Source organism: Bos grunniens, chromosome 23, assembly GCF_055505025.1.
Source record: "Bos grunniens cultivar Pamir isolate PY7600 chromosome 23, Bosgru_T2T1.0, whole genome shotgun sequence".
NCBI lineage: Eukaryota > Metazoa > Chordata > Mammalia > Artiodactyla > Bovidae > Bos > Bos grunniens.
The window spans coordinates 28,498,967-28,568,343 of record NC_141187.1 but is presented as its reverse complement, the minus strand read 5'-3'; the positions used below and the strand labels follow the sequence as shown (position 1 = coordinate 28,568,343).

At 45.7% G+C, this 69,377-nt stretch overlaps 3 protein-coding genes and 1 pseudogene across 15 annotated transcripts in view; all 4 read left to right on the top strand.

Moving 5' to 3' along the window:
- Nucleotides 1-3,201, top strand: part of LOC147347019 (butyrophilin-like protein 1) — a 13,360-nt gene extending 10,159 nt beyond the window's left edge. For both annotated transcript variants that reach the window (XM_086369160.1, XM_086369159.1), the window contains exons 9-10: nt 1-18; nt 427-3,201. The exon at nt 1-18 is cut by the window's left edge and continues 9 nt beyond it. In XM_086369160.1, the coding sequence (XP_086225286.1) occupies nt 1-18; nt 427-1,073 (665 nt within the window). In that variant the 3' untranslated portion in view covers nt 1,074-3,201. The remainder of the gene's footprint in view (nt 19-426) is intronic.
- Nucleotides 3,202-22,623: 19,422 nt separating this feature from the next.
- Nucleotides 22,624-34,045, top strand: LOC147347018 (butyrophilin-like protein 1). 2 transcript variants are annotated; one of them, XM_086369162.1, is made up of 10 exons: nt 22,624-22,762; nt 24,197-24,291; nt 26,596-26,943; nt 28,306-28,587; nt 28,704-28,904; nt 29,175-29,195; nt 29,328-29,354; nt 30,388-30,414; nt 32,651-32,677; nt 33,088-34,045. In XM_086369162.1, the coding sequence occupies exons 2-10, from the start codon at nt 24,207-24,209 to the stop codon at nt 33,732-33,734; spliced, it is 1,665 nt and encodes a 554-aa protein (XP_086225288.1). In that variant the 5' UTR covers nt 22,624-22,762; nt 24,197-24,206; the 3' UTR covers nt 33,735-34,045. The 2 variants fall into 2 exon arrangements, with proteins under 2 accessions (XP_086225288.1, XP_086225289.1); XM_086369163.1 differs by lacking the exons at nt 32,651-32,677; nt 33,088-34,045 and having other exon boundaries at nt 30,058-30,414.
- On the top strand, nt 22,682-62,632 carry LOC147347017 (butyrophilin-like protein 1). Of its 10 annotated transcripts, none has more exons than XM_086369156.1 (10): nt 22,682-22,762; nt 48,879-48,973; nt 51,229-51,576; nt 55,252-55,533; nt 55,650-55,850; nt 56,123-56,143; nt 56,238-56,264; nt 57,326-57,352; nt 60,722-60,748; nt 61,157-62,632. In XM_086369156.1, the coding sequence occupies exons 2-10, from the start codon at nt 48,889-48,891 to the stop codon at nt 61,825-61,827; spliced, it is 1,689 nt and encodes a 562-aa protein (XP_086225282.1). In that variant the 5' UTR covers nt 22,682-22,762; nt 48,879-48,888; the 3' UTR covers nt 61,828-62,632. The 10 variants fall into 10 exon arrangements, 8 of the variants coding, with proteins under 8 accessions (XP_086225282.1, XP_086225279.1, XP_086225276.1 ...); XR_015152064.1 differs by lacking the exon at nt 22,682-22,762 and adding an exon at nt 46,276-47,126 and having other exon boundaries at nt 55,667-55,850; XM_086369153.1 differs by lacking the exon at nt 22,682-22,762 and adding an exon at nt 46,276-47,126 and having other exon boundaries at nt 55,252-55,445; nt 55,667-55,850.
- Nucleotides 62,633-62,868: 236 nt separating this feature from the next.
- LOC147347016 (pleckstrin homology domain-containing family A member 1-like) lies at nt 62,869-65,107 on the top strand (annotated as a pseudogene). The gene is made up of 2 exons (XR_015152066.1): nt 62,869-63,234; nt 63,398-65,107. The product of XR_015152066.1 is annotated as a pleckstrin homology domain-containing family A member 1-like (transcript).
- The last annotated feature ends 4,270 nt before the right edge of the window (nt 65,108-69,377 follow it).

The window sequence follows — 69,377 nt, the reverse complement described above, 5'->3', positions numbered from 1 at the left end:
AGGAGGAGTTCCAGGAATGTGAGTGACTTTGTGTTTTTTCTGGATTTTCCTACTGCTGTCCCCATGGCCTCTCCTTCAGTTCTCAGTGGTGATATAGATGCTGGCACCATCAATAGCGTGGGGTGGGATGTGGTGGTGACAGTCACACACAGGTGGGGCTGATGACTTTGGCTGATATTGAATGCTAAATAGACATCCTTCAGCCCTTGAAGAGCAGGCTGGTCCTCAAGGGCTCTGTGACGTATCTCACCCTGAAATCAGTCTTGTGGGTCCATTTCCTGCTTGAAGACCCATCGACTTGAATCACAAGTTCCTATTGTCAGGGTGCTTAGCCTTCCTCCCATGGAGCTGGGATTCCGGGTTGAGGGGTGGTTGTGTGTTCTTGGGGAGGGGAGGAACTTGAACGATAGACAACTTTCTCTGCAGGGCCTGTCACTCTGGATCCAGGATCTGCCCATTCAGACCTTGTCGTCTCTCATGAAAAGACAAGTGTGACCTTGAAGGCCTCCTGTGTGAACACTGCAGATACATGCAGTGTACTGGGCTTTGAGGGCATCACCTCAGGGCGCTGTTACTGGGAGGTGGAGATCAGGGATGGAGACCAAAGCGGGTGGGCCCTGGGGGTCTGTGGGGAAGGTGTAAACAGGAAAGGTTGGTACACAGAGTCCCCAGATAAGGGGTTCTGGGCTGTGGGGAGATTTGAAAGAGCATATTGTGCCTGTACTGTACCTCAGACTCTGCTATCCCTCATGCAGGCTCCCCACCCCATGCTTAGGGTAGGGGTGTTCCTGGACCACCAGGAAGGGGATGTCTCCTTCTACAACATGACTGATGGCTCCCACATTTTCTCCTTCCCTCAGGCTTCCTTCTCTGGGACTCTCTTTCCATACTTCATGATTAGGTATGGAGACGTGTCCATGACCATCTGCTCCAAGGTGGGAGGGTCTGAGGGGCTCCCTGTTGCCCTTAGCAATCCTTCTCTGGAGGAGCCTGTGAGCCTCCCAGGGGTGGGGTTCAACTCAGGCTCTGGTGCTGATGGTCTCCCCGGGGCCGAGTCTCCATTGCTCCCCTGAAAGCCAGAGCCTGTGTCCCCTTAGGACCTGTCACTGTCCTGGACCCTCGCTGTGGCTCTTCCCCTTGCGACAGAGGCCTCTGAGGTGCAGCCTGGATGGCTGGGGGGTCTCGTCCCCCTGCTCTGGAGACAGACTCCTGGGCCTGTGGTTATAACAAATGTCAGTTCATGCCATGGACTCAGGTTTGGGAAGCTAGACGTGGACTGTTTCTGAATTAGTTTTGATTAGGCTGTAGTTTGCCATGGGAAGTCAATTTTCTGGTGGTAATAAATTTTTTTTAATGCTTTTTAGAAGAAAAGTATTTTTATTTATTTATTTGGCTGCACCAGGTCTTGGTTGTGGCATGTGACCTCTTAGTTGCGGCATGTAGGATCTAGTCCCTGACCAAGGATGGAACCCAGACCCCTTGCATGGGGAACACAGAGTCTTAGCTACTGGACCACCAGGGAAGTCCCTTTTATGGTGTTTATACACCATTTGGTTATTAAACGGCACAAGAACTGAATCACTCTGCAGAATAAAAGGGGGTTATTTTATTGAATCAGTGCAGAGGAACCCAGAACCAAAGATGGGTCTCCAGTTGTATTTATGAGGATCCAGAGTCTGACCAGAAGCATTGGCTATCCAGAATCTTGCAGGGAAATGGATGGCTGATGAATTTTAGAGGAGTTAGCATTCTACTTTATATACTTCCTATTCTGGAGTGGATGAAACTCACCTATTTTTATCAACCTCAGTAGATTTCTGTGAAAGAAGGAGAAGGATCTGGGTTTTGCTGTAGTGTCTACATCAGGAGGAAAGAAAAGAACTGCTACCAGGATTAAGGTGTGAGTGAAGATAAGAGTTTTCAGAGGTAGGTGCATTGCAGAGAGCTCTGACCGTGAGCTCGATTCTAGTAATCAGTGTATTGCCTCTTAGTACCTCCAAGTCCTATGGTAAAGAGCAGAAAAGGAAGCAGGACTCTGAGGGACCCAGACCTTTGGAGATTTGCTCAAACTCCTTAAATTTCACAGGTGCTTGGGGAGTAAGCCCGAGGGCTGTGGTTCTGCTTCACTGAAGATGTAGAATGGCTGCTGTAGGTCCTAGTTGGATAGGCACTACGCAATTTCTGATTGTTTGTGTGTGTTTGTGTGTGTGTGCACAAACTACTTTATTCAACTCATTTAAAGGGGAAACAGTAGCTGTTACAACCTGTTCACAGAAGAATTCAAAGTACTACATATTGATAGATTAAAGCATGCTTAAATTTATTTACAAATAGATGCAAAACTGGTCAATATTTAAGAAGGTGTAACTGGACTCCATTGAATGCAATTTGGAATTCTATGGAATTGTTCTGATAGTTTCTAAAATGCTTATTTTTAAAGAAGCCATCTTTTATTACGCACTCCTCTATCATTCTTGAAATCTTTTCCTTGTATTGCAAAAAATATGTAATTATTTAAAATCTGGAAACTATTCTTTAAAATATTATTAAAAAAATCCTATAATTAGACAAATGTAAGGTGTCATGTTGGAGTAGGAAATTGCAACCCACTCCAGTATTCTTGCCTGGGAAATCCCTTGGTCAGAGAAGCCTGGAGGGCTACAGTCCACAGGGTCTCAGAGATCAGACACGACTGAGTGGCTGAGGACAGCACAGCACGGTGTAGGACATGAACCACTTTCCCCCCCAACTCAGCATATTTATTTTTCACTGCCTTTTCTGGTGAGACAATAATTAAGCTATCCTTCAAAATGCTCTTTGAACCAGCTTTATAATTGTAGCAGTTCTGTAACGGATTAATTTTCTGAATAAATTCTTTGACTTCTCTACTTGTCTGAGAGGCATGTATATGACTTTATGAAAATTATGTATTTTTATAATTTAAAAATTAATGAACAATTTTATGTTAAATATAAGCACAACCCTTTTAATACAGATAATCTTAAGGCTAAGTACATTGCAAAAATCCAATGTTAGTGAATAAAAATAGGAAACTGAAATAACAGGTATAATATACCTAAATATTCTTCCCCCACAGATTGGAAGAGAAGCCTGAAAAGACACACAGACTTTTCTAGATGCCCCAGAGAAGGCTGGGGTTTGGATCTTTATTCTAAGTTGAAAGCTTCTTGTATTCATGGATCCCTTTCTCATTATTTATTTACTGGTGGTGCTGGGACTTCCTTTTTGTGTGAGGGCTTTCTCTAGTTGCAACAAGTAGGGGCTACTCTTTAGTTGCGGTACCCGGGCTTCTCACTGTGGTGGCTTCTCTTATTGTGCAGCACGGCCTCTGGGGCGCACGGGCTTTAGAAGGGGCAGCATGTGGTCTCAGTAGTTGCGGCTCCCGGGCTCTAGAGCGCAGGCTCAGTAGTTGTAGAGCACGGGCTTAGTTGCTCTGGGGCATGTGGGATCTTCCTGGATCAGGGATCAAAGCCGTGTCGCCTTTGTCAATTCAGTTCAGTTCAGTCACTCAGTCGTGTCTGACTCTTTGCGACCTCATGGACTGCAACATGCCAGGCTTTCCTGTCCATCACCAACTCCCAGAGTTTACTCAAACTCATGTCCATTGAGTTGGTGATGCCAGCTCATCCTCTGTCGTCCCCTTCTCCTCCCACCTTCAGTCTTTCCCAGCATCAGGGTCTTTTCCAATGAGTCAGTTCTTCGCATCAAGTGGCCAAAGTATTGGAGTTTCAGCTTTAGCTTCAGTCCTTCCAATGAATATTCAGGACTGATTTCCTTAGGATGGACTGGTTGGATCTCCTTTCACCTTTGTAGCCTTGGTAGGAAGGTGGATTCTTTACCACTGAACCACCAGGGAAGCCCTTGATTCTTTTCAAGTGCTGAGGTGATTTTTAAAGTTTAAAGATGTGTTTTTTGGTTTATCATACATCTGTGTATAATAGTATATGTTTTACTGTACATTTTACATGTTTATGTTTACCTTATGCACAAGTATGGGGCAGTACTTTATGAGCAACGTAACCAACTTTCAAGGGTTATTTTTTCCATATACAAGACTTGCCTGCCCAAGAATCAACTTTCTTGTGTAAGATGGGACTCCACTCCCTTGACATTTCCATGGAGAAACAGATTTATTTTTCTGGTTTATCTTCCCTGAACTCTATTTCTGCTTCACTGCTACATATCCAGTTGAAACTCAGGCTCTCTCTCCAGTCTCAATGGAGTATCTTCACTGTTTGGCTCCATAGAATCCTGTTCCTTACCTTTGACACAGTTATACCAATTTGCAGTCGGTCCTGAAAATTTTGAGTGATGTTCATTTCCAGAATGTAAGTTTCATGGAGGAGGGCAGGTTCTCCCAAAGACTGGGGATTCTCTGATGTCACGTTGTTGTTCAGTCATCCAGTTGTGTCCGACTCTTTGCGATCCCATGGACGGCAGCACGCCAGGCCTTCCTGTCCCTCACCAGCTCCTGAAGTTTGCTCAAGTTCATGTCCATTGCATCGGTGATGCCATCTAGCCTTCTCATCCTCTGACACCCTCTTCTCCTTCTGACCTCAATCTTTCCTAGCATCAGGAACTTTCCCAATGAGTCCGCTGTATACATCAGATAACCAAAATACTGGAGCTTTGGCTTCAGCATTAGTCCTTCCAGTGAGTATTCAGGGTTGATTTCCCTTAAGATTGAGTGGTTTGATCTCCTCGCTGTCCAAAGGACTCTCAGGAGTCTTCTCCAGCAGCACAGTTTGAAGGCATCAGTTCTTTGGCACTCTGTCTTCTTTATGGTCCAGCTCTCATAGTCGTATGTGACCACTGAGAAGACCATAGCCTTGACTATATGGACCTTTGCCGGCAGAGTAATATCTCTGGTTTTCAACACACCGTCTAGGTTTGTCATTGCTTTCCTGCTGAGAAGCAATCGTCTTCCAGTTTCATGGCTGCAGTCACCATTCGCAATGATTTTAGAGCCCAAGAAGAGGAAATGTATCACTACTTCCACCTTATCTTCTTCTGTTTGCCATGAAGTAATGGGACCAGATCTTAGTTTTTAAAAATACTGTTTAAAGCTAGCTCTTTCACTCTCCTCCTTCTGCTGTCATACAGAGGCTCAAAATAAATGTTTATTAAATGAATATATTTGTCATACAAAGACAAACATCATATGGCATTGCTTATATATGGAATGTGAAAAAATGGTAGAAATGAACTGATTTACAAAGGAGAAATACAGTGACAGACGTAGAAAACAAACTTATGATTACCTGTGGAGAAAGTGATGGGGGAGGGATAAATTGGGAAACTGAGATTGACGTATGTACACACACTTATGTATAAAATAGATAACTAATAAGGACCTACTGTGTAGCATAGAGAAGTCTACTCAGTATTCTGTAATGACCTATATGTGAAAAAAATCTAACAAAGAGAGGATATATGTATATGTATAAACAGGTACTCTAGCCACTATGGAGAACAGTGTGGAGATTCCTGAAAAAACTGGAAATAGAACTGCCTTATGATCCAGCAATCCCACTGCTGGGCATATACACTGAGGAAACCAGAAGGGAAAGAGACACGTGTACTCCAATGTTCATCGCAGCACTGTTTATAATAGCCAGGACATGGAAGCAACCTAGATGTCCATCAGCAGATGAATGGGTAAGAAAGCAGTGGTACATATACACAATGGAGTATTACTCAGCCGTTAAAAAGAATACATTTGAATCAGTTCTAATGAGGTGGATGAAACTGGAGCCTATTATACAGAGTGAAGTAAGCCAGAAAGAAAAACAGCAATACAGTATACTAATGCATATATATGGAATTTAGAAAGATGGTAACAATAACCCTGTATATGAGACACCAAAAGAGACACTAATGTATAGAACAGTCTTTTGGACTCGTGGGAGAGGGAGAGGGTGGGATGATTTGGGAGAATGGCATTGAAACATGTATAATATCATATATGAAACGAGTCACCAGTCCAGGTTCGATGCACGATACTGGATGCTTGGGGCTGGTGCAATGGGATGACTCAGAGGGATGGTACCCAGAGGGAGGGAGGAGGGAGGAGGGCTCAGGATGGAGAACACGTGTATACCTGTGGTGGATTCATTTTGATATATGGCAAAACCAATACAATATTGTAAAGTTAAAAAAAAAAATAGGTACTCTTTGTTGCACTGTGGAAACTAATGCAACATTGTAAATCAACCTTACTCCAATAAAAATTAAAACATGAATTATTAAAAAAATTTAAAAAGTGTTGAAACAATGAACAAACAGAACAAATGCAATGTTCTCAAATTGTAGTAAAATGACAAGTGAATATAACTAACCCCATAAAAATCAAGGCAACAAAGATTTGAGCTAAAATACTGAACTCTAAAAAATAAAGAATTTGTTTGTATATTGAATGTATATGTTTTCTTTTTTGTATTGATGCTGAGTTCAGGTTAAATCTGTGGCCCATTTCTAAGAAGTGTAATTATAATATACTCTCACAGGACTTTATCTTACATTTCCATCCTTGTTTTTTTTAATCGACTCCTTCTACTTATTTGAGTTTGTATCATTGTTCTGAAATCATTTGTATGAATTGCTCTAAATCTTTACTTAGAATAAGGCAGTTTATAAATAAATACATAACAACTACACTTGAGTGAAATATTTAACTGAGTCATTGGACTTCCCTGATCACTACTGCCTCCGTGTCACTTTCTCCTTTTTGGCTCCTGCAATGCAAGCCCTTCCACTCATCTGTCCCAGCGTCTCTTCTTGGCCCTGGAGGGTCTCTTTGCACCAGCGTTAACACCGTTCCAGTTTCCCAGGATTCTCTCCTCATCTCCCTCTTGATGCTCTATCTGGGAGGTCCTGTTCACACCCTTGAAGTTGGCCCTCCCTCACCTGCTCACGACTTCCTCATCTGCATCTCCTGCTCAGTCCCTTTCTTGAGCCACAGAACTGCATTTTCCTCTACCTTCTACCATGTGACTCAAGAGATGGTTTTTGTTTTTTATTAAGAGGAGAGGATAAGCTAAGCCATTTAATTAGTAAACATTTCCAAATTTTATGTAGATTTGAGAATCACCTCTTTGTATAACAATGCAATTCAATGCAAAGTTGTTGAAAATGTCACAGATTCCTCTCATTTTTGTTTGCAGAAGGTTGTTTTCCTCTCTGAATTCTCTTGATGAATGTGCCCCAGATAGGAATCTGAGACTCTTCCTCATGCTTCCTCTTAATTATCACTTTGAGTGTCATCTCTGTCATCTCTCTCTTTCCAAATGTCACATACCTCCTCCCCAGAAGTTTCTGTTTTTGTTTTAGTTGAGAGGCAGAAAGAAGGAGACACAGGGGAGCAAAAGATAATACACAAATGGAATAAAGGCCACTGATGTCCAGTGTGCAGTGTGATGAATTTTTTCGTATGCACATAGCTGAGTAACCACGCCCAGATCATATCGGATAGCTCCCTGGTGTCCCTCTCTAAGTGTCCCCTCAAGCTTCCAGGACCTCCTCCTCTGACTTCTGCCAGCACAGACGCATTTTGCCTGTGCTTTAACTTCATATATGAGGAATCCTGTAGCCTGCAGTCTTTTGTGTGTGGTTTCCTGTGTCCACGTCCATTTTTCTAACATTCCTTGTCTGCCTCTCCCTCCCTTCGTGTCCTCCTGCGGGGAAGCCGTGTTTTCAGTCCACAGCGCTGGCCACAAGGGGGCAGCAGAACCCGGTGGAACCTGGGCTGATCCAGCAGGGCAGCCCTTCTCTTGGCCCCCAGGTTTCTCCTTATCCCCGTAGCACCTCGTTTCTGGGCTGCCTCTCAAGCGGCTGCTGCAGGTTGATCCTGCTGTCTCCCTCTTTGATACCTGGTGCTTTAGAGAGGATTTCTGGAGTGGAAGATTGGAGCTTGGTCTCCAGTTCTGGAGCATGCACTCCTTTTAGTAATGTATTTTCAACAAGCAGCTATCAAGTGTGTGGAAATGTTGTACAGATTCTAAAAACAAACACAAATAGCACATTAAAAAAGAGTAAGATGAAAGGTATTCTAACATTTCTTCTGCCTCCCCTCCTGCCCCCAGATCCCTGGAGCACCTCTGGAGCTGGTTCGCCCCTACCTGGTGGCCCCTGTTTAGGGCTCAGCTGAGCTTTAGTGGGGCCTGGAGCCTGTGGGTTTGACACACATAACTCTGGGCAGGTCCCTTCATGTTGTTGAACCTCTGTCTCTCAGCTGTAAAATGAAGAAAGTAAGACTTTCCTCTGAGGATTATAATAAAGTATGTGATGTTCAGAGTAAAATGGCACTGGGCAAACAGTGTGCCCGAGTGTTTGGTGACATCATGCGAGAGCAGGGCCTGGCCTCAGGGCTTTAGCCCACAACTCAGCCTGTGGAGACAAGTCTCCTGACCTGAAGGAACAGGGTGGGCATCCTAGGGACTGTTAGAACTGTTGCAGAAGGGGGATCCCTTCCAGGGCCCGAAAATGGGCTCTTGTCTAACACTTGGAAATGAATTTTCTGAGGAAACACACGTGCTGACAAAGGAAGAAATTTTATTGGAAAAGGGCGCCCTGGCGGAGAGCAGCAGGGTAAGAGAACCCAGGAGAACTGCTCTGCCGCGGGCTTGCAGTCTCAGGTTTTATGGTGATGGGATTAGTTTCCTGGTTGTCTTTGGCCAGTCATCCTGATTCAGAGTCCTTCCTGGTGGCGCACACATTGCTCAGCCAGCGAGAAGGATTCTGGGAGGTAGTTGGACACCTGTGTCAACTTTTGACCTTTCCTGAACTCTTCCGGTTGGTGGTGGCTTATTAATTCCATGTTCCTTACCAGGACTTCCTGTCATAAAACAATTCATGCAAATGGTTTACTAGTGTGCCTGAGCAGAGTGGGCAGTTTTCAGTCATTGTTCCTCCCCAGATAGAGCCAGCCTCTCCTGCCTTTCCTGCCCCAGACCTCTCTTCTCTGATTCTCTCAGGGACGGAGGCCAAAGTGTCAGACCTTCAAGTGGTTCTCGGACGTTGGTACTCAAATCCCTCTGAGCAGGACTTGCCTGACTAACCCTTGGCCATGGGTGGGCCGGATCTATGGGATTGGGAGAGTGAGTAAACACTTGCCAGGTCACTGAGTGAGTGTATACTCAGGTCCTGTACTCAGGGCACGTACACAGGTCACTGCCTTGTGGGCAGTACAAAGGCTCACACTGTAAATCGTACACTGACATCTCAGTGACTGGGGACATGCATGAGACACTCTGGGCAGACATGTCCATTCTGGAGTCTGGTCCGGCATATGCCAGGGTAAATGCAGGGGGATCCCACCCCTTCCTTTTTGTCCTTTTCTTCTCTCCCTTTCTCCTTCCCTCCCTCCCTTTTTCCTCCCTCTCCCCTGTTCTTTCCTTTCCTACACCCTCTTTCTGTCTGCCTTCTTTCCCTTTAGAACCTTACTGTTGAAGCTGAATCTGGCCCCTGTACCCCGACACCATATTAAATCTTGGAAACAGAGTGTTGGGTGAAGTAGAAAATAGTCGCTTTATTGTTTTGTCAGACAAAGGTGGCCACAGTGGACTAAAGCCCTCAAAACTGTGTGATCCTCCCTGAAGAGGGCAGTGAGGAGTTCTATAGTAATGTTTTCAAAAAAAGCATGATTAGCTCGTGGACATTCTTCTGATGGGTTGGTGTGAGATGAGTGGGAGTTAGTATCACCAACCTTCTGATTCCAACTGATCTGGGGTCTCTGTGCTTGTAGTCGGCATTCCATCCTTGTTAAACATTAACATCTCCCCCTGCTGAGGGTTTCAGTATCTCTGAAATAACTCAAAGATATTTTTGTGTGTTTCCTTTGATGGGGAATCAGACCTTGCCCCAAGCCTGCACTACTGTATCTCTTGACTGTTCCTCTCTTATCTCACATCCCCTCTCTTCCTTAATTAACAACCACTTGAACCTGTCTGTTGAACTCAGGGAAGGTCTTGGTGGTTGAATGAATCCTATTTTCTTTAATCAGAGAAATTTGGGGCACAGAAAGGCTTTTGTGCCCAGGAGTCCCACGGATTCCTGCTTGGTATCATAATCTTTTATTGGTGAAATAAAACATATTATATTCTCTGTAAACCTGTGTGACTCCCCAGTCTCCATTCTTTACCTTTAGGTATCGCAAAGAGTCGGACACAACTTGGGGGCTGAACAACAACAACAACAATCTCAGGGCTTGGGTGGGAGCGATGCCTTTTCATGTTCCTGGAAGGAATCTCAGACTTCGGAATCAGAGTGGATTGTCTACTCAGAGGATGGTGGAGTCAGTGGCATGGGCCAGGTGTACTCTGCAGCTGACCTCTGAGTGGGCTGGACAGCACACACTCTCGGGAAGGACTGAGTGACCTAAGGGTGTCCTGAGCTGCCTTTGCTGGGTATTCCAGTTTTGGAAATGACAGCCTGTGGTGGGAGGGCCTCTCCTTCCTCAGCAGAAGGACAGAAGTGCAGGTTCAGAGGAAGGTCATGGCCCCCAGTGTTTCCTTGGGCTCCACCCAGCAGGCTTCCACGGTAGACCTTGCCCACCAGCCAGGATATCACAGAGAACAAAAGAAACCTTTTAAGACCGAAATAAAATCATTGCCTCTGGAGTGTGTGTGTATGTGTCTTTCTAAAAATAGCTATCGAAGGAATTGTTTAAACTTTGCCTACAGTATAAATTAATCTAGTGAACTATTCAGCTTAACAATGTGAAGGACAATAAGGTTTCCATATTGTATATTATTTAAAATATGAGTTTATTTTATTATTTTTTAAAAAATTTTATTTTATTTAACTTTACAATATTGTACTGGTTGTGCCATATATAAAAATGAATCTGCCACAGGTATACATGTGTTCTCCATCCTGAACCCTCTTCCCTCCTCCCTCCCCATACCATCCCTCTGGGTCGTCCCAGTGCACCAGCCCCAAGCATCCAGTATCGCGCATCGAACCTGGACTGGCGACTCGTTTCATATATGATATTGTACATATTTCAATGCCATTCTCCCAAATCATCCCACCCTCTCCCTCTCCCACAGAGTCTAAAAGACTGTTCTATACATCAGTGTCTCTTTTGCTGTCTCGTATACAGGGTTATTGTTACCATCTTTCTAAATTCCATATATATGTGTTAGTATACTGTATTGGTGTTTTTCTTTCTGGCTTACTTCACTCTGTATAATAGGCTCCAGTTTTATCCACCTCATTAGAACTGATTCAAATGTATTCTTTTTAATGGCTGAGTAATACTCCATTGTGTATATGTACCCCAGCTTTCTTATCCATTCATCTGCTGATGGACATCTAGGTTGCTTCCATGTCCTGGCTATTATAAACAGTGCTGCGATGAACATTGGGGTACACATGCCTCTTTCAATTCTGGTTTCCTCAGTGTATATGCCCAGCAGTGGGATTGCTGGATCATAAGGCAGTTCTATTTCCAGTTTTTTAAGGAATCTCCACACTGTTCTCCATAGTGGCTGTACTAGTTTGCATTCCCACCAACAGTGTAAGAGGGTTCCCTTTTCTCCACACCCTCTCCAGCATTTATTGCTTGTAGATTTTTGGATTGCAGCCATTCTGACTGGCGTGAAATGGTACCTCATAGTGGTTTTGATTTGCATTTCTCTGATAATGAGTGATGCTGAGCATCTTTTCATGTGTTTGTTAGCCATCTGTATGTCTTCTTTGGAGAAATGTCTCTTTAGTTCTTTGGCCCATTTTTTGATTGGGTCATTTATTTTTCTGGAATTGAGCTGTAGGAGTTGCTTGTATATTTTTGAGATTAGTTGTTTGTCAGTTGCTTCATTTGCTATTATTTTCTCCCATTCTGAAGGTTGTCTTTTCACCTTGCTAATAGTTTCCTTTGATGTGCAGAAGCTTTTAAGGTTATTTAGGTACCATTTGTTTGTTTATGTTTTTATTTCCAATATTCTGGGAGATGGGTCATAGAGGATCCTGCTGTGATGTATGTTGGAGAGTGTTTTGCCTATGTTCTCCTCTAGGAGTTTTATAGTTTCTGGTCTTACGTTTAGATATTTAATCCATTTTGAGTTTATTTTTGTGCATGGTGTTAGAAAGTGCTCTAGTTTCATTCTTTTACAAGTGGTTGACCAGTTTTCCCAGCACCACTTGTTAAAGAGATTGTGTTTAATCCATTGTATATTCTTGCCTCCTTTGTCAAAGATAAGGTGTCCATATGTGCATGGATTTATCTCTGGGCCTTCTATTTTGTTCCATTGATCTATATTTCTGTCTTTGTGCCAGTACCATACTGTCTTGATGACTGTGGCTTTGTAGTAGAGCCTGAAGTCAGGCAGGTTGATTCCTCCAGTTCCATTCTTCTTTCTCAAGATTGCTTTGGCTATTCGAGGTTTTTTGTATTTCCATACAAATTGTGAAATTATTTGTTCTAGCTCTGTGAATAATACCATTGGTAGCTTTATAGGGATTGCATTGAATCTATAGATTGCTTTGGGTAGTATACTCATTTTCACTATATTGATTCTTCAAATCCACGAACATGGTATATTTTTCCATCTATTAGTGTCCTCTTTGATTTCTTTCACCAGTGTTTTATAGTTTTCTATATATAGGTCTTTAGTTTCTTTAGGTAGATATATTCCTAAGTATTTTATTCTTTTCATTGCAATGGTGAATGGAATGGTTTCCTTAATTTCTCTATTTTCTCATTATTAGTGTATAGGAATGCAAGGGATTTCTGTGTGTTGATTTTATATCCTGCAACTTTACTATATTCACTGATTAGTTCTAGTAATTTTCTAGTGGAGTCTTTAGGGTTTTCTATGTAGAGGATCATGTCATCTGCAAACAGTGAGAGTTTTACTTCTTTTCCAATTTGGATTCCTTTTATTTCTTTTTCTGCTCTGATTGCTGTGGCCAAAACTTCCAAAACTATGTTGAATAGTAATGGTGAAAGTGGGCACCCTTGTCTTGTTCCTGACTTTAGAGGAAATGCTTTCAATTTTTCACCATTGAGGATAATGTTTGCTGTGGGTTTGTCATATATAGCTTTTATTATGTTGAGGTATGTTCCTTCTATTCCTGCTTTCTGGAGAGTTTTTTTTATCATAAATGGGTGTTGAATTTTGTCCAAGGCTTTCTCTGCATCTATTGAGATAATCATATGGTTTTTATTTTTCAATTTGTTAATGTGGTGTATTACATTGATTGATTTGCAGATATTGAAGAATCCTTGCATCCCTGGGATAAAGCCCACTTGGTCATGGTGTATGATCTTTTTAATGTGTTGTTGGATTCTGATTGCTAGAATTTTGTTAAGGATTTTTGCATCTATGTTCATCAGTGATATTGGCCTGTAGTTTTCTTTTTTTGTGGCATCTTTGTCAGGTTTTGGTATTAGGGTGATGGTGGCCTCATAGAATGAGTTTGGAAGTTTACCTTCCTCTGCAATTTTCTGGAAGAGTTTGAGTAGGATAGGTGTTAGCTCTTCTCTAAATTTTTGGTAGAATTCAGCTGTGAAGCCGTCTGGACCTGGGCTTTTGTTTGCTGGGAGATTTCTGATTACAGTTTCAATTTCCGTGCTTGTGATGGGTCTGTTAAGATTTTCTATTTCTTCCTGGTCTGGTTTTGGAAAGTTGTACTTTTCTAAGAATTTGTCCATTTCTTCCACGTTGTCCATTTTATTGCCATATAATTGCTGATAGTAGTCTCTTATGATCCTTTGTATTTCTGTGTTGTCTGTTGTGATCTCTCCATTTTCATTTCTAATTTTATGGATTTGATTTTTCTCCCTTTGTTTCTTGATGAGTCTGGCTAATGGTTTTTCAATTTTATTTATCCTTTCACAGAACCAGCTTTTGGCTTTGTTGATTTTTGCTATGGTCTCTTTTGTTTCTTTTGCATTTATTTCTGCCCTAATTTTTAAGATTTCTTTCCTTCTACTAACCCTGGGGTTCTTCATTTCTTCCTTTTCTAGTTGCTTTAGGTGTAGAGTTAGATTATTTATTTGACTTTTTTCTTGTTTCTTGAGGTATGCCTGTATTGCTATGAACTTTCCCCTTAGGACTGCTTTTACAGTGTCCCACAGGTTTTGGGTTGTTGTGTTTTCATTTTCATTCATTTCTATGCATATTTTGATTTCTTTTTTGATTTCTTCTGTGATTTGTTGGTTATTCAGCAGCGTGTTGTTCAGCCTCCATATGTTGGAATTTTTAATAGTTTTTCTCCTGTAACTGAGATCTAATCTTACTGCATTGTGGTCGGAAAAGATGCTTGGAATGATTTCAATTTTTTTGAATTTACCAAGGCTAGATTTATGGCCCAGGATGTGATCTATTCTGGAGAAGGTTCCATGTGCACTTGAGAAAAAGGTGAAATTAATTGTTTTGGGATGAAATGTCCTATAGATATCAAGTAGGTCTAACTGGTCTATTGTATCATTTAAAGTTTGTGTTTCCTTGTTAATTTTCTGTTTAGTTGATCTATCCATAGGTGTGAGTGGGGTATTAAAGTCTCCCACTATTATTGTGTTATTGTTAATTTCTCCTTTCATACTTGTTAGTATTTGTCTTACATATTGCGGTGCTCCTATGTTGGGTGCATATATATTTATAAGTGTTATATCTTCTTCTTTAACTGATCCTTTGATCATTATGTAGTGACCTTCTTTGTCTCTTTTCACAGCCTTTGTTTTAAAGTCTATTTTATCTGATATGAGTATTGCTACTCCTGCTTTCTTTTGGTCTCTATTTGCATGGAAAATCTTTTTCCAGCCCTTCACTTTCAGTCTGTATGTGTCCCCTGTTTTGAGGTGGGTCTCTTGTAGACAACATATATAGGGGTCTTGTTTTTGTATCCATTCAGCCAGTCTTTGTCTTTGGTTGGGGCATTCAACCCATTTAAGTTTAAGGTAATTATTGATAAGTATGATCCCGTTGCCATTTACTTTATTGTTTTGGGTTCGAATTTATACACCCTTTTTGTGTTTCCTGTCTAGAGAATATCCTTTAGTATTTGTTGGAGAGCTGGTTTGGTGGTGCTGAATTCTCTCAGCTTTTGCTTGTCGGTAAAGCTTTTGATTTCTCCTTCATATTTGAATGAGATCCTTGCTGGGTACAAAAATCTGGGCTGCAGGTTATTTTCTTTCATCACTTTAAGTATGTCTTGCCATTCCCTCCTGGCTTGGAGAGTTTCTATTGAAAGATCAGCTGTTATCCTTATGGGAATTCCCTTGTGTGTTATTTGTTGTTCTTCCCTTGCTGCTTTTAATATTTGTTCTTTGTGTTTGGTCTTTGTTAATTTGATTAATATGTGTCTTGGGGTGTTTCACCTTGGGTTTGTCCTGTTTGGGACTCTTTGTGTTTCTTGGACTTGAGTGAATATTTCCTTCCCCATTTTAGGGAAGTTTTCAACTATTATCTCCTCAAGTATTTTCTCATGGTCTTTCTTTTTGTCTTCTTCTTCTGGGACCCCTATGATTCGGATGTTGTAGCATTTAATATTGTCCTGGAGGCCTCTGAGATTGTCCTCATTTCTTTTAATTTGTTTTTCTTTTTTCCTCTCTGATTCATTTATTTCTACCATTCTATCTTCTAATTCACTAATCCTATCTTCTGCCTCTGTTATTCTACTATTTGTTGCCTCCAGAGTGCTTTTGATCTCATTTATTGCATTATTCATTATATATTGACTCTTTTTTATTTCTTCTAGGTCCTTGTTAAACCTTTCTTGCATCTTCTCAATCCTTGTCTCCAGGCTATTTATCTGTGATTCCATTTTGATTTCAAGATTTTGGATCAATTTCACTATCATTATTTGGAATTCTTTATCAGGTAGATTCCCTATCTCTTCCTCTTTTGTTTGGTTTGGTGGGCATTTATCCTGTCCCTTTACCTGCTGGGTATTCCTCTGTCTATTCATCTTGTTTAAATTGCTGAGTTTGGGGTGTCCTTTCTGTATTCTGGCAGTTTGTATGAGTTCTGTTTATTGTGGCGTTTCCTCGCTGTGTGTGGGTTTGTACAGGTGGCTTGTCAAGGTTTCCTGGGTAGGGAAGCTTGTGTGGGTGTTCTGGTGGGTGGAGCTGGATTTCTTCTCTCTGGAGTGCAATGAAGTGTCCAGACATGAGTTATGAGATGTCTATGGTTTTGGGGTGACTGGGCAGCCTGTATATTGGAGCCCAGGGCTGTGTTCCTGTGTTGCTGGAGAATTTTCTTGGTATGTCTTGCCCTGGAACTTGTTGGCCCTTGTGTGGTGCTTGGTTTCAGTGTAGGTATGGAGGCATTTGATGAGCTAATGTCAACTAATGTTCCCTGGAGTCAGGGTTTGGACTTAAGCTTCCTGCTTCCAGTTGTCGGTCTTATTTTTACAGTAGTCTCAAAACTTATCCTTCTATACAGCAACATTGATAAAACATCTAGGTTAAAGATGAAAAGTTTCTCCACTGTGAGAGTCACCCAGAGAGGTTCACAGCGTTATATGGAGAAGAGAAGAGGGAGGAGGGAATTAGAGGTGACCCGAGTGAGATGAGGTGGAATCAATAGAGGAGACAGGGGGCTAACCAGTAATCACTTCCTTATGTGCACTTCACAACTGGACCACTCAGAGATGTTCAAGGAGTTATACAGAGAAGAGAAGAGGGAGGAAGGAGACAGAGGTGGCCAGGAGGATAAAAGGAGGGAATGAAAAGGAGAGAGACAGATCCAGCCAGTAATCAGTTCCCTAAGTGTTCTCCACTGTCTGGAACACACAGAAATTCACAGAGTTGGGTAGAGTAGAGAAGGGTTAGGGAGGAGACACAGGCGACCTGGTGGAAAAAAAGGAGAGTCGGAAGGGGGAGAGAGCAGTCAAGCCAGTAATCTTGCTCCCTAGTAAAAAATGGGTACTGAAGATTGGGTTCTTAAAGGTACAAAATTGGTAACAAATACCTAAAAGCAAAAATTAAAAATCTAGAGTAGAGTTTGGAACTTCAAAAATACAATGTTAAGGAAAAGAAGAAAAAGAAAGAGAAAAAAACAAAACCAAAAACAAACAAAGTCACAAAAATTATAAAGAAGATATAGGTACAAAATTGATAACAAATACCAAAAAGCATAAATTAAAAATGTAGAGTAGAGTTTGGAATTTCAGGAATACAATGTTAAAGAAAAGATGAAGAGAAAGAAAGCGAGAGGAAAAAAAAAAAGTTACAAAAGTTATAAAAAAAAAATAGGTACAAAATTGATAACAAATACCAAAAAGCTAAAATTAAAAATCTAGAGCAGAGTTTGGAATTCCAAAATACAATGTTAAAGAAAAGAAGAAGAAGAAAAAAAACAAGGTCACAAAAGTTATAAAAATATATATATTAAGTTTGCTTTTTTTAAAAAAAAAAAGGGACTTTTTTTTTTTTTTTGCAAAGTAATAGTTGGTTATAAAAGTGAAAATTAAAGGAGTAATAGAGGACTTAAAATTTTTAAAAAAATTAAAAAAAAAGACAGAAACAATGATCATAAAAATAGTAAAAATATATATAGGACTTTCTCTGATGTTGTTGTGGATATTGTGGGTTCAGTTCATTTTCGGCTAGTTCCATGTTCCGGCTTATATTTCTCAAGATCTATAGGTCCCTTCCTATGTAATCAGGGGTTTTAATCTATTGCCTGTCGCTTCCAATGCGGTTCCCTCTGTTATAGCTTCTTCTGTTTGCTGGTCTCTTCAGTGTCTGATTTCCGCCCTGATACAAAAGGGGTCGGTGGTGGACACCTTTTTTTTTTTTTTTTGAGGCTCACTTGTTCAGTCGTGCTGTGGGGAGGGAGGGACGCTGCAAATAAATAAGACTGGCAGGTGCTCGCAGTGCCTCAGCCACACTGGGTCTGCCCCCGCTCACGGCGCGTGTAGCCTCCCTGCCCACACTGCTCAGGCTCTAGGTTGCTCCGCCGGGAACCAATCTGCGGCCGGCCCTGGGCTGCTTGGACCTCCCGAGTCTAAGCCGCTCAGGTTCAGGCACTCGGGTAGTCCTCAGAGGCACAGACTCGGTTGGGCCTGCGTTTTGTGCCCTTCCCAGGTCGGAGCAGCTCAGACAAGAAAGACAAGACATATACTTGTCTTTCAATGATGAGGTGTTTGGTGAGCGCAGTTGCTGCGACTTATCGCCTCCCCGCCGCTTGGTTATCTGGGTGTACAACCAGTGCACCTTCTCAGGCGGATGTTGACTGTCCAGACCCCCAAGAAGTTTTAGTTAGCAAAGAAGCCTGCTTACAGTTTTGTAGATAATGTCTCTCTGGGGCTGCGATTGCCCTCTTCCGGCTCTGGCTGCCTGTTACCGGAGGGGGACGGTCTGCAGCCGGCTATCTCTGTACAGTCCTTTGGGGACAGTCTGCAGCTGGCTATCTCTGTACAGTCCTTTGTTCTGTGCGCGGGCCTGGCGGTGTCTTAGGTTAGGGCTGGCTTTTTGCGTGGTAGATATCCCACAGTCTGGTTTGCTAGCACAAATTATTTTGCTCAGATAGCGCTCGGGGTATTCAGGCCAGATCCTTACTCTAAGCGATGCAGCACGCGCCGTGCCTCCCTGCCCAGCCCCAGCTTGCTAATGGCGGATGCAGGCGTCTGCGCTGCTTCTCTGCTGGGGGAGTTACCATAGGGCTTGTAATCTGTGGGTTTTAATTGTTTATTTATTTTTCCTTCCTGTTATGTTGCCCTCTGTGCTTCTAAGGCTCGGCACAGACTCGGCAGTGAGACTGTTTCCTGGTGTTTGGAAATTTCTCTCTTTTTAAGTCTCCCTTCCTGGGATGGAGCTCTGTCCCTCCCTCTTTTGTCTCTTTTTTTTGTCTTTTATATTTTTTCCTACCTCCTTTCGAAGACAATGGGTTGCTTTTCTGGGTGCCTGATGTCCTCTGCCGGCATTCAGAAGTTGTTTTGTGGAATTTACTTGGCGTTTAAATGTTCTTTTGATGAATTTGTGGGGAAGAAAGTGTTCTCCCCGTCCTATTCCTCCGCCGTCTTAGCTCCTCCCCTAAAATATGAGTTTAATTCTTTTCATCTACTGTAACATTTAAAAAATCACAATTCATTTTATATCACTATGGTTTTATGGATTAGAAGTTTTTCTGAAACTGTTTTGAAAGCTCCTGAAGCAAATTAAAGATAATGGATACTATGACTGTTAAATATTAACCCTGTTAGCATTAAGATAATTTATATTTGGAGAAAGAAAAGTCTTTTGTGGCGAGTGAGCAAGAAGAAGCTGGCACACGACCCTGATGCCTAGGGTGGCGGGGGAGGTTGGTGAAGTTGGCTGTTTTTGTCCACCTTGCCAGTGTGTTCAAGTGTCCTTCCAGAAAAATCTTTCCTGTACTTTGTCATTCCCGCCCCTCTCCTTTCAGTATGGACTCAAAGGGCTGGCATTCAGGGTGAGATAAGCTTTCTGGTTGAACATCTTGGGGCATGTCTGAGTCCAAGGTCCCCGCTTGTTCCTGCTTCCTGTGGAGTTGTATGGAGCTGGGGGTGGGCTGGGCTGGGTTTGAGGGCTAGGGTAGGATTGATGGGGCAGCCTCCCTGCAGCTCTAACCCCTCCCTCCCCTGTGCAGGATCAGCTCTAACCCCTCCCTCCTCTGTGAGGGATCTGGACTAAGTGTCTTCGATGGCAGCACTCATGTCTTGCTTCATGTCTGTCTGCACATGTGAGAATGAAGTAGCATAAATGGAATTTGTGTGGCTCGGTTCTTGGCACATAGGAAGTTTTCAATAAAATATGGTTGTTATAAAATTCCTCTAATGTTTTTGAGACCTTAAAAAGTCTCCTTGTGGTGAAGGGATTGGTGGTGTAAGTGGGGCATAGAGATTAGGGGGGCCCAGGAGGCTAATGTTTGAACTTGTCCCGTTAGATCTCCTGTGGTTAATATAAATATTCCAAATATTCCTGAGTCCAGGTGGATATTAGAGGGAGTGGACCTTTTGAGGAAGACAAAGTGGGATGTGTTCAGGTCTACCCTGATGGTCTGGGTTTGCCCAGAGCTGTAACACCTCAGACCAGACTTCTGGGCACTAATCAACAATTTGTGGTTTTGTGGGTCTGCTGGTCCTTACTCTGTGGAGACAAATAAAATGGGTCGTTCAGAACAATGCAGAGTGAACACAGGCTGAGAGAGACTTGCTGAGTGTGTGGCTGTGAATCTGTGAGGTTTGGTTTTCTCATCTGTAGAATGAAGATAATAGTGACAACCATGAGGCAGAGGTGAGGAGGGAGAGACACGAGCCCAAGTCACTTCAGACCTGACCCACGGACACTGGGACACTGGGCAGGCTGGAGGGAGCACTGTGCTTGTGTGTGCTTAACCGCTCAGTTGTGTCTGACTCTTTGTGACCCCATGGGCTGTAGCCTGCCAGGCTCCTCTGTCCATGGGATTCTCCAGGCAAGAATACTGGAGTGCGTTGCCATGCTCTCCAGGGGATGTGAACATCCTGACCCCCACCCTGCAGGTGGACTCTTTACTGTCTGAGTTACCAGGGAAGCCCTGAGGGAGCATTAGTGGTGGTTGAACCTGGTGTTGCCAGTCCATGGCTGTAACTAGTGAAGTCTGGGGTAGACAGGAAAGCTGGAGAAGGCAATGGCAACTCACTCCAGTACTCTTGCCTGGAAAATTCCATGGATGGAGGAGCCTGGTAGGCTGCAGTCCATGGGGTTGTGAAGAGTCAGACACGACTGAGGACCTTCACTTTCACTTTTCACTTTCACACATTGGAGAAGGAAATGGCAGCCCACTCCGGCGTTGTTGCCTGGAGAATCTCAGGAATGGGGCAGCCTGGTGGCCTGCCATCTATGGGGTCGCACAGAGTCGAACACGACTGAAGTGACTTAGCAGCAGTGGCAGCAGACAGGAAATCAGAGATGGGCAGATGGTGGGGCTGTTGTAGCCTTCCAGAGGTTGACTCTATTAGTTCAGAGTTAGCAGTCTTCCTGTTTCTCTGTGGACTAGAGTGTTCTGTGAAATTGGACAAGGTTGAGTAGCCCATGTGCTGCTGAAGAGACTCCTGCCAGTCAGCTCAACCAATGTTTATGGCGTGTTTCCTACATGCTGGGAAAGAGTGCCTCCTCTCCTGGATTCCCTCGACATTCCTCAGGTGAACACAAGTCAGGGCTGTGGAGGAGACAGGGTGCCACCCAAACCCCAAAAGGCTTGTGTATGGATCTCATAATGGGGGTCAGGGGTCAGCAAAGCGTGCCTTGAACAAGATCATTTGAGGTGAGAGCTGTACAGTGGACCATGAGGAATGTGGGGGAGGAGCAGGATCCCCCACCAGTGCTAGTGAGACCAGTAAGGGGGCAGCTGGGAGAAGCATGGGATGAGGTCAGACAGGAAGTTGGAGGCCTCGGAGCCACAGAGGTGAGGTTGAAGCAGAGGGATCCCTTGAAGGGTGAGACATAAAGTTGACAGAAACTGACCTTCGAGCATCATGACATTGGAAAGAAAATGACCTGGAGGGAGTGAGGCTGGAGGTGGGGCGGGAGACCCATGAGGAAAACTCTGTCAGCAGAGGAATGAGAGTATGTGATGGTTGTTAACATGAATTTGTGAAAATCTTGAATGTGTTGGAAGCACATTTCATGGGAGAGTGGGATGTGAAAGATGCCCTTCAAATTTCCACAGAGAAAACTGGGTGAACACAGGTAAGGAAAATTCAGGAAGGGATGAGCTGAAGAGGAAGAGCCATCCCATTGGTTATTTTTTTTTTGGAGACCAGAGAATCAGGCCTTTCCTGGTGTTCACTGGGCCTGGCAGAAAGGGGGTCTGAATGGCTGTGCCCAGGCCATGGGCGATACACAGTCTTCAGAAGCCTTAGGGCTGTGTCCATTCAGCCAAGGTTCTGGAGTTCGTCCTGGAAACACCTGAAGCCTGGGGGTTAGCCCCTGGGGGCCAGGTTGTGGGAGTTCCTGGGTCATCTGCTGGGGAAGAAAAGGAAGCAGCCACGCTGGGGGCTGTGCCCTGTGCACTTTACTAGCCGACATGGAATCAGGAGGGGGTTGGGTGCTGGTCTGTGCAGACTGTGTGCTGCACACAGTCCCCACTTCTGAGGTTAGAAGGCGGCCAGCCTGGAGTATGCCTTCCCAGGTGACAAAGTAGTAAAGAATCTGCCTGCCAATGCAGGAGACCCAAGTGATGTGCGTTTGACTGCATGGTTGGGAAGATCTCCTGGTGTAGGAAATGGCAACCCATTCCAGTATTCTTGCCTGGAAAATTCCATGGACATGAAACACAGCCGAGTGACTGAGCACACACCCACAGCCTGGAGTGGAGCACTTGTTGAGAACAGTCATCGAGTGTGTGTCTGTGTCCCCCTCAGGGTGGTTTCAGCTTTACTTGAATCCACTCTCTTGTTGCTGCTCCGATCAGGCTGTTTCCTTCTTGATAACCGGGTGACTGCCCAGAGGGCAGGGCAGAGTCTGCCAGGACTGCTTTTTCCAGGTTTCACTTTGCAATAGTGAAGGAACCAGAGAAGGGCGGACTGAGATGTCCGGGATCGTTCCCAAGGGTCCCACGGTCTGGTCTCTGCAGACACCCCTGGGCTGGGCTCTGCTGCTTCTCTACTCTCCTGGGACCACCTGCCCCCAGACATGAGGAACTCAGACTTGGATTTATATCAGGATTGGGGCTCTGAGTGACTAACTTCAGGTGCGAATTCTGAGGGCAGATTTGGGGTCTGCCAGGGTCCCTGAACCTTCTCATGCTGCTGAGTTTAGAGACGCTCCTGAAGTCCTGGCCTTTCAGAGCAGGTAAGTCGGATTTGAAGACACTTGTGGGTGAGAAGAGCAAGCAGGGAGCAGCAGGGTTGAGGAGGAGGCTGAGCAGGTGGCGGGGTGGGGGCAGGGTGGGTGGTGCTGGATGGTGGGGTGGCTCTAGGGAGACCCAGGACCACCACAGTGAGGGGGGTACTTTTACTCATTTGTTTCAGCGTTATTGCTGTATCTGCTGCTGCTGCTAAGTCACTTCAGTCGTGTCAGACTCTGTGTGACTCCATAGACATCAGCCCACGAGGCTCCCCCGTCCCTGGGATTCTCCAGGCGAGAACACTGGAGTGGGTTGCCATTTCCTTCTCCAATGCAGCAAAGTGAAAAGTTAGAGTGAAGTTGCTCAGCCGTGTCCTACTCTTAGCGACCCCATGGACTGCAGCCCACCAGGCTCCTTCGTCCGTGGGACGTCCATGGGACTAGCACTTACTAGTATAGGCTGTTTTCTAATTCCATGTAGTGACTACAAATATAAATTCATGTGATTCTCATGAAAACCTTGAGATGGAAATGCTGTTAATATCCTCATTTGCAGATGAGGAATAACAGGAAGATAGTTGAGAAACTTGGCAAACATGGGCCCAGTCTTGGGGGGAGAACTCAGTGCTTAGCCCCCAGTATCTGTCCTTCCCAGGACCCTAAGCTGCCTCCTCCCCCACTTCAAACATTTAGTGTTTTCGGGTCTTTTCTCTGACGAGGACTCATTTTTTCACTTCGGCTGCTCTGTTTCCACTGAGATCTCCAACCCCAATGCAGAAATCTTCTTTAAATTCAGTGTGGATGAGGATTAAGCTGTCTGTGGGGACTGACTGGGCACCTGGGTGTGGGCCTTGTCTTTGGTCCCTGCAGGAAAGGGCTGGGTGGGATTGAAATGCAGGTGAACTAATCCAGCAACAAAGACAGCACACATGCCTCTGAAGGACCCACAGTCCCCTTGAGGAGGACGTTTGTGGGACCCCAAGTGGGAGCTGGCCTGTACTTCACAGTGAGGAGCTGAACCTGGGTCTCTGTCCCCAATTGGTAGACAGGTGTTGCTGGTGGTTGTGAATAATGGGGAGATGCAGGATGGTCCCAGCTCGGGGCCCCCGGTGCTGGGAAAGGAAGCACCTGGTGTTCTGGGCAGAGCGGGCTGGGCTGCAGGTGCCATTGGGGTGGGAAGGGAAGGGGGGCAAATGTTTTTTCCCAAGCAAACCTTGTGGTTGTTTATCCCCACAGAGGCTTCCACAGGGCTGGGAGGGGCCCAGGCTCAGTGCTTTCTGGGTGTCAGAGTTGTGGGGAGCCCAGCACCTCATCAGCACAGGGATCCAGTGAGGGGCTCTGCTCCTGCAGGACTGTTTCTGGCCCTGAGCCCTCCTCCCCACTGGGGTCCCTGAGCTCTGGGCCAGCCCTGGGTCTGCCTCCTGCCCTGTGTCTCCCCAGCTCTGAGGAGATGGAGGACTTCTCCCGCGGCTCTGGGCTCTGCCACCTCACCATCCTGCTCCTCCTCCTCCCGCTGCCCACTGGGGGGTCCACAGGTGAGTGTGTCCCCACCCCCTTCCTGTGTGGGTCCCCGGGAGCTAGGCCGGCTCTCTCCACCAGCAGTGGGTGGGTATTCGAGGAACCCTTTCTCTAGAATAATTATGATGCTTCCCCAGGCACTAACTGTAATTATATAATTGAGAAGAGTCTCTAAACCATAAAATAAGGGACTTTGACAGTTTCCAATGTGGAGATTATGATGTTTTCAAAAGTCAACTATCAGGACTTGCCTGGGGGCCTAGTGTTTAAGACATCATGCTTCCATTGCAGAGGCATAAGTTTGTAGCTGGTTAGGAATCCTGCTCATGCATGCCTTGCAGCAAAAAAGGCAACTATGAAAAATGTTACCATGGGAGAATGGATACACATATATGTATAGCTGAGTCCCTGTGCTGTCCACCTGAAACTATCACAACATTGTTAAATGTCTCTGTGTTGTGTGCTAAGTTGCTTCAGTCACGTCCAACTCTTTGCAACAGCATGGACTGGGGTCAGCCAGGCTCCTCTGACCACGGGGATCCTCCATGCAAGAATGCTGGAGTGGGTTGCCATGATTTCCTCCAGGAGATCTACCCAACTCAGGGATCAAACAGAGGTCTCCTGAATTGCACGCGGATTCTTTACCGACTGAGCCACCAGCTATCCTCCAATATAAAATAAAAAGAACAAAAATGTGACAGTAAGAAAGTGAAAGTGTTAGTCACTTGGTAGTGTCGGACTCTTTGCGACCCCGTGGACTGGGGGCCGCCAGGCTCCTCTGACCATGTGGTTTCACCAGGCAAGAATACCGGAATGGGTTGCCATGTCTTCCTGCAGGGGATCTTCCCAATCCAGGGATTGAACCTGGGTCTCCAGCGTTGCAGGCGGATTCTTTACCATCTGAGCCACCAGGGAAGTCCATTAGGTGCTGTACTTGAACAAAACAGACAGATCCTATCTTTATAGAGCTTACAATGTAGAAGGAGGCTGTGAGTAAGAAATGCACAGAAGACTGTAACTGACAGTTTGTTGTAAGAGATGAGAGGAGGGGCAGTGGAGTGGTGAGGCTGGAGGGAGGCAGCCAGGGGTGGGGAGGTGGGAAGCAGGCACCAGCATGTTCAGGGAGAGGAGAACAAAGACCTGGAGGAGGGGGTGAGTCTGTGACCGTTCCAGTGGAAGGATGGTTTCTGCAGGACAGAACAGCCAGTGCGAAGCTGCCTGTGTGCCTGTAATGCTCAAAGGACTGTGGAGGCAAGTCTTGGCTGGAGCAGAGTGTGTGAGAGGGAGAGACCAGGAGTAGGAGTCAGGGAGGCCCCGGGGGTCAACCTCAGTGGGCCTGAGGTCCACTGAGGGGACTGAGGAGCCATGGCAAGGCTTTGAGCCGAGTAGGGACAAGGTGTACAGCTGTTAAGAGTGGCCTGTCCTTCATGGTGAGGGGCTGATTGTGGGCCCTCACCCCATGGGAGTGGGGAGATGAGACCCAGGGAGCTCAGTGTACCATTGTCCTCTACGTGATAGACGATGGTGACTCAGACCAACTCTGAGCAGCTGAAATCTTTCTTTGGAGATCTAGCAGGGCTGTCTCACACAGGGGTCATGTCGTGACCCATCCACCAGGTCTCAGAAGGACAAAGGCTCTGGGAAGATGTCAGTGGGGTGGATATGGGTTCCTGTGGGTGATGAGAAGAAAGGCAGCTTTTTAACAAAAATAGCATTTGGATCTGGGTTTTAGTGCACATTTGAGCCAGGGAGAAAGTCATGAACACACATGATAAAGTTAGGGCTGGAATAGAGTAGCCCCAGGTGTGGCTGGTGATCAAGAATTTCTGACCTAGAGCCCGGGTATGTTCTTTGTTCAGAGTTCAGTCCTGCCCAAGGAGTGGGGGGGCAGGATAGAGCTGTGGTTCTCAATGTGTGGTCCATGGAGCATCAGTATCAGCCTCCCAGGGACGGTTTATAAAGGCATATCCTTGGGTCCACCCCAGACCTACTATATCAGAAGGTGTACTGGGGGTGGAGGGGGTCCCTGCCAGTTGTGATTCCCCTGATCTCATGACGATTCTGTTGCATATTCACACTGAGGGCGTTCACAGAAGGGCCTGGGGACAGGAGAACAGGAGAGTGAGGGATTCTCCTTGAAACTGTTTCTGGGTCACAAAAATGTGATCAGAGATGTTGCCCAGATTCAGAGTCATCAAGCTCCATCCATCAGTCCCGTGGTCATCTCATCCGAGACTGGGGCCTTCCCACCTGATGCTGTGTGTCCCCTGCCCTCGGTCTGCATCTCTCCTGCTCTCTCACTGCCGTCTCTGTGTTCACAGGGAAGTTCCGGGTGACTGGCCCTTTGGACCCCATCGTGGCAGTGCTGGGTGGGGAAGCTGTGCTGCCATGCTCCCTATTTCCAGCTGTGAGTGCAGAGGACATGGAGCTGAGGTGGTTCCGCTCCAAGTCTTTGGAAACCGTGTTCGCCTATCAGAACCGACAGGAGCAGAAGGAGGAGCAGATGACTCCTTATGCAGGGCGGACCTCGCTGGTGGGGAACCGCCTCAACCAGGGATATGCTGCCGTGCGCATCCAGAGGGTCCAGGCTTCTGACAATGGGATGTACACCTGCTTCTTCAGAAAAGGACACTTCTATGAAGAGGCTGGTTTGGAGCTGAAGGTGGCAGGTTGGTGACTTGGGTAACTAGATTAGCGTTTTGGGGTGTTGGAACTGGGAGGGATCTGAAAGATAAAATTCAGCTTCACATTTATCACAGGAGGAAGGGAAGCTCTTTGATCCATTCATTCATTCAGTGCAAATATATAGACTGCCTCCTATGTTTCTGGGCTTCCCAGGTGGCTCTGTGGTAAAGAATCCACCTGCAATGCAGGAAACATGGATTCTATCCCTGAGTTGGGAAGATCCCCTGGGGGAGGAAATGGCAACCGACTTCAGTATTCTTGCCTGGAGAATCCCATGGACAGGGGAGCCTGGAGGGCTAGAGTCCATACGGTCACAAAGAATCGGATCCGACTGAAGCGACTGAGCATGCACATACTATGTGTCTGGTCCTTTCTAAACACCTTGGATGCATCAGAGAACGTAATAAAGATTCCTGTTGTTATGAGTGTATATTCTCAAGCGGATGATCAAGCAGTCACAATGAAGAAACAGATTATAGGTGATGTTAGAATGTGGTAAGTGCTGAGGATGAGAAGCCGAGTGGAACAGGGGAAGGGGGAGGACCAAGGGTTGGGAGTGAGGCCAGGCTGCAGTGTTACACAGTGGCGCAGGCCGGTCCTGATGGAGAATGTGTATCTGAACGTAGACTGGAAGGAGGGATTCAGCGTCTTGGACATCTGAGGGTTGCAAGTTCAAAGGGGAGGGAATAGCCAACCTTAATGGCCTGGGGAGGGTGTGTGGCTGGTGTGTTCTAGGGACACCTGGGGTCCTCATGGCTGGTGGGAGTGAGTGAAGGGACAGGGTGTTCAGAGGGGACAAGAGTGTGGCAGACAGGGACAGGGACTGGATATAAAGATGAGTGGAGATGTGGGAATATTTTCACAATCAAGCCATCAGAGATGGGGCTAAAGCACATATTAGTTCTGGAATTATGAGTTTGAAGTCTATGTGAAGAGTCCATGTGGAGGTAAACCTGAGGATAGAAGGAAGCGGAGTTCAGGGCATAGGGGTGATACCTGACCTAATTTTCCTGGCGATTTACAAAGAGGCAGTGGGTGTGGAAGCAGATGCCCTGGGAGAGTGTGAGGTGAGGAGAGCAAGGATAAGGGTGGACCTCGGACCACATTGTGGTTTACACGGCATCAGCCCTTCCACTTGCACGACTGGGGAGAAGGGTCCAGCCCTCTGAAACCCTGGGGATCCCCATGCTCCTTCCTTCTGTTCCCCGAGGCAAGGATGCCTCCTTGTTCCCTGTGGGAGCAGGCTGCCCCCAGAGCCCCCAGAATGCCAAGTGCAGGGCCCCCCCTGGAATTGTGCACACGTAGGCACCGCTGGGTCCCTGGGCTCTACATCTTGCCTCCCGCAGGTGTGGGCTCTGCCCCTCAGGTGCGCATCACAGGGCCTGAGGAAGATGGGGTCCGCGTGGTGTGCACGGCCTCGGGGTGGTTCCCGAAGCCCCAGGTGCAGTGGAGAGACCTCAGTGGAGAGAAGTTCCTGGCGTTCTCTGAAGCCCACACCCAGGATGCTGAAGGGCTGTTCAGCGTGGAGGCGGCGCTGGTGGTGAGAGACAGCTCTGTGGGCAACGTGACCTGCTCCATCCTCAACCCTGTCCTGGGCCGGGAGAAGGCCATGGCCATTTTCATCCCAGGTCAGAGGTGCTCCCAGCTTCCAGCAGGGCTGGAGGAGGGGGCCGGGTGTTCCTGGGTGTTCCGGGCTGCGCTGTCCTGGGCAGGAGTCCTGACGGGGTGTCTGGCTGGGCCACAGAGCCCTTCTTCCCCCAGGCCTCTCCCTGGAAGGTGGCTTTCTCGGTGAGCCTGACTGTGCTGGTGATCTTGCTCCTTGGGGCTGGATGTTACACCAAGAGACAACATTCCATCAAGATGCAGGTGAGGGGAGAAAAGGAGACTCTGTGCGAGACTAGCGAGCAGGACCGTCAGACAAAGGAGGAAGTGTTGAAGGACGCAGGTAAGGCAGGACAGGGGTCAAGGCTGGTGAATGTGGCAGCTGGTGATGAGAGGGAGGAACTGACCACAGGGCCTGAGTGCAGGGCTCTGGGGAAATCCCAGTCCAGAGCAGGTGGCTGGGGAGACCTGGGTGGACAGCTGGAGCTGGGGAGGCTCCAATGGGTCTGCAGTTGGAATGTCTTCGCCAGGGGTTACACACAGAGAGGTGGTATTTGTGAATCTTTTTCTTAGGGAATGGAGTTCATGCTTTTTTGTTTTCACTCTCTTTCAGCTAAATTTCAGGAAGAACTAGGTAAGCTCTACTTTTCCTCTTGAGCTCTCTGCATCCCCTCCACAGGATACATTCTTGTTCTTAGCGTGTCTCACTGGTTCAGACATTTCTGGTTCTTAGAAAACACCTGTTTTCTTGTGTTTTGCTTTTCAGAGAGGAGGAAATCTGCTTACCTGGCTGGTGAGTGACTCTCCAGATGTCCTTGGGTCTGTCTTACCTGTGCCAAGGTGTTCTTTTCCTTGTTTGTGTCTAGACATGTGGACCCCCTTTTGCGGGGTGGAAGTGGAGGCTGGGGGAGGCAGAACCCAGCTCCTAGGCCCCTCGCAGACCTGGGCTGGCAGGAAGCTTGGGTCTGATGATGACCTTAGAATTTCTCACGCACCCTGGGTCTTATTCTAACCCTGATCAACCCAAACATTACTGATAGCTTTGTAGCCTGAATGCATCTGGTTTTTGATCAGTACCTGAGGGCCACATGCCCTGAGATTTCACAGAAGGAGCTACACAAACAAATGGTGATTAACTTTGTGTGTGGCCTCCTTCCTCTATCCCAGCATACCATCCAGGGAGAGTCTCTTCTCTCCAGTTCCTCAAGATGATGATCAGAAAGTGATTGAGGGCTGATTGATACCTGGGCTGACGATGCATGGAAAAGTCATGGGCTGCCCAGAAAAATGACATGTATATCTAGAATGATTTCCTCTGGGAATGCTTGGCCAGTTTTACCTTGGAGTTGGCCTTGTATCTATGTTCTTTTAAAATTCCTGCTTCATGTCAATTTTTCATATATATTTTTTTCCAGAAAATACTGATGCAATAATTACTTGTTAGAATTGTGGAGTAATTTATACTTTTTTCCCCTAAAATCTATTCAAACAAATAGCTTCTGAGCCTGAGTAGCAACATGGAGTAACAGGTGAAACAGGAGTTTTGAAGGATTTTGAAGGAGGAGCAACTAGGTGAACTAGCCAAACGTCACGCAGCAGGGGACAGCGGTGGAAGTCATTCCAGAGTGCCGCAGGCTTCTGACCTGTGCTCCAGGGGATTCCCCACCACACCTGCTGTCTGCACGTGGCTGGAAGTCACCTCCTCTCCAGCCTCTCCCCACTGTAGTTAGTCTCACCTGCAGAGCAGAGGGGAGGCAACGGCCAGTGGATTCACACCGAGCAGGTTTCTTCTGGCTGAGGTCTCACCAGAGTGTGTTCCCTTTCAGCCTGGAGGAAGGCGCAGCTGTATGCAGGTAAGTGGCTCTGAGTTCCTGTGGCCTCCCCTCCCAACCTAGTCTCTGCCCCCTTCTCCCTGAGGGGACCCCACAGCAGGGTGGGGTAGTGTCCTTGGTCTTCTTGGCACCTTTGTAGCCTCCACCTGGAGACTGCAGGGACTCCTCGGCACACAGATGTGGCTCCATCCTGCCCGTGCTCTACTGCAGGGCATGGTCAGGGTTAGCAGCACCCTCCCCAAACACCTGGTGCAATGGGGATTTCTTGTGACATTGACAGCGGAGGGGTCAGTGGTGAGGAGGGACGGCAGCAGGGAACGACCGTGTGGCTCAGGGGTCGGTCATCTCTGGAAGATGTCAGAAGTCATGCTCGCTTGCTTATGGGACCCTTGGTTTGAATCCTTCTTGCTCGACAATTCCTAGTCTCATTGGCTCTAGTTTTGGTTTTCCTGTTTCTCCCTGGGCCTCTCTGATATTGGTCTTCTCTCTGCTTCCTCATGCTCTGACCCCATGTCCAGGCTGGCTTTCATCCTCCACGCCTCCTTGGTTGATGAGGAGCAGGTGTTCTGACTCCGGGGTCCACCACCTCTGGGATATGTATGGACTCCTTGAATGAGGGTGTGAAATATTTGAAATTATATGGAAAATCCCAAGTGTGTTTTTTTGCCATAAAACCAAAAATGTAACATATGATGGATTATTCACGACCATCAGCTTCCATTTTAGAAGAATATTTGTGTGAAGGGCTCAGGTTCCTCCTCCCCTTTTCAGGGTTAATATAGAAGATTGGAAAAGGAGACAGTGAGAGAGGTTAAATTGCTTCTTGGAGAAGGGGTAGGGGAACAAATCACGGAAGAAAAGGTCAGGAGGAAGAGAGGAGGAGATATGAAGGAAATATAGGAATGTGTGGGGGAAATGCCCTGTAGAGGTTTTGAGTGGACAGAGTGACTGAAGAGAGTCCAAAGGTCAGAAGGTCAAAAGTCACAGCCACATGGTGTGAATCTGAGACGTGCCCTGAGAGTTTGCAAGGTTCATGACATGAAATGTAATGGACTCCTTGAGTCTTCTTTAAAATATTTCAGAGAAACTTACATTCCTAAGCCCTTTTTAGGTAACCATATAATGAGTTTTCCTCTGATAATGAGACCATCTGCACCTCCCAGAGGAGCTGGGGCAGGTGTGTGGTTGCAGGGATGCTCGTGCAGTGAGGGTGGTCTCGAGGACCCTTAGCAGTGGGGTGAGTGAAGCCTCTGCTCCCTCTGAGCCTCTGTCATAGGCCCTGTTCCTGCTTGGAATGCTCCTGTTTAGGGTCAGGAATACAGAACTGTGAGAGAAACTGGGGAACCCAGAGGGTGACGGAGGCCTGGGCACCAGATGGGTGAGAAGCCACCTCAGACGTCTTACTGATTCTTGCAGGGATTTGTTTCTACACAGTGATGATCGTGTAGTCTTCTTTTACCATCCTCACCTTCTCTGCCAAATTTAAGTCGTGTGTATTTTAATGTATACCTTTTATTCTATACCTTTCATTAAAAGAAAAGAAACTGTACCATGATACTAGAATCAGCATTTTTTAATGTTTTCACTATATGCCATGTCTATAGGGATGGTTTTGTTCCTACAAAAATGGAAGGAGAAGTTATTCGTGTTTCATCTTTTCAGCGCTTGTCATGCTTCCTTATTTGAACGTCTCTCTCCCTCTCTGGAAACCTCTGCATGGTCTTCTACCTGGGTCAGATTTCTCCAGTGCTGTGCGCTGAGCTCTCTTCTCTCCTGGCACATAGTCATGCTCCAAGTTCAGCTTAGCCAGTTGTATTCTCTCTACCCATGGCTCAGGGACAACCTGCAAGCTCAGCCCGATGAGTTCTTCACTTGTGATCGAAAGCTTTTATCTCTCCAATTCTTTCTCTAGAAAACCTATCTTTCATTATAGATATGTGGCAAGGGCCCTGAGAAAGAATAATTTGGTAGGCAAATATGGCAAAGAGCTTTCTGTTCAGGTCAGTCTCCAGCTTCTCAATCCCTGAGTATTAAAGTTTATGGCTCGGTCTTCAACAAAAGGTTGCAAAATGATCATTCTGTGTGTGTGTGAGTGCGTGTGCATAAAAGAGCAATAAATGTATGAAGTGAATATTTCCAAATTGTTTTCCAACAAATTCTTCATTAGCAGCTTCAGTACCCACCCTAGGTACCCACCCTAATGTGTGTTTTATAGTCTTCGTGAAACCCTGATACGAAATGTGTGTTTTCCTTGTAGATTGGCGGAAGGAGGAGTTCCAGGAATGTGAGTGACTTTGTGTTTTTTCTGGATTTTCCTACTGCTGTCCCCATGGTCTCAGTCCTTCAGTCCTCAGTGGTGATAGAGATGCTGGCACCATCAATAGCGTGGGGTGGGATGTGGTGGTGACAGTCACACACAGGTGGGGCTGATGACTTTGGCTGATACTGAATGCTAAATAGACATCCTTCAGCCCTTGAAGAGCAGGCTGGTCCTCAATGGCTCTGTGACGTATCTCACCCTGAAATCAGTCTTGGGGGTCCGTTTCCTGCTTGGAGGCCCATCGACTTGAATCACAAGTTTCTATTGTCAGGGTGCTTAGCCTTCCTCCCATGCAGCTGGGATTCTGGGTTGAGGGGTGGTAGTGTGTTCTTGGGGAGGGGAGGACCTTGAATGATAGATAACTTTCTCTGCAGGGCCTGTCACTCTGGATCCAGGATCTGCCCATTCAGACCTTGTCGTCTCTCATGAAAAGACAAGTGTGACCTTGAAGGCCTCCTGTGTGAACACTGCAGATAAATGCACTGTACTGGGCTTTGAGGGCATCACATCAGGGCGCTGTTACTGGGAGGTGGAGATCAGGGATGGAGACCAAAGCGGGTGGGCCCTGGGGGTCTGTGGGGAAGGTGTAAACAGGAAAGGTTGGTACACAGAGTCCCCAGATAAGGGGTTCTGGGCTGTGGGGAGATTTGAAAGAGCATATTGTGCCTGTACTGTACCTCAGACTCTGCTATCCCTCATGCAGGCTCCCCACCCCAGGCTTAGGGTAGGGGTGTTCCTGGACCACCAGGAGGGGGATGTCTCCTTCTACAACATGACTGATGGCTCCCACATTTTCTCCTTCCCTCAGGCTTCCTTCTCTGGGACTCTCTTTCCATACTTCATGATTAGGTCAGGAAACGTGTCCATGACCATCTGCTCCAAGGTGGGAGGGTCTGAGGGGCTCCCTGTTGCCCTTAGCAATCCTTCTCTGGAGGAGCCTGTGAGCCTCCCAGGGGCGGGGTTCAGCTCAGGCTCTGGTGCTGATGGTCTCCCCGGGGCCGAGTCTCCATTGCTCCCCTGAAAGCCAGAGCCTGTGTCCCCTTAGGACCTGTCACTGTCCTGGACCCTCACTGTGGCTCTTCCTGGAGCTTCAGACCCCTTGTGACAGAGGCCTCTGAGGTGCAGCCTGGATAGCTGGGGGGTCTCGTCCCCCTGCTCTGGAGACAGACTCCTGGGCCTGTGGTTATAACAAATGTCAGTTCATGCCATGGACTCAGGTTTGGGAAGCTAGATGTGGACTGTTTCTGAATTAGTTTTGATTAGGCTGTAGTTTGCCATGGGAAGTCAATTTTCTGCTGGTAATAAATTTTTTTAAATGCTTTTAGAAGAAAATTATCTTTATTTATTTATTTGGCTGCACCAGGTCTTGGTTGTAGCATGTGACCTCTTAGTTGCGGCATGTAGGATCTAGTTCCCTGACCAAGGATCGAACCCAGACCCCCTGCATTGGGAACACAGAGTCAGCTACTGGACCACCAGGGAAGTCCCTTTTATGGTGTTTATACACCATTTGGTTATTAAAGGGCACAAGGGCTGATCACTCTGCAGAATAAAAGGGTGTTATTTAATTGAATCAGTGCCGAGGAACCCAGAACCAAAGGTGGGTCTCCAGTTGTATTTATGAGGATCCAGAGTCTGACCAGAAGCATTAGCTATCCAGAATCTTGCAGGGAAATGGATGGCTGATGAATTTTAGAGAAGTTAGCATTCTACTTTATATACTTCCTATCCTGGACTGTATGAAACTCACCTATTTTTATCAACCTCAGTAGATTTCTGTGAAAGAAGAAGGATCTGGGTTTTTCTGTAGTGTCTGCATCAGGAGGAAAGAAAAGAACTGCTACCAGCATTAAGGTGTGAGTGAAGACAAGAGTTTTCAGAGGCAGGTGCATTGCAGAGAGCTCTGACCGTGAGCTCGATTCTAGTAATCAGTGTATTGCCTCTTAGTACCTCCAAGTCCTATGGTAAAGAGCAGAAAAGGAAGCAGGACTCTGAGGGACCCAGACCTTTGGAGATTTGCTCAAGCTCCTTAAATTTCACAGGTGCCTGGGGACTAAGCCCACGGGCTGTGGTTCTGTTTCACTGAAGATGTAGAATGGCTGCTGTAGGTCCTAGTTGGATAGGCACTACGCAATTTCTGATTGTTTGTGTGTGTTTGTGTGTGTGTGCACAAACTACTTTATTCAACTCATTTAAAGGGGGAACAGTAGCTGTTACAACCTGTTCACAGAAGAATTCAAAGTACTACCTATTGATAGATTAAAGTGTGCTTAAATTTATTTACAAATAGATGCAAAACTGGTCAATATTTAAGAAGGTATAACTGGACTCCACTGAATGCAATTTGGAATTCTATGGAATTGTTCTGATAGTTTCTGAAATGCTTATTTTTAAAGAAGCCATCTTTTATTACCCACTCCTCTATCATTCTTGAAATCTTTTCCTTGTATTGCAAAAAATATATAATCATTTAAAACCTGGAAATATTCACTTTGCTGAATATTTATGAATATATGTAGAAACATATAATATTGTAAATCAACTCTTCTTTAAAATATTATTTAAAAAAATCCTGTAATTAGACAAATGTAAGGTGTCATGTTGGAGTAGGAAATTGCAACCCACTCCAGTATTCTTGCCTGGGAAATCCCTTGGTCAGAGGAGCCTGGAGGGCTACAGTCCACAGGGTCTCAGAGATTAGACACGACTGAGTGGCTGAGCACAGCACAGCACGGTGTAGGACATGAACCACTTTCCTCCTCAACTCAGCATATTTATTTCTCACTGCTTTTCCTGATGAGACAATAATTAAGCTATCCTTCAAATTGCTCTTTGAACCAGCTTTATAATTGTAGCAGTTCCATAATGGATTAATTCTCTGAATAAATTCTTTGACTTCTCTACTTGTCTGAGAGGCATGTATATGACTTTATGAAAATTATGTATTTTTATAATTTAAAAATTAATGAACAATTTTATGTTAAATATAAGCAAAACCCTTTTATACAGATAATTTTAAGGATAAGTACATTGCAAAAATCCCATGTTAGTACATAAAAATAGGAAACAGTGAAATAGCAGGTATAATATACCTAAATATTCTTTCCCCACAGATTGGAAGAGAAGTCTGAAAAGACACACAGTCTTTTCTAGATCCCCCAGAGAAGGCTGGGGTTTGGATCTTTATTCTATGTTGAAAGCTTCTTGTATTCATGGATCCCTTTCTCATTATTTATTTACTGGCGGTGCTGGGACTTCCTTTTTGTGTGAGGGCTTTCTCTAGTTGCAACAAGTAGGGGCTACTCTTTAGTTGCGGTGCCCGGGCTTCTCACTGTGGTGGCTTCTCTTATTGTGGAGCACGGCCTCTGGGGAGCACGGGCTTTAGAAGGGGCAGCATGTGGTCTCAGTAGTTGCGGCTCCCGGGCTCTAGAGCGCAGGCTCAGTAGTTGTAGAGCACGGGCTTAGTTGCTCTGGGGCATGTGGGATCTTCCTGGATCAGGGATCAAAGCCATGTCACCTTTGTCAATTCAGTTCAGTTCAGTTCAGTCACTCTGTCGTGTCCAACTCTTTGCGACCTCATGGACTGCAACACGCCAGGCTTTCCTGTCCATCACCAACTCCCAGAGTTTACTCAAACTCATGTCCATTGAGTTGGTGATGCCAGCTCATCCTCTGTTGTCCCCTTCTCCTCCCACCTTCAGTCTTTCCCAGCATCAGGGTCTTTTCCAACGAGTCAGTTCTTCGCATCAAGTGGCCGAAGTATTGGAGTTTCAGCTTTAGCTTCAGTCCTTCCAATGAATATTCAGGACTGATTTCCTTTAGGATGGACTGGTTGGATCTCCTTTCACCTTTGTAGCCTTGGTAGGAAGGTGGATTCTTTACCACTGAACCACCAGGGAAGCCCTTGATTCTTTTCAAGTGCTGAGGTGATTTTTAAAGTTTAAAGATGCGTTTTTTGGTTTATCATAAATCTGAGTATAATAGTATATGTTTTACTGTACATTTTACATGTTTAAGTTTACCTTATGCACAAGTATGGGGCAGTACTTTATGAGCAACGTAACCAACTTTCAAGGGTTATTTTTTCCATATACAAGACTTGCTTGCCCAAGAATCAACTTTCTTGTGTAAGATGGGACTCCACTCCCTTGACAATTCCGTGGAGAAACAGATTTATTTTTCTGGTTTATCTTCCCTGAACTCTATTTCTGCTTCATTGCTACATATCCAGTTGAAACTCAGGCTCTTTCTCCAGTCTCAATGGAGTATCTTCACTGTTTGGCCCCATAGAATCCTGTTCCTTACCTTTGACACAGTTATACCAATTTGCAGTCGGTCCTGATAATTTTGAGTGATGTTCATCTCCTCCAGAATGTAAGTTTCATGGAAGAGGGCACGTACCTCCAAAGACTGGGGATTTTCTGCTGTCACGTTGTTGTTCAGTCATCCAGTTGTGTCCGACTCCTTGCGATCCCATGGACGGCAGCACGCCAGGCCTTCCTGTCCTTCACCAGTTCCTGAAGTTTGCTCAAGCTCATGTCCATTGCATCGGTGATGCCATCTAGCCTTCTCATCCTCTGACACCCTCTTCTCCTTCTGACCTCAATCTTTCCTAGCATCAGGAACTTTCCCAACGAGTCCGCTGTTTACATCAGATAACCAAAATACTGGAGCTTTGGCTTCAGCATTAGTCCTTCCAGTGAGTATTCAGGGTTGATTTCCTTTAAGATTGAGTGGTTTGATCTCCTCGCTGTCCAAAGGACTCTCAGGAGTCTTCTCCAGCAGCACAGTTTGAAGGCATCAGTTCTTTGGCACTCTGCCTTCTTTATGGTCCAGCTCTCACAGTCGTATGTGACCACTGAGGAGACCACAGCCTTGACTATATGGACGTTTGCCGGCAGAGTAATATCTCTGGTTTTCAACACACCATCTAGGTTTGTCATTGCTTTCCTGCTGAGAAGCAATCGTCTTCCAGTTTCATGGCTGCAGTCACCATTCGCAATGATTTTAGAGCCCAAGAAGAGGAAATGTATCACTACTTCCACCTTATCTTCTTCTGTTTGCCATGAAGTAATGGGACCAGATCTTAGTTTTTAAAAATACTGTTTAAAGCTAGCTCTTTCACGCTCCTCCTTCTGCTGTCATACAGAGGCTCAAAATAAATGTTTATTAAAGGAATATATTTGTCATACAAAGATAAACATCATATGGCATTGCTTATATATGGAATGTGAAAAAATGGTAGAAATGAACTGATTTACAAAGGAGAAATACAGTGACAGACGTAGAAAACAAACTTATGATTACCCGTGGAGAGTGATGGGGGAGGGATAAATTGGGAAACTGAGATTGACATATGTACACACAATTATGTATAAAATAGATAACTAATAAGGACCTACTGTGTAGCATAGAGAAGTCTACTCAGTATTCTGTAATGACCTATATGTGAAAAGAATCTAACAAAGAGAGGATACATGTATATGTATAAATAGGTACTCTAGCCACTATGGAGAACAGTGTGGAGATTCCTGAAAAAACTGGAAATAGAACTGCCTTATGATCCAGCAATCCCACTGCTGGGCATATACACTGAGGAAACCAGAAGGGAAAGAGACACGTGTACTCCAATGTTCATCGCAGCACTGTTTATAATAGCCAGGACATGGAAGCAACCTAGATGTCCATCAGCAGATGAATGGGTAAGAAAGCAGTGGTACATATACACAATGGAGTATTACTCAGCCATTAAAAGAATGCATTTGAATCAGTTCTAATGAGGTGGATGAAACTGGAGCCTATTATACAGAGTGAAGTAAGCCAGAACGAAAAACACCAATACAGTATACTAATGCATATATATGGAATTTAGAAAGATGGTAACAATAACCCTGTATATGAGACACCAAAAGAGACACTGATGTATAGAACAGTCTTTTGGACTCATGTGAGAGGGAGAGGGTGGGATGATTTGGGAGAATGGCATTGAAACATGTATAATATCATATATGAAACGAGTCGCCAGTCCAGGTTCGATGCGCGATACTGGATGCTTGGGGCTGGTGCAATGGGACGACTCAGAGGGATGGTACGAGGAGGGAGGAGGGAGGAGGGCTCAGGATGGAGAACACGTGTATACCTGTGGTGGATTCATTTTGATATACTGCAAATCCAATACAATATTGTAAAGTTAAAAAAAAAATAGGTACTCTTTGTTGCACTGTGGAAACTAATGCAACATTGTAAATCAACCTTACTCCAATAAAAATTAAAACATGAATTATTAAAAAAATTTAAAAAGTGTTGAAACAATGAACAAACAGAACAAATGCAATGTTCTCAAACTGTAGTAAAATGACAAGTGAATATAACTAACCCCATAAAAATCAAGGCAACAAAAATTTGAGCTAAAATACTGAACTCTAAAAAATAAAGAATCTGTTTGTATATTGAATGTATATGTTTTCTTTTTTGTATTGATGCTGAGTTCAGGTTAAATCTGTGGCCCATTTCTAAGAAGTGTAATTATAATATACTCTCACAGGACTTTATCTTACATTTCCATCTTTGTTTTCTTTTTTTAATTGACTCCTTCTACTTATTTGAGTTTGTATCATTGTTCTGAAATCATTTGTATGAGTTGCTCTAAATCTTTACTTAGAATAAGGCAGTTTATAAATAAATACATAACAACTACACTTGAGTGAAATATTTAACTGAGTCATTGGACTTCCCTGATCACTACTTCCTCCGTGTCACTTTCTCCTTTTTGGCTCCTGCAATGCAAGCCCTTCCACTCATCTGTCCCAGTGTCTCTTCTTGGCCCTGGAGGGTGTCTTTGCACCAGTGTTAACACCGTTCCAGTTTCCCAGGATTCTCTCCTCATCTCCCTCTTGATGCTCTATCTGGGAGGTCCTGTTCACACCCCTGAAGTTGGCCCTCCCTCACCTGCTCAGGACTTCCTCATCTGCATCTCCTGCTCAGTCCCTTTCTTGAGACACAGAACTGCATTTTCCTCTACCTTCTACCATGTGACTCAAGAGACGGCTTTTGTTTTTTATTAAGAGGAGAGGATAAGCTAAGCCATTTAATTAGTAAACATTTCCAGATTTTATGTAGATTTGAGAATCACCTCTTTGTATAACAATGCAATTCAATGCAAAGTTGTTGAAAATGTCACAGATTCCTCTCATTTTTGTTTGCAGAAGGTTGTTTTCCTCTCTGAATTCTCTTGATGAATGTGCCCAAGATAGAAATCTGAGACTCTTCCTCATGCTTCCTCTTAATTATCACTTTGAGTGTCATCTCTGTCATCTCTCTCTTTCCAAATGTCACATACCTCCTCCCCAGAAGTTTCTGTTTTTGTTTTAGTTGAGAAGCAGAAAGAAGGAGACACAGGGGAGCAAAAGATAATACACAAATGGAATAAAGGCCACTGATGTCCAGTGTGCAGTGTGATGAATTTTTTCGTATGCACATAGCTGAGTAACCACGCCCAGATCATATCGGATAGCTCCCTGGTGTCCCTCTCTAAGTGTCCCCTCAAGCTTCCAGGACCTCCTCCTCTGACTTCTGCCAGCACAGACGCATTTTGCCTGTGCTTTAACTTCATATATGAGGAATCCTGTAGCCTGCAGTCTTTTGTGTGTGGTTTCCTGTGTCCACGTCCATTTTTCTAACATTCCTTGTCTGCCTCTCCCTCCCTTCGTGTCCTCCTGCGGGGAAGCCGTGTTTTCAGTCCACAGCGCTGGCCACAAGGGGGCAGCAGAACCCGGTGGAACCTGGGCTGATCCAGCAGGGCAGCCCTTCTCTTGGCCCCCAGGTTTCTCCTTATCCCCGTAGCACCTCGTTTCTGGGCTGCCTCTCAAGCGGCTGCTGCAGGTTCATCCTGCTGTCTCCCTCTTTGATACCTGGTGCTTTAGAGAGGATTTCTGGAGTGGAAGATTGGAGCTTGGTCTCCAGTTCTGGAGCATGCACTCCTTTTAGTAATGTATTTTCAACAAGCAGCTATCAAGTGTGTGGAAATGTTGTACAGATTCTAAAAACAAACACAAATAGCACATTAAAAAAGAGTAAGATGAAAGGTATTCTAACATTTCTTCTGCCTCCCCTCCTGCCCCCAGATCCCTGGAGCACCTCTGGAGCTGGTTCGCCCCTACCTGGTGGCCCCTGTTTAGGGCTCAGCTGAGCTTTAGTGGGGCCTGGAGCCTGTGGGCTTGACACACATAACTCTGGGCAGGTCCCTTCATGTTGTTGAACCTCTGTCTCTCAGCTGTAAAATGAAGAAAGTAAGACTTTCCTCTGAGGATTATAATAAAGTATGTGATGTTCAGAGTAAAATGGCACTGGGCAAACAGTGTGCCCGAGTGTTTGGTGACATCATGCGAGAGCAGGGCTTGGCCTCAGGGCTTTAGCCCACAACTCAGCCTGTGGAGACAAGTCTCCTGACCTGAAGGAACAGGGTGGGCATCCTAGGGACTCTAGAACTGTTGCAGGAAGGGGGATCCCTTCCAGGGTCCAAAAATGGGCTCTTGTCTAACACTTGGAAATGAATTTTCTGAGGAAACACACATGCTGACAAAGCAGGAGATTTTATTTGAAAAGGGCGCCCTGGCGGAGAGCAGAAGGGTAAGAGAACCCAGGAGAACTGCTCTGCCGCGGGCTCGCAGTCTTGGGTTTTACGGTGATGGGATTAGTTTCCTGGTTGTCTTTGGCCAGTCATCCTGATTCAGAGTCCTTCCTGGTGGCGCACACATTGCTCAGCCAGCGAGAAGGATTCTGGGAGGTAGTTGAACACGTGTGTCAACTTTTGACCTTTCCTGAACTCTTCCGGTTGGTGGTGGCTTATTAATTCCATGTTCCTTACCAGGACCTCCTGTCATAAAACAATTCATGCAAATGGTTACTAGTGTGCCTGGGCAGAGTGGGCAGTTTTCAGTCATTGTTCCTCCTCAAATAGAGCCAGCCTCTCCTGCCTTTCCTGCCCCAGACCTCTCTTCTCTGATTCTCTCAGGGACGGAGGCCAAAGTGTCAGACCTTCAAGTGGTTCTCGGACGTTGGTACTCAAATCCCTCTGAGCAGGACTTGCCTGACTAACCCTTGGCCATGGGTGGGCCTGATCTATGGGATTGGGAGAGTGAGTAAACACTTGCCAGGTCACTGAGTGAGCGTATACTCAGGTTCTGTACTCAGGGCATGTACACAGGTCACTGCCTTGTGGGCAGTACAAAGGCTCACACTGTAAATTGTACACTGACATCTCAGTGACTGGGGACATGCATGAGACACTCTGGGCAGACGTGTGCATTCTGGAGTCCGGTCCCGCATGTGCCAGGATAAATGCAGGGGGATCCCACCTCTTCCTTTTTGTCCTTTTCTTCTCTCCCTTTCTCCTTCCCTCCCTCCCTTTTTCCTTCCTTTTCCCCTGCTCTTTCCTTTCCCAGACCCTCTTTCTGTCTGCCTTCTTTCCCTTTAGAACCTTACTGTTGAAGCTGAATCTGGCCCCTGTACCCCGACACCATATTAAATCTTGGAGACAGCGTGTTGGGTGAAGTAGAAAATAGTCGCTTTATTGTTTTGTCAGGCAAAGGCGGCCGCAGTGGACTAAAGCCCTCAAAACTGTGTGATCCTCCCTGAAGAGGGCAGTGAGGAGTTCTATAGTAATGTTTTCAAAAAAAGCATGATCAGCTCGTGGACATTCTTCTGATGGGTTAGTGGTGAGGTGAGTGGGAGTTAGCATCACCAGCTTTCTGGTTCCAACTGATCTGGGGTCTCTGTGCTTGTAGTCGGCATTCCATCCTTGTTAAACATTAACTTCTCCCCCTGATGAGGGTTTCAGTATCTCTGAAATAACTCAAAGATATTTTTGTGTGTTTCCTTTGATGGGGAATCAGACCTTGCCCCAAGGCTGCACTACTGTATCTCTTGACTGTTCCTCTCTTATCTCACAACCCTTCTCTTCCTTAATTAACAACCACTTGAACCTGCCTGTTGGACACAAGGATGGTCTTGGAGGTTGAATGAATCCTATTTTCTGTAATCAGAGAAATTCAGGGCACAGAAAGGCTTTTGTGCCCAGGAGTCCCATGGGGTCCTGCTTGGTATCATAATCTTTTATTGGTGAAATAAAACATATTATATTTTCTGTAAGCCTGTGTGACTCCTCAGTCTCCCTCCTTTACCTTTTGTTATCGCAAAGAGTTGGACACAACTTGGGGACTGAACAACAACAACAACAATCTCAGGGCTCGGGTGGGAGCGATGCCTTTTCATGTTCCTGGAAGGAATCTCAGACTTCGGAATCAGAGTGGATTGTCAGAGGGTGGTGGAGTCAGCGCCAGGGGCCAGGTGGACTCTGCAGCTGACCTCTGGGTGGGCTGGGCAGCACACACTCTTGGGAAGGACTGAGTGACCTAAGCATGTCCTGAGCCGCCTTTGCTGGGTATTCCAGTTTTGGAGATGACAGCCTGTGGTGGGAGGGCCTCTCCTTCCTCAGCAGAGGGACAGAAGTGCAGGTTCAGAGGAAGGTCATGGCCCCCAGTGTGCCCTTGGGCTCCACCCAGCAGGCTTCCAGGGTAGACCTTGCCCACCAGCCAGGATATCATGGTTAGAGAACAAAAGAAATGTTTTAAGATTGAAATAAAATCATTGCCTCTGGAGTGTGTGTGTATGTGTCTTTCTAAAAATAGCTATCAAAGGAATTGTTTAAACTTTGCCTACAGTATAAATTAATCTAGTGAAGTATTCAACTTAACAACGTGAAGGACAATAAGGTTTCCAGATTGTATATTATTTAAAATAGGAGTTTAATTCTTTTCATCTACTGTAACATTTTAAAAATCACAATTCATTTTATATCACTATGGTTTTATGGATTAGAAGTTTTTCTGAAACTGTTTTGAAAGCTCCTGAAGCAAATTAAAGATAAGGGATACTATGACTGTTAAATATTAACCCTGTTAGCATTAAGATAATTTATATTTGGAGAAAGAAAAGTCTTTTGTGGCGAGTGAGCAAGAAGCAGCTGGCACACGACCCTGATGCCTGGGGTGGCGGTGGAGGTTGGTGAAGTTGGCTGTTTTTGTCCACCTTGCCAGCGTGTTCAAGTGTCCTTCCAGAAAAATCTTTCCTGTACTTTGTCATTCCCGCCCCTCTCTCCTTCCAGTATGGACTCAAAGGGCTGGCATTCAGGGTGAGATAAGCTTTCTGGTCAGATCATCTTGGGGCATGTCTGAGTCCAAGGTCCCTGCTTGTTCCTGCTTCCTGTGGAGTTGTGTGGAGCTGGAGGTGGGCTGGGCTGGGTTTGAGGGCTGGGGAAGGACTGAGGGGGCAGTCTCCCTGCAGCTCTAACCCCTCCCTCCTCTGTGAGGGATTTGGACTAAGTGTCCTCGATGGCAGCACTCATGTCTTGTTTCATGTCTGTCTGCATATGTGAGAATGAAGTAGCATAAATGGAATTTGTGTGGCTCGGTTCTTGGCACATAGGGAGTATTCAATAAAATATGGTTGCTATAAAATTCCTCTAATGTTTCTGAGACCTTAAAAAGTCTTGTGGTGAAGGGATTGGTGGTGTAAGTGGGGCATAGATATTAGGGGGGCCCTGGAGGCTCATTTTTGAACTTGTCTCATTAGATCTCCTGCGGTTAATATAAATATTCCAAATATTCTTGAGTCCAGGTGGATATTATAGGGAGTGGACCTTTTGGGGAAGACAAAGTGGGATGTGTTCAGGTATACCCTGATGGTCTGGGTTTGCCTAGAGCTGTAACACCTCAGACCAGACTTCTGGGCACTAATCCACAATTTGTGGTTTTGTGGATCCGCCGGTCCTTACTCTGTGGAGACAAATATAATGGGTCGTTCAGAACCATCTGGAGTGAACACAGGCTGAGAGAGACTTGCTGAGTGTGCGGCTGTGAATGTGAGGTTTGGTTTTCTCATCTGTAGAATGAAGATAATAGTGACAACCACGAGGCAGAGGTGAGGAGGGAGAGACACGAGCCCAAGTCACCTCAGACCTGAACCTCGGACACTGGGACACTGGGCAGGCTGGAGGGAGCACTGTGCTTGTGTGTGCTTAGCCGCTCAGTTGTGTCTGACTCTTTGCGACCCCATGGGCCCAGGCTCTTCTGTCCATGGAATTCTCCAGGCAAGAATACTGGAGTGTGTTGCCATGCTCTCCTTCAGGGGATCTGAACATACTGACTCCCACCCTGCAGGCGGACTCTTTACTGTCTGAGTTACCAGGGAAGCCCTGAGGGAGCATTAGTGGTGGTTGAACCTGGTGTTGCCAGTCCATGGCTGTAACTAGTGAAGTCTTTATGTCTGGGGTAGACAGGAAAGCTGGAGAAGGCAATGGCAACTCACTCCAGTACTCTTGCCTGGAGAATCCCAGGGATGGCGGAGCCTGGTGGGCTGCTGTCTATGAGGTCGCACAGAGTCGGACACGACTGAAGTGACTTAGCAGTAGTAGCAGCAGATAGGAAATCAGAGATGGGCAGATGGTGGGGCTGTTGTAGCCTTCCAGAGGTTGACTCTATTAGTTCAGAGTTAGCAGTCTTCCTGTTTCTCTGTGGACTAGAGTGTTCTGTGAAATTGGACAAGGTTGAGTAGCCCATGTGCTGCTGAAGAGACTCCTGCCAGTCAGCTCAACCAATGTTTATGGCGTGTTTCCTACATGCTGGGAAAGAGTGCCTCCTCTCCTGGATTCCCTCGACATTCCTCAGGTGAACACAAGTCAGGGCTGTGGAGGAGACAGGGTGCCACCCAAACCCCAAAAGGCTTGTGTATGGATCTCATAATAGGGGTCAGGAGGTCAGCAAAGCATGCCTTGAGCAAGGTCATTTGAGGTGAGAGCTGTACAGTGGACCGTGAGGAATGTGGGGGAGGAGCAGGATCATCCAGTGACTGGTGAGACCAGTAAGGGGGCAGCTGGGAGAAGCATGGGATGAGGTCAGATAGGAAGTTGGAGGCCTCGGAGCCATGGAGGTGAGGTTGAAGCAGAGGGGTCCCTTGAAGGGTGAGGCATAAAGTTGACATAAACTGACCTGTGAGCATCATGACATTGGAAAGAAAATGACCTGGAGGGAGTGAGGCTGGAGGTGGGGCGGGAGACCCATGAGGAAAACTCTGTGTCAGCAGAGAAATGAGAGTATGTGATGGCTGTTAGCATGAATTTGTGAAAATCTTGAATGTCTTGGAAACACGTTTCATGGGAGAGTGGGATGTGAAAGATGCCCTTCAAATTTCCACAGAGAAAACTGGGTGAACACAGGTGTCCTGTACTAGGTAAGGAAAATTCAGGAAGGGATGAGCTGGAGAGGAAGAGCCAGTCCCGTTGGTTTTGTTTTGGAGACCAGAATCAGGCCTTTCCTGGTGTTCACTGGGCCTGGCAGAAAGGGGGTCTGAATGACTGAGCCCAGGCCATGGGTGATACACAATCTTAACAAGCCTTAGGGCACTGTCCGTTTAGCCAAGGTTCTGGAAACACCTGAAGCCTGGGGGTTAGCCCCTGGGGGCCAGGCTGTGGGAGTTCCTGGGTCATCTGCTGGGGAAGAAAAGGAAGCAGCCAAGGTGGGGACTGTGCCCTGTGCACTTTACTAGCCGACATGGAATCAGGCGGGGGCTAGGTGCTAGTCTGTGTAGACTGTGTGCTGCACACAGTCCCCACTCCCGAGGTTAGAAGGCTGCCAGCCTGGAGTATGTCTTCCCAGGTGACGAAGTAGTAAAGAATCTGCCTGCCAATGCAGGAGACCCAAGTGATGTGGGTTTGACTGCATGGTTGGGAAGATCTCCTGGTGTAGGAAATGGCAACCCATTCCAGTGTTTTTGCCTGGAAAATTCCATGGACAGAGGAGCCTGACAGGCTCAGTCTATGGGATCACAAAGAATGAAACTCAGCTGAGTGACTGAGCACACATGCACAACCTGGAGTGGAGCACTTGTCGAGAACGGTCATCGAGTGTGTGTCTGTGTCCCCCTCAGGGTGGTTTCAGCTTTACTTGAATCCACTCTCTTGTTGCTGCTCCGATCAGGCTGTTTCCTTCTTGATAACCGGGTGATTGCCCAGAGGGCAGGGCAGAGTCTGCCGGGACTGCTTTTTCCAGGTTTCACTTTCCAATAGTGAAGGAACCAGAGAAGGGCGGACTGAGCTGTCCGGGATCGTTCCCGAGGGTCCCACGGTCTGGTCTCTGCAGACACCCCTGGGCCGGGCTCTGCTGCTTCTCCACTCTCCTGAGACCACCTGGCCCCGGACATGAGGAACTCAGACTTGGATCTGGATCAGGATTGGGGCTCTGAGTGACTAACTTCAGGTGCGAATTCTGAGGGCAGATTTGGGGTCTGCCAGGGTCCCTGAACCTTCTCATGCTGCTGAGTTTAGAGATGCTCCTGAAGTCCTGGCCTTTCAGAGCAGGTAAGTGGGTTTTGAAGACACTTGTGGGTGAGAAGAGCAAGCAGGGAGCAGCAGGGTTGAGGAGGAGGCTGAGCAGGTGGCGGGGTGGGGGCAGGGTGGGTGGTGCTGGATGGTGGGGTGGCTCTAGGGAGACCCCGGACCACCACAGTGAGGGGTGAACCTTCACTCATTTGTTTGAGTGCTATTGCTATAGCACTTACTAGTAATAGGCTGTTTTCTAATTCCATGTAGTGACTACAAATATAAATTCATGTGATTCTCATGAAAACCTTGAGATGGAAATGCTGTTAATATCCTCATTTTGCAGATGAGGAATAACACAAAGATGGTTGAGAAACTTGGCAGACAGGGGCCCAGTCTTGGGTGGAGGACTCAGTGCTTAGCCCCTCGTATCTGTCCTTCCCAGGACCCTAAGCTGCCTCCTCCCCCACCTCAAACATTTAGTGTTTTGGGGTCTTTTCTCTGATGAGGACTCATTTTTTCACTTCGGCTGCTCTGTTTCCACCGGGATCTCCAACCCCAATGCAGAAATCTTCTTTAAATTCAGTGCGGATGAGGATTAAGCTGTCTGTGGGGACTGACTGGGCACCTGGGTGCGGGCCTTGTCCTTGATCCCTGCTGGGTGGGTTGAAGTGCAGGTGAACTAACCCAGCAGCAAAGGCAGCACGCATGCCTCTGAAAGACCCACAGTCCCCTTGAGGAGGATGTTTGTAGGGCCCCAAACACTACAGATGGTGACTGCAGCCATGAAATTAAAAGACGCTTACTCCTTGGAAGGAAAGTTATGACCAACCTAGATAGCATATTCAAAAGCAGAGACTTTACTTTGCCAACAAAGGTCCTTCTAGTCAAGGCTATGGTTTTTCCTGTGGTCATGTATGGATGTGAGAGTTGGACTGTGAAGAAGGCTGAGCGCTGAAGAATTGATGCTTTTGAATTGTGGTGTTGGAGAAGACTCTTGAGAGTTCCTTGGACTGCAAGGGGTTCCAACCAGTCCATTCTGAAGGAGATCAGCCCTGGGATTTCTTTGGAAGGAATGATGCTAAAGCTGAAACTCCAGTACTTTGGCCACCTCATGTGAAGGGTTGACTCATTGGAAAAGACTCTGATGCTGGGAGGGATTGTGGGCAGGAGGAGAAGGGGTCGACAGAGGATGAGATGGCTGGATGGCATCACTGACTCGATGGACGTGAGTCTCAGTGAACTCCAGGAGTTTGTGATGTACAGGGAGGCCGGGTGTGCTGCGATTCATGGGGTTGCAAAGAGTCAGACACGACTGAGTGACTGATCTGATCTGAAGTGGGAGCTGGTCTGTACTTCACAGTGAGGAGCTGAACCTGCGTCTCTGTCCCTAACTGGTAGACAGGTGTTGCTGGTGGTTGTGAATAATGGGGAAGTGCAGGATGGTCCCAGCTCGGGGCCCCCGGTGCTGGGAAAGGAAGCACCTGGTATTCTGGGCAGAGTGGGCTGGGCTGCAGGTGCCATTAGGGTGGGAAGGGAAGGGGGGCGTTTTTCCCAAGCAAACCTTGTGGTTGTTTATCCCCACAGAGGCTTCCACAGGGTGGGGAGGAGCCCAGGCTCAGTGCTTTCTGGGTGTCAGAGTTGTGGGGAGCCCAACACCTCATCAGCATGGGGATCCAGTGAGGGGCTCTGCTCCTGCAGGACTGTTTCTGGCCCTGAGCCCTCCACCCCACCGGGATCCCTGAGCTCTGGGCCAGCCCTGGGTCTGCCTCCTGCTCTGTGTCTCTCCAGCTCTGAGGAGATGGAGGACTTCTTCCATGGCTCTGTGCTCTGCCACCTCATCTCTCTGCTCCTCTTCATGCAGCTGCCTACTGGGGCTTTCGCACGTGAGTATACCCCACCCCTCTTCCTGTGTGGATTCCTGGGAGCTGGGCTGGTTCTCTCCATTAGGAGTGGGTTGCTGTTTGAAAAGTCTCTTCTCTAGAAAAATTTTGATGGTCCCCAAACCAGTAATTGTCATTCAATTTTTGAGAGTCTTTAAGCCTGGTAGCTCAGACGGTAAAGTGTCTGCTTATAATGTGGGAGACCTGGGTTCGTTCCCTGGGTTGGGAAGATCCTCTGGAGAAGGAAATGGCAACTCAGTCCATTACTCTTGCCTGGGCAAATCCCATGGACGGTGGAGCATGGTAGGCTACAGTCCATGGGGTCGCTAAGAGTTGGACATGACTGAGTGACTTCACTAAGCCTAAATATAAAGACTATAAGGCTTATAAGTCTTTAAGCCTCAAGGCATATCAAAATGCCTTGATAGTTACCCAATGAGGTGTTCATGATGTTTTAAAAATTCAACTATGGTATATGTGACAGTATCTTTCATATCATTTTTTTGTGTAGTATCTTTATTTTACTTAACACATTCATTAATTATTTCTTTCCATTTCTCATATATTTACAGAGTATTGAACATGTGGTAGGTGCTTTTTATGAACAAACCAGGCAGATTCGTGTTTTTGTAAAATCTTACAACGTAGCAGGGAGCCATGAACAATAAATGCATGAAAGCAGTATAATGAATAGTTTTTTATACGCAATGAGAGGAGAAGCAGTGAAGCAGCATGGGGTAGAGGGCAGTCAGGCATGTGGAGGTGGGAAGTGGGCAGCAGTGTTCACTGAGGTTTTTGTTCAGTGAGACAGTGAGATAAGAATAAAACCTGGAGGAGGGGGTGAGCCTGTGAGGGTTCCAGTGGAAGCATGGCTTCTGCAAGACAGAACAGCCAGTGCAAAGCTGGCTGTGGGCCTGGATTGTTCAAGGGACTGTGGAGGCAAGTCTTGGCTAGAGCAAAGTGAAGGAGAGGGTGAGAAGTAGGAGCTTGGGTCCAGAAGCCCTGGGTGTCATCCCTATTGGGCCTTTGGTCCACTGAAGGGACTGAGGAGAGTTGGCAAATCTTTGGGTAGAGTAGGGATATGGTTTACAGGTGGAAAGAGCTGCAGACTTGGGAGTGAGGAGAGGAGACCCTGGGAGGCCAGTGTACTGTTGTCCTCCAGGTGAGAGACCATGGTGACTCAGATCAACTCTCATCAGCTCAGGAGCTGAGGAGTCATTCTCTGTAGATCCAGCAGGGCTGTCCTGCACAAGGTTCAGGTCGTGGCTCATTCTCCAGGCCTCCGAAGGCAACGGGCTCTGAGAAGATGTCAGTGGGGTGAATATGGGCACTTGTGGGTGAAAAAAGTGAAGGTAGGCTTTAAATGGAAACAGTATTTGTGTCTAGTTTTTAGCGCACATTTGAGCTGGGGAAAAAGTCATGAACACAGATAAATTTAGCTCTGGAATAGAATAGTGTGGCTATACTAGGATGTGACTGAATGATCAAGGAGTTTTGACTTTGACCACAGGTATTCTCTTTGGTCAGGGTTCAGTCCTGCCCAAGATGGGCAGGATAGATCTGTGCTTCTCAAAGTGAGGCCTCAGGAACATCAGTACCAGCATCTTGGGGAATTGTTTAGAAATGCACTTCCTTGGGCCCACCCCAGACCTTACTGAATCTCTGGGGGTGTTGGCCCAACACTGTGGTTTTATAAGCCCTCTTGCTGATTTTGCTGCATGCTGAAGGTAGAAACCATTGAGCTAGAATTTTCCATGGAAAGGTGTGAAGACAGTAATACAGATGGATGAGGGACTTTCTTTGACATCTTTTCTGGGTCACAAACTCCAGTACTTTGGCCACCTCATGTGAAGAGTTGACTCATTGGAAAAGACTCTGATGCTGGGAGGGATTGGGGTCAGGAGGAAAAGGGAACGACAGAGGATGAGATGGCTGGATGACATCACCAACTCGATGGACGTGAATTTGAGTGAACTCTGGGAGTTGGTGATGGACAGGGAGGCCTGGCGTGCTGCAGTTCATGGGGTCGCAAAGAGTCGGACATGACTAAGCGACTGAACTGAACTGAACTGGGTCACAAAATTATCATCAATCTAGCTCAAAATAGCTGTGAATCATCACAGCTCAACCTATCAGGTCAGGGTCCATCCCACCCAACCCCTGTCCCCAGCCTGCCTGGGGCTTTCCATCATATTGAGCATGTGTTCTGAGCTCCCTCTGTGTCTCCTCCTCTCTCACTCCTGTGTCTGTGTCCACAGAGGAGTTCATTGTGATGGCCCCCCCGGACCCCATTGTGGCAGTGCTGGGCGGGGAAGTCCAGCTACCCTGTCGTGTATCTCCAGCCATGAGCGCCGAAGACATGGAGCTGAGGTGGTTCCGCTCCAAGTTTTCAGAAGCTGTGTTCATCTATCAAGACCGACTCGAGCAGAAAGAGGAGCAGATGGCTCCTTACGCAGGGCGGACCTCGCTGGTGAGGGACCTCCTCAACCAGGGAGAAGCTGCTGTGCGTATCCAGAATGTCAATGTTTCAGACAATGGGCTGTACACCTGCTTCTTCAGAAAGGGAGGCTTCTATGAAGAGGCCAGTTTGGAGCTGAAGGTGGCAGGTTGGTGACTTGATATTTTTGATCCTGGAGTATTGGAGTTGGGAGGAACTTCAGGGATAATGGCAATCAATCCCTCATTTTATAAATATGAAACAGGAGACTCATCCACGCATTCCATTATTTGGTACAAACATATTGAAACCCTACTCTATGTCACATCCTGTTCTGGGCACCTGGGATGCATCAATGAACCAAAAAATGTTCCTGTTCTGTGGGGCTTATATTCTAGAGGCAGTTCATAAATACTTTGATAAATAGGTTATAGAGGAAATTAGGAGGTGGTAAGTATTAATATTTATGATAAAAGGGCAAATATAACAGTGGAAGGGGACCAGGATGAGGTGGGGCAGGTGGGCTTGTGTTATGTAGAGCCTCAGGTTGGGATTTTTTGACAATTTGAGCAGAAGCTCAAAGGAAGTAGGGATTTAGCCACGTAGATATCTGTGGGACCAGAGTTCCCAGCAGAGGAAACACCTGGCGTGAAACCCTGAGGCAGGAGTGTGGCTGGAGCAGGAAGCCCCCGTGGTTGATAAGATGAGTGGAGGGTTGTAAGAGATGACAACAATTGAATAAAGATATGTTCTTGGCATGGGGTGCACAGAGAAAGGATTGATTAATGCTCTCTCTGGTGGTCAGGAGAATTTTGCAGGTAATAAACACTGAAAGGGGCACCTGAGTTCACTAGATCAGGCTGCAAAGAGCCCTTGAGGTTGATGGGCTGGAATATGAGAAGTCAGGGGAGAGGAGAAGAAAGGAGAGGAAGAGAGAAGAGAGGAGATAGAGTGTGGTGATTTCAGTTGCTAGCAGTTAACCAGAGTCCTTGGTGCTGCAGTGTGGTCCCTGAGGGGCACAGACAGTGGAAGCTGGAGGGAAGAGGAGAGGAGGCATTTGAGGGGCAAGGTAGATGCTAGATTGTAGAAGACTTTGCATGCTGTGCTATGGATGTTGATGTACCACTGAGGAAATTTTAAACAGAACAGTGCCTGGGACATTTCTTTGGTCAGCTGTGAAGAGGGTGAATGAAACGTGAGCCAGGCTAAAGGCATGGATATAGTTACGAGGGTCACAGGGTCACAGGATGACCCCCAGAAGAGGCAATGGGATCACATAGAGGGACGAGGGGATCAGACATCTGTGATGTTTAGAAAGTAGAGCAAGCTGAGTGAGTGGGTTTGGGGACACAGAGTTTAGGGGGAAGAGGAGACTGCAGAAACTCTGAGAGTTTTGCATTGGCTGTTTGTTGTTTAGTGGTAAGAATACTGAAAATTATGTGTGTTGATTGAAGAAAAACACACAACTTAAGAACTGTGAGCTGTGTTTTATTCAGGGTCTTACTGAGGGGCATATAATCTAGGAAATAGCTTCTCAGTAGCTCGGAGAAACTGCTCCAATGAGGTAGGGGGAGAAGCCAGTTTATACAGGATTTTGGCTAGGGAACAAGTGCAGTCAAGCACGCTTAGTATGCTAAGTGGCTTCAGTCGTGTCCGACTCTGCGGCCCCATGAACTTGTAGCCCACCAGACTCCTCTGGCCATGGGATTCTTCAGGTAAGAATACTGGAGTGGGTTGCCATTTCCTCCTCCAGGGGATCTTCCCAACCCAGGGATCTAACCCGCATCTCCTGTTGCTCCTGCATTGCAAGTAGATTCTTTACTGCTGAGCCACTGGGGAAGCCCAGAAGTCAAGCGTACACTTCAGTAAATGGTTACTGTTTGCCACAAGGATCAGATATCTCAGTTAACAATATTAGCACTTTTCTAGGAAGATGGGGTCGCACAGAGTTGGACACTACTGAAGTGACTTAGCAGCAGCAACAGCAGGAGGATGCAAGAATCTAGGTTCACTAAATATTTTTTCCTGAGACATCTCTAAGTATCTAAGGGGCCTGTTTTTCCAAAGCACAGAGTGCCTTGCCCTATTTTCACCCTGAATTCCATTCAGAGTGTACTGTCACTGAGTGACTAAAAGGTTAATGACTTGGTTCTTGTAGAATTGGATGGTGGGCAAGATTCTTTGCTTTATGTATGTTAGTTATCTGTTGTCAATGCTGTGTCACATTATCACAAAGATAATGTCACGAAGATCACAGTGGTGTATAACAATAACCATTTATTTAATTCAGGCATGAAGGGAGTACAGCTAGTTTGGGCTGTATTTGACTAATCTTATCTGGGTTTATTCATACCTCTTTGGTCATGTTGGGCATAAAACAAAAACAAAATCTCCCAAACCAGAAATCATCTTCACAGTTAGTGGAGAAAGAACACGGTTTTGTTACTGAATGGGCATTCAACAAGAATGTGATAGACATCACAGGCAATCGAATAAGAGATTGTAAAGACAGAAAGATATCTCCCCCCTTTTATAAAGCCAAGCAGATACAACCCATTATATACTTGTTTTTAAGATGAACAATAACTATTCCTCATGTCGGAGGACTTGATAGCACCATCTGTCACACAGTTCACTCTAAATTTTCCTGGTAATTGGGCTGACCATATATGTTAGCTAATTGGTTTAAGCCAGAGGAAAAACAAATTCTTATGTTTTTATGACAGGAGGTATTTTTACACCTTGTAGCTTGGTGATGGCTGAAGCTGGGCTCCTACCCTCCGACAGGGAAGGGGAAAGTTGGGTGCTGTTTCTCTTGAACTTTATATTTACAGATGGCTCCTACGTCCAGTGAAAGACATTCCTGGGTCAAAATTCTTATCTAGTTCTCAAAAAGGATTTATATACATTTAAAACTGGGGAGAAAATACATACAATTACAGATTTTCTCAAGTAAATATTCTAAGAAAAACAAGGGAAGGGGAATCTCTGCTCTTATTTTCAACAGGGAGAATGAAGCCTGTTATTTTTAATTCATATTTGTCATTACAGTCAGCTGAGGAGGTCACATAAGAACCTTTGCTGGGTCTGTTCATGTGGGTTTGTTCAACTGGCTATTGATTGATCTAGGAAAGTTTCAGCAGGAAAGGCTGCACTAGAGTAAACATGTCCTCCCCCTGGTGGAGAGCAGCCCAACAACACAAGGACTTTACGAGCTAGTCACGTGACCTAATCTCTTATTGGCTAGTTGAGTCACAGGACTGGTGCAGAGGCAGAGCGTGGAGGCACCAAACACTGTGGCAGACAGGGAGCTGGATATAAAGAGGAGTGAAGAGTCGGTAATATTTTGATGCAGAATCCATCACGGATGGAGCCAAATCACATATTCAGTTCTAGAATTATGAGTTGGAAGTATATGTGAGGAATTTGGGTAGAGGGAAACCTGTGGATAAAAGGAAGGGAGGTTCAGGACACAGGGTTGTTCGATGACTTAATTTTGGTGGTGATTTACAAGGAGAGGCAGTGGGTGTGGAAGCAGATACCCCGGGAGAGAGTGTGATGTGAGGAGAGTCAAGGATAAGGGTGGACCTGGGACCACATTCCTCCCCCTGTTTACAAGGCATCAGCCCTTCCAACTGCATAGCTGGGGAGAAGGGACTTAGCTCTCTGAGCCCATGGTCCCCATGCTTTTTCCTTCTGTTCCCTGAGACAGGGCCACCTCCTTGTTCCCTGTGGGAGCAGGCTGTCCCCAGAGCCCCCAGAATGCCAAGTTCAGGGCACCCCCTGGAGTTGTGCACACATAGGCACTGCTGGGTCCCTGGGCTCTACATCTTGCCTCCCGCAGGTGTGGGCTCTGCCCCTCAGGTGCGCATCACAGGGCCTGAGGAAGATGGGGTCCGCGTGGTGTGCACAGCCTCGGGGTGGTTCCCGAAGCCCCAGGTGCAGTGGAGAGACCTCAGCGGAGAGAAGTTCCTGGCGTTCTCTGAGGCCCACACCCAGGATGCTGAAGGGCTGTTCAGCGTGGAGGCGGCGCTGGTGGTGAGAGACAGCTCTGTGGGGAACGTGACCTGCTCCATCCTCAACCCTGTCCTGGGCCAGGAGAAGGCCTTGGCCATTTTCATCCCAGGTCAGAGGTGCTCCTGGCTTCCAGCGGGGCTAGAGGAGGGGGCCGGGTGTTCCTGGATGTTCCAGGCTGGGCTGTCCTGGGCGGGGGCCCTGACGGGGTGTCTGGCTGGGCCACAGAGCCCTTCTTCCCCCAGGCCTCTCCCTGGAAGGTGGCTTTCTTGGTGAGCCTGACTGTGCTGGTGATCTTGCTCCTTGGGGCTGGATGTTACACCAAGAGACAACATTCCATGAAGATGCAGGAGATGGGAGAAAAGGAGACTCTGTGCCAGACTAGCGAGCAGGACCGTCAGGCAAAGGAGGAATTGCTGAAGGACGCAGGTAAGGCAGGACAGGGGTCAAGGCTGGTGAATGTGGCAGCTGGTGCTGAGAGGGATGCACTGACCACAGGGCCTGAGTCCAGGGCTCTGGGGAAATCCCAGTCCAGAGCAGGTGGCTGGGGAGACCTGGGTGGACAGCTGGAGCTGGGGAGGCTCCAATGGGTCTGCAGTTGGAACGTCTTCTTCAGAGATTACAAACAGAGAGGTGGTATTTTGTGGATTTTTTTTCTTAGGGAGTGGAGTTCATGCTTTTTTGTTTTCACTCTCTTTCAGCTAAACTTCAGGAAGAACTTGGTAAGTTCTACTTTTCCTCTTGAGCTCTCTGCATCCCCTTCATAGGAGACAGTCTGGTTCTTAGCTCACCTATTTCCTGTGTGTTGCCTTTCAGAGAGGAGGAAATCCGCTTACCTGGCTGGTGAGTGACTCTCCGGTGTCCTTGGGTTTCCTGTCCTACCTGTGCCAAGGCGTCCCTCTCCTCCATTCTGTCTAGGCACAGAAATGTGGACCTGCTTCCCTGGGAGAGAAGTGGAAGCTTCTAGGAGGCAGAACCCATGCATGGGCTCTCCCAGGTCTGGAATGCTGGTTCCCACCCATTTCTTGGGATCCTGGGTGTAATGATGACCCCAGAGTCTATCATGCATCCTGGGTCTTATTCCAACCCTGACTGACCCACCGTATTAATAGTTTACTATCCTTCTGTGCATCTAGTTTTCAGTCAGTACCCAGAAGCAAAAGTCATGTGCTGTGAGATTTCATTAAAGGAGCTATACAAATGACCAGCTTGATTAAGTTTAGGAGTGTGACCACCTGTCTCCATCCCAAAACACTGTCCAAGGAGTCCATTCCCTCTAGTTTCTTTGGGTGATGATCAAAAAGTTATGGGGCAGAACTGGGGTGACCATGCACAGAAATGCCATGGAATGAGCTGTCAATACCCCTGAATAGTGTTTATCTCTAGCAATATTTCATCTGAGAAAGATTAGCCACTTTTACCCAGAGCTCATCTCACTTCTTAAAATAGTTCCCATGTCAAGTTATTTTGCAAATGTATTTTTTTTCCAGGAAAAAAACTGAATATAATAATGCTTTCTTAAAATTATATAATAATTTATATTTTACTCCCTAAAACGTTTCCACACATAGTAGAATTTTTGACCCTTAGTAGCAGAAGTGAATGTAGATAGAATAAGAATTTTTGAGGGTTTTGAGGCAAGAACAGCCGAGTGACTTGCTAAACATCACATGCAGCAGTGGGACAGCGGTGGAAGTCAGTATGGAGTGTGCACAGGCCACCTGACCTGTGCTCCAGGGGATACACCACCATACCTGCTGTCTGCACGTGGCTGCACCTCCTCTCCAGCCTCTCCCCCACTGTAGTTAATCTCACCTGCAGAGCAGAGGGGAGTCAAGGGCAAATAGATTCACACTGAGCAGGTTTCTTCTGGCTGAGGTCTCACCAAGTGTGTTCCCTTTCAGCCTGGAGGAAGGCGCAGCTGTATGCAGGTAAGTGGGTGTGAGTTCCTGTGGCCTCCCCTCCCGACCTAGACTCTGCCCCCTTCTCCCTGAGGGGACCCCACAGCAGGGTGGGGTAGTGTCCTTGGTCTTCTTGGCACCTTTGTAGCCTCCACCTGGAGACTGCAGGGACTCCTCGGCACACAGATGTGCCTCTATCCTGCCCGTGCTCTACTGCAGGGCACGGTCAGGGTTAGCAGCGCCTCCCCAAACACCTGGTGCAACGGGGATTTCTTGTGACAGTGACAGCGGAGGGTCAGTGGTGAGGAGGGACGGCAGCAGGGAACGACCGTGTGGATCAGGGATCGCTCATCTCTGGAAGATGTCAGAAGTCATGCTTGCCTACTTAAGACTCAGTTCTTCCCAAGGTGGCCCTTGATTCCTGATCCGTCTTGTTTCAAAATTCCTTCCCTTTTTGTCTCTAGTTTTGTTTTTCCTATTTTCTCCTGGTCCTCTGATATGTTGACTCCCTCTCTACCTCCTCATGCTCTGCCTCTGTGTCCAGGCTGGGTTTCATCCTCCAAGCCTCTTGGTTGCTGAGGAATTAGTTGCTGTAGAGCAGGTGTTCTGAATCTGGGGTCCAAAAACTATGGGGTGTTTATGGGCTCCTTGGGTGACGGTCTATGAAAGTTCTTAAATTCTATTCAAAATCTTCTGTATATGTTTGTGTGACAGGGACAAAAATGTAACAACCATGATCTTCCTTTTCAGAGAATTCTGTATTTGCTGATGGGTTCATTCCTGGTTGAGTTTATTAGAGGCCATGGGCCAAGATTGGGAAAGAAGAAATGTAGAGGAGACAAAATCATTTCACAGAGAAATGGTGGGAAGCAAATCAGGGAAGACAAGACCAGATGGAGGAAGAGAGGAGGAGATAAGGAGGAAGTGCCGTGTCTGAGATTTGTCTTATAGAGATGGAGTGGCCTGTAGTGGTGGAAGACAGAGCACAAGTCACAGCCATGGTGGTTTGTCGGGGAGCACACAGAGGGTGTACAAGTTATTTGGGTGCATAAAGTGTGATCAACTCCTTGATATCTCTTTAAGAAATTTCAGTAAAGGCATATTTGTTTTTAACCCATTTTATTTATTTATTTTTTTTCATTATTTACCTTGATTTATTCATCTGTATAAGAAATACAGAATGTTAATACATTAGTATATTATATTTCATATATATTTTCTCAGTTAAACTTCACAAATACTATTGCAGATATATTCTCTTCTTACATTTTCACATATAGAAAAGAGTGAGGCGCAGGAAGACTAAAAACAGGTAAAGCCATTTTAAAGTAACCATGTAATTCAGTTTACCTCTGATAATGAGACCATCTCAATCTTCCTGTAGTGGTTAGGGCAGGAGTGTGGTATGGGGCATCCTAATGTAATGTAAGGTTGTTCTGAGAACCCTTTAGCTTTGGGGTGAGTTAAAGATCTGTACCCTGTAAGCCTGTGCAGTATGCCTTTTCCCTGATTGGAATATTTCTGTTTACAGACAGGAATATAGATCGTGAGGGACAGAGAAGGGTAAACTAAGGGTGAAAATGCCTGGGAGCCAGATGCCTGAGGACTTAGGATCCCACCTTAGGGATTCTTACTGATTCACCCTGGGATTTATGTTAAACATGGGGATCAGATAGTCCTCTTTTACTATCTCTCCCTTACCTACTAGATTAAAGAGCATGTGTTTTAATGTATACCTTGTGTAACCTTCTGTTTTGTAAAGATAAAACCCATTAAGCTAGAATCAACATTTTCATATTGACAAGTGTCAAGTGGGAGGTGGCCAAGTGTCAGATCTCTTTTTATTCATAAAATTGGAAAAAATTGTATTAATGATTTTCTGTAGCAATTAAGTGAAGAATAGCATCACACTTGATACATGAGGAGTCTCACAATTAAATGCCAACTCTCTTTTTTCATATTCCCTCTTTTTCTTGTTGTTAATCTCTATCACTTGTGGTATACAAATTTATAGTTAGGAATCAATTAGTGTCTTGGTGAAGAACAAATAAATTAAAGTCCATTTTTTCTTAAAGGGTCACATGAGTTAGGTCACTTTATGTGATCTTATTTCCATCAGGCAAATAAAAGGAATGCTAATTTCTGCATGAACCTGTATTAAGTAGGAATGGTATAATAAATTTACACCCCAAAATTGCAAAAAAAGAGCATTTACTAATTTCCATAAATGTTCTAATCTTGTCCCCGATTCTCTACCCTGTTGGAGGCAACAGCTCTCTCACTGCAGATATTTCAGTGTCTTATGACATATAGGCTTTGGTTTGGTTTGGTTGTTGAGCTTCCTTTCTTTTTCCCAAAAGCAAGTATGGAGGTTGGAAGAAATTATTTGGCCTTGGGTCAGTTGGGAAAGGGATCCTTATGTTCTTCTTTAGTCATATCAGGCCATTGCCCTGGGGACACTAGTCTGATCTGGTCCTTAAGATTCTTGGTTTGGGGCTGGCCGAGGATCAGCAGGCCTTGGCTAGGTATTTGGGTTTTCTCCCCCTCACCTTTGGTCACATCCTAAGGTTCTTAATCACGTCTGTAAAGTTCCCTTTACCACAGTGTATCCACACAGTCTGAGGTTTAGAACATGGACATCTTTGGGATCCTCTTGTTGTGGTTCTCCTGAAAACTTACAGCTTCTCTGGGCAATTATAGGGGGAAGCAGATGACTAGATCCAATATTTTGGGTTTTCCTTCACAGGTAGAACTGTTTTTGTTCCACTAACCCTACGAAAAGCAGAAGAGAATTCATGAGTGTCTTTCCTCTCACTGCATGTCTGTCTTTCTCACCTCAAACATCCCTCTCCTCTCCTTGAAATCTCTCCATTGTCTCCTAACTGAGCAAGATTTCTCTGATGCTGTATCCCAAATTCTCTTCACTAATGACTTATAGTCATTCTCTGAGTTCAGTTCAGCTAAGTTATATTCTCTCTACCACTGACTTAGAGGTAATCTGCACACTCAGTTCAATTAGCTCTTCATGATTGCTTAAGAACCTTGGAAATTTTGATCTCCCCAATTCTTTCTCCAGAAAACCTAGTTTTAAGGATGTGCGGCTAAGGACTTGAGAAAATGTTATTTTATAGTGAAGTTTGGGCAATGACTTTTATGTTCAGATTGATATCAAGCCTCTTCACCCCTCAGTATTAAGATTTATGGCTTTGCCTTCATGCTAAGATTGCAACATGATGGTTCTCTGTGTGTTTATGAAAAGAAATACATGCATCAGTTGAATATTTCCAAAATATTTCCCCCTATAACTCTCTCAAAAATATGCTTCATGATACTGAGTACTGACCTTGATATGTACAGTTTCTACAAACCCCTGATATGAAACGTGTGTTTTCCTTGTAGATTGGCGGAAGGAGGAGTTCCAGGACTGTGAGTGACTTTGTGTATTTTCTGGATTTTCCTACTGCTGTCCCTGTGGCCTCTCCTTCACTTCTCAGTGGTGATGTAGATGCTGGCACCATCAATAGTGTGGGGTGGGATGTGGTGGTGACAGTCACACACAAGTGGGGCTGATGACTTTGACTGATATTGAATGCTAAATAGACATCCTTCAGCCCTTGGACAGCAGGCTGGTCCTCAAGGGCTCTGTAACATATTGCAACCTGAAATCAGTCTCATGGGTCCGTTTCCTGCTTGGAGGCCCATAGACTTGAATCACAAGTTCCTATTGTCAGGGTGCTTAGCCTTCCTTCCATGCAGCTGGGATTCTGGGTTGAGGGGTGGTTGTGTGTTCTTGGGGAGGGGAGGACCTTGAACGATAGACAACTTTCTCTGCAGGGCCTGTCACTCTGGATCCAGAATCTGCCCATTCAGACCTTGTTGTCTCTGATGAAAAGACAAGTGTGACCTTGAAGGCCTCCTGTGTGAACACTGCAGATAAATCCAGTGTACTGGGCTTTGAGGGCATCACCTCAGGGCGCTGTTACTGGGAAGTGGAGATCAGGGATGGAGACCAAAGCGAGTGGGCCCTGGGGGTCTATAGGGAAGGTGTGAATAGGAAAGACTGGTACAGAGAGTCCCCAGATAAGGGGTTCTGGGTTGTGGGGAGATTTGGAAGAGAATATTGTGCCTGTACTATACCTCAGACCCAGCTATCCCTCATGCAGGCTCCCCACCCCAGGCTTAGGGTGGGGGTGTTCCTGGACCACCAGGAAGGGGACGTCTCCTTCTACAACATGACTGATGGCTCCCACATTTTCTCCTTCCCTCAGGCTTCCTTCTCTGGGACTCTCTTTCCATACTTCATGATTAGGTCAGGGGATGTGTCCATGACCGTCTGCTCCAAGGTGGGAGGGTCTGAGGGGCTCCCTGTTGCCCTTAGCAATCCTTCTCTGGAGGAGCCTGTGAGCCTCCCAGGGGTGGGGTTCAACTCAGGCTCTGGTGCTGATGGTCCTCCAGGGGCCGAGTCTCCATTGCTCCCCTGCAACCCCGAGGCTGTGTCCCCTTAGGGCCTGTCACTCTCCTGGACCCTTACTGTGGCTCTTCCTGGAGCTTCAGACCCCTTGTGACAGAGGCCTCTGAGGTGCAGCCTGGATGACTGGAGTCTCACCTCCTGCTCTGGAGACAGGCTCTTGGGCTTGTGGTTATGAGAATTTTCAGTTCATGCCATGTGCTCAGGTAACAGATTATAAAAGTTGACTCTCTGAGTTGGTTTGGGGGTAGCCTGAAGTTTACTATGGGACATTGTTTTTCTTTTAGTAATGAAAAATATTTCATAAAGTTTTTATACTGTTTGGATATGCTAAATGATGAGATGTTGAATTACTCTGCAGACTAATATCGTGTTTTTGTTGTTGCTTAGTCACTAAGTTGTATCTGACTCTTTTGTGACCCCATGGACTGAAGCCTACCAGGCTCCTCTATTCACCGGATTTCCCAGGCAAAAATACTGGAGTGCAGTTTGCAGTTTGCCTCTCCAGGAAATCTCCCTGACCCAAGGATTGAACTCAGGTTTCCTCCATTGGCAAGTGGATTCTTTTAGTCTGAGCCACCAGGGGAGCCTGGTGGTGTTACTTTATCCAATTTGAGTTTGTTAAATAGAACCCAGAGAGTGACGGTTGGTTCCCAGTTCTATTTTGGAGGATGGACACTATCAAATTAAAAAAGCTGGCCAGCAAAAAATTTCCAGGGAGATGGGTGGCTGATGGAGTTTTAAGGAGTCTAATATTTTGCTTTTTGTATTTCCTATTCTGGGATGGATAAAACATACCCGTTTCCCCCAAATCTCAGTAAATTTTTGTTACCTGTAAAAAACCTGTGTTGTGTTCATTTAAAGAGTTAAGGAGAAGGATCTAGGTTTTTCATTTCTGTTAACAGCAGCTGAAAATAAGAGAACTGCTATCTGAATTAAGGTGTAAATGAAGAAGAGAATTTTCAGAGGCAGGGTGAATTGCAAAAAGCTTTGACCAAGAGCTGGAGCCATGGTCATTGTGTGCCCCTTATCATTGTATTGCCCCTCTGCACTTCCAAGTCCAGTGGTAATGGTTAATGGAAAAACACAGGCTGCTTCAGGCAGCCCAGTGCCTGTGGGCCTGTGGGCCTGTGCGGGGTTAGTGGGGCGGGTTCTTCGAGCACAGTACCGGTTGAAGTGAGCTGTGAGGCTCAAGGGACAAACAAGTGCTGGTCAAGCTTAGAAATGACTTACGTGGATCATCAGAATCGCATTTGTGGTTTTCCAGACATTAAAGAAAATGAATAGAGTGCAAAATTTCTTTGGAGGTACTTCATACTGGATACTAAAAGGAGATAGTTTTGTATGATACATGGATAATCCACAGAACATACCTTCTGGATTGGTGATTGTGGAGCCATTAAAAAAAAAAAAAAAAGAAAGTGTTAGTTGTGTCCAGCTGTTTGTGATCAGATGGATTGTAGCCTCCCAGGCTTCTCAGTCCATGGAATTCTCCAAGCAAGAATACTGGAGTGGGTGGGTAGCTATTCCCTTCTACAGGTGATCTTCCTGCCCCAGGAATCAAACCTCTTTCTTCCCCATTACAGGAGGATTCTTTACTGTCTGAGCAACAGGGAAGTTCTCTAATTTACCTACATTTCAAAGTTATGAATGCAGGGATTAGGAACTATTTCCTGCAAGCCAATGATCAGTAGGACCTAGTAGAATGGATAAATGTGTTGAACAAAGCTATAAAAATTACAGTATCAAAGCAATCAGTCTCACAGCCTCATTCTGATAACAGGTCACCAAGGTGAATGTGGGAAGAAGCAAATGTTTTACAGAACTGACACTGTTGGTAGCGTGGCCATCATTACTCAACTCAAAAAGAAGCAAATGAAGGTGGTCAAACTATTGATAGAGATAACTTGAAGCGGTCATAAATCTATCTTCCTTACTTTACTCCTAAACCACCTTCAGATAGTGCAGTTATCAAAGCTGGATATTGTGTAAAACAGAGAACAGTGATGAAAAACTGGAAGAGAAGATATTTTCAACTGGATAAAAACACAACAGGTTACTTTAGATCTGAGCTGGAAAAGAAACCTCTCCATGTAAAACAACTTAAAGAGGTTCATAAAGTCCAGGAACATAAACCAAGTGACGTAACGATGAGAGACAACCTCTTTGAAATTGTAACATCCTCTGGAACTTTCTGTGTGCAGGCTGATAGCCCTGAAGAAATGCACAGTGGGATTAAAGCAGCCTCAGGTGCCATTGTAGCACAGTGGGACCAATGTCTCACACTGAGTTACTTATCTTGCTAATGATTGCCTGTGTCTGACCACCAACCACTCCTCTTTGCAGGAGCATTCCAACAGTCTTTCCAAATCTAAATACACTCTCTGCTCTGCCAGTGTGCAGCAGCCACTGCACATTCCACAGCCTCTCACAGCAACTCTACTCTTTGATCTCAAGTTTTACCATGGAGAAGCTAGGATTTTATGAATCTCTTGCCAAGTTCAAGCCATGGAATTTCAAGGTCTAGACTGTCTCTCCAAGAGAACCAGCTTCCAAAGTAACTGAACAAGCTCTGCTGAAACCTCAAAGAAAAATGGCCCTCAGAAACAAAATTATGACCCTGTGGACTTGGATAATGCAAGCCTTCCAGACAGTGATGTGTGAGGTAGAAACACATGTAGCCTGATATGCCTTATCAGCTCTCAGTGTCCTTTCTGAGTCTTCTCACCAAATATGATAAAGGGGAAATGGGTTTTAACGCATATAGGATCCTGCCTTGTTGCTGTACTGTTTATAAGCTGGTAAGCCAAGAAGCTAGGGAATGGCTTAACTAAATGTAATTTCTTAAAAGAAAAAAAAAAAAAGAAAAAAGCCCAAAGTGTCTCAGTATCAACTGTCTGAAGCTTTGTTCTCAATGGGGTGATAAAAGTGTGTGACATTTTTTCCTAATGAATTGGAAAATTAAAATATTTCACAATTTAAAACATGAACAATGCTTATTATTTTGGTTGTATTAAAAATGCTACTGTGACTTCCTATTAGATGTTCAATTTCTACACATTCTTATTGGTTAATATTATTGAATGAAATATTGCCAAAGATATCTAAACTCATGATGTCTGTGTGCTGTAAAATTTATACTACAGTGTGGACAATTTTTAAAATTATAGCCATTTTTGATGCTCTGGATCTCAAGGTGAGTGATGTGTCTTGTGTAGAGGATGTATGCTAATCCCAAGCTCCTGATTTATTCCTGTCCCCCCTCACCCCCAAGTCTCTCTTTGGTAACCATAAATTAAACAAATTTATTTTTTATCTTACCCTCTCCCTTGAGTTCTTTCTGTAGTTCTTTGCTTTTTATTCAGTTGGTGCTCAGGCTGTCTCTCTAGTCTAAATGGAATGCATTCATTATTTGGTCTCACAGAATCCCTTTTCTTGATTTTGGAGCAGTTATTTCAATTTACAGTTAGTCCTGACTACTTGATTGATGCCTGAGTTTCCTCCAGAGTATAAGTCTCATAAGGGACATGTATCCCCAAAGTCTAGGGTTATAGTTCCTGTTATATATGTCTAATTAATAAATATTTGTTGGATGAATATAAATTATCATTTCCCCTCCCTGTATACTCTAATAGGAGCTCAGCAAACTTGTAAGAGGAACTATGAAGAATGTTGGCGATGAAGAAAATTGTGAGAAAAGCAGGACATGAGGAGAATAATATGAGAAAAGAAGATGGTGAAAAGAAACTGAGGGAAAAAAGACAGTGGGGGCAAATTTTGAGGTAAAAAAGGCTGAGGGGAAAGTGTAAGCTCATAAGTCAGTGACAAGGAACTTATGAGAAGAGGAGACATTGAAGGGGAAATGTGAGAAGAAAATGAAGTGAAAAAGAAAACATGAAGGGAAAACGTGGTGAGGTGAAATTATGAGGAAAAGCCTCTTGAGGGAAACTTGCAAGAAAAAATTATGAGGAGAAACTGGGAGTAGAGAAATCAGTGAGGAAGAATCTTTGAAGAATGAAAGGATCTGAGGAGAAAGTTTGAGGAGAGGAGGCAGAGTAAAAACTTTGAGTGAGAACAGTCAGAGACTACCATGATGACTGAATGCTGTGATAGAGAAAATTGATGGGAATGACATCAGAAACAACACCCAGTTGTGGATGTGACTGGTGATGGAAGTAAGGTCCGATGCCATAAAGAGCAATATTGGGTAGGAACCTGGAATGTTAGGTCCATGAATCAAGGCAAATTGGAAGTGGTCAAACAGGAGATGGCAAGAGTGAACGTTGACATTCTAGGAATCAGCAAACTAAAATGGACTGGTATGAGTGAATTGAACTCAGATGACCATTGTATCTACTACTGTGGGCAAGAATCCCTTAGAAGAAACGGAGTAGCTATCGTAGATAACAAGAGTCCAAAATGCAGCACTTGGATGCAATCTCAAAAACGACAGAATGATCTCTGTTCGTTTTCAAGTCAAACCATTCAATATCACAGTAATCCAAGTCTATGCCCTGAGCAGTAATGCTGAAGAAGCTGAAGTTGAATGGTTCTATGAAGACCTACAAGACCTTCTAGAACTAACACCCCCAAAAAATGTCCTTTTCATTGTAGGGGACTGGAATGCAAAAGTAGGAAGTCAAGAAATACCTGGAGTAACAGGCAAATTTGGTGTTGGAGTACAAAATGAAGCAAGGCAAAGGTTAATAGAGTTTTGCCAAGAGAACACACTGGTCATAGCAAACACACTCTTCCAACAACACAAAAGAAGACTCTACACATGGACATCACCAGATGGTCAAGAGAGAAGTCAGATTGACTATATTCTCTGCAGCCAAAGATGGAGAAGTTCTATACAGTCAGCAAAAACAAGACCAGGGACCGACTGTGGCTCAAATCATGAACTCCTTATTGCCAATTCAGATTTAAATTTAAGAAAGTAGGGGAAACCACTAGACCATTCAGGTATGACCTAAATCAAATCCCTTATGATTATACAGTGGAAGTGACAAATAGATTCAAGGGATTAGATCTGATAGAGTGCCTGAAGAACTATGGATGGAGGTTTGTGACATTGTGCAGGAAGCAGGGATCAAGACCATCTCCAAGGAAAAGAAATGCAAAAAGGCAAAATGGTTGTCTGAGGAGGCCTTACAAATAGCTGTGAATAGAAGTGAAAGGCAAAGGAGAAAAGTAAAGATATACCCATCTGAATTCAGAGTTCCAAAGAATAGCAAGGAGAGATAAGAAAGCCTTCCTCAGGGATCAATGCAAAGAAATAGAGGAAAACAACAGAATGGGAAAGACTAGAGATCTCTTCAAGAAAATTAGAGATACCAAGGGAACATTTCATGCAAAGATGGGCACAATAAAGGACAGAAATGATATGGACCTAACAGAAGCAGAAGATATTAAGAAGTGGTGGCAAGAATACACAGAAGAACTATACAAAAAAGATCTTCATGACCTAGATAATCACGATGGTGTGATCACCAACCTAGAGCCAGACATCCTGGAATTCGAAGTCAAGTGGGTCTTAGGAAGCATCACTATGAAGAAAGCTAGTGGAGGTGGTGGAATTCCAGTTGAGCTATTTTCAATCCTAAAAGATGATGCTGTGAAAGTGCTGCACTCAATATGCCAAGAAATTTGGAAAACTCAGCAGTGGCCACAGGACTGGAAAAGGTCAGTTTTCATTCTGATTCCGAAGAATGCTCAAACTACTGCACAATTGTACTCATGTCACATGCTAGCAAAGTAATGCTCAAAATTCTCCAAGTCAGGCTTCAACAGTACGTGAACTGTGAACTTCCAGATGTTCAAGCTGAATTTAGAAAAGGAAGAGAAACCAGAGATCAAATTGCCAACATTTGTTGGTTCATCAAAAAAGCAAGAGAGTTCCAGAAAAACATCTACTTCTGCTTTATTGACTATGCCAAAGCCTTTGACTGTGTGGATCACAACAAACTGTGGAAAATTCTTCAAGAGATGGGAATACCAGACCACCTGACCTGCCTCTTGAGAAATCTGTTTGCAGGTCAGGAAGGAACAGTTAGAACTGGACATGGAACAACAGACTGGTTCCAAATAGGAAAAGGAGTACATCAAGGCTGTATATTGTCACCCTGCTTATTTAACTTATATGCAGAGTACATTACTGGGGTTCAGCCTCAGTTGGATCCAGGGATTCCCTCAGGATGATGGCGTCGGCGATTACAATAGCAAAGCAAAGAGATTTTAGAGGCTTATAACCGGTTTACGTGGAAAATCAATATAACCTGTGACACCAGGTTTGCTCTGACCATGGAGGCTGCAGGCGCTGTCTTGAATCGCTGAAGGTGCCCACCTTGGGCACCTTCTCAAGTGGGTCTTAGAAGCCCAGGCAAGTGGTCTCAGAGGACCTCTGTGCTCCAATTATTTTGGCCTGAAGGAAGATCAGAAGAGAAAAGGAGGAAAAGGAAACAAGAAAGAAGGACACGGGGAGACCAAGCTTTGAGCAAGGCCCATAGCTTTATTTTCAAAGGGAGCTTATATACCTTAAGTTGTGCATAGACGATAATAGGGGGTGTAAAGTCATGCAAAGTCAGCTGTTTTTGATCCTTATCGAGACCAGGCTTTCTTTTCTGCAAACTTACCGTATACAAATGGTTTAGGTGATTTACATCATCTTCTGGTCAGAAGGCCTGTTAACATTTTATGACTCTGATAAAGGTTTGTCAACCATAAGACTTATTTTCTCTAAGAGTAATTATTTTAAAGTTTAGCGCCATCCTCTGAAGGTGTTAAAGTTGCATTCCTATAGGGCAGAGGTGCAGTGGGTTTACAACAAGGAAAGAATTTATTACCTTAAGGGTCTAAAGTTGTTAGCACCAAGGCCACTACTTATTTTTTCTATGTACCAACTCTATTAATTAATACACTTCTGAGGATACAATACAGGGGATGTGGAAACTTGGCAGCAAGCATTGGCTCAACAATGAAATCTTCTACTAGTTCTAACAATTTCTAACTCTCCGAGAGGCTCTATACTATTTGAATATCTTAAGCTTCCCGTGCCTCTTGCAGTTGGGAGACTGTAAACAATCGTCTGTGTAGCTGTAGGAGTCCGGGTAAACCTGTCAGGCAAGTTAGAGAGCCATCTGAAGGGTTTGGATTGAAATACTCCTATTATGCCCAAGAGGCTAATTAGCTAGAGCTCTAAGTTGATTTCCTTCAGAGAAAGGTGGTCGGGGATAGCCTCCCGTTAATGTCAGAGGAGTTGGTGAAAGTCATAAAATAGTAAAACAGACAGATTCTGGTTTTGGGGTAGATGCTCAGGCAGGTCCAGGGGGGCCCCTTGAGTCCTGACTCGCCTTTGCATATCAGGCCTCTCCGCATGACCTTTGTCATGGGTGGGAACTCCCATGCTGGCTCCCGGCAGTACATCATGAGAAACGCCTGGCTGGATGAAGCGCAAGGTGGAATTAAGATTGCTGGGAGAAATATCAATAACCTCAGATATGCAGATGATTATCACCCTTATGGCAGAAAGTGAAGAAGAATTAAAGAGCTTCTTTATGAAAGTGAAAGAGGAGAGTGAAAAAGTTG

Bases quoted from the DNA above. Each gene is read 5' to 3' on its own strand.
- LOC147347018 (XM_086369162.1), top strand. From the start codon at position 24,207: ATGGAGGACTTCTCCCGCGGCTCTGGGCTCTGCCACCTCACCATCCTG. The intron at 28,588-28,703 runs GTCAGAGGTGCT...GCTGGGCCACAG, and splicing joins CATGGCCATTTTCATCCCAG to AGCCCTTCTTCCCCCAGGCC. The intron at 28,905-29,174 runs GTAAGGCAGGAC...ACTCTCTTTCAG, and splicing joins GGAAGTGTTGAAGGACGCAG to CTAAATTTCAGGAAGAACTA.
- LOC147347017 (XM_086369156.1), top strand. From the start codon at position 48,889: ATGGAGGACTTCTTCCATGGCTCTGTGCTCTGCCACCTCATCTCTCTG. The intron at 56,144-56,237 runs GTAAGTTCTACT...GTTGCCTTTCAG, and splicing joins TAAACTTCAGGAAGAACTTG to AGAGGAGGAAATCCGCTTAC. The intron at 56,265-57,325 runs GTGAGTGACTCT...GTTCCCTTTCAG, and splicing joins GAAATCCGCTTACCTGGCTG to CCTGGAGGAAGGCGCAGCTG.